A 72,089-nucleotide genomic window follows, 5' to 3' on the forward strand; every position below is an offset into this window, starting at 1 on the left:
TTCGGTGACGGCAAGCCCCGCCATGTATGGTGGGGTGTATGGAGAAGGGGGTGGTGACTTCGACGCCCCTATGGAACAACATCAACAACAACCACCTGCCCAGCGGCTACATCCAGATGCAGCACCCTTACCAGCTCCTCCAGGAACTACATTGGACAACACGACGGCTGTGATCAGCCACTCGTTAGCAGTTGTTCGGGGAGAATCTGGAATACAGCCGACAGAAGAGCATATGGATTTATCGGAACAGGATTCCTCCAGCTTCTCCGCTACGAGAAACAAGCGACAAAGTGAGGTCAGTCTGGATTTAAGAAATTCCAAAACCTTCATAGCAGACGCTAATCAACTCTTATCTGTAACTGACGTTTCAAATGTAGCTGACCCCCTGTAGCAACTGCTTCTGGGCTCACTCCTAACCAACATGCTGCAACTAACACCCCTCCTGTGGGACCTGCACCTACTCCGACGTCTCTCAACTTTTACAAACGTACAGATAGGGGACCATTCGTAGTTTACATGGAATGTTTGGACAAAAACTTAGGCCGCTTGCACCCTATGGCACTAGGGAAATTATTGCATATTTCCTTGCCAGAAGTGAAGGATTCTATACTTAACATCTCTTCAGCAGGAAAAACAAAAGTTAAGGTGGAACTGAAAACCCCAGACAAGGCTAATTTCCTAGTTACCAGTCAGGTATTAAAGTCAAAAAATATAGAAGCTTACATGCGTTCCTTTGTTGTCCATAAGCTGGGAGTAATCAGGAAAGTAGACACCAACCTTGAAGAAGCGGAGATTTTGGAAGTCGTACAATCTCCCTTCCCTGTTGTAGGCGTTCGGAGGTTTACGAAGAGATATGGTAAAGACCAAATCGTTAAATTGCAGATCTGTTTGTTAACCTTCGACTCTCAAACCTTACCGGAAGCCGTGTCTATTCACGGAACAAGATGTCCCGTAGACCTTTATGTACCAACTGTCAGGCAGTGCTTTAATTGTCTTCGTTACGGGCACATCAGCAAACAATGTCGATCTCAGATGAGATGCATTAAATGTAGTGGTCCACATAATGTTGAATCCTATGTCTCACCTATCACTATTTGCGCTCATTTCTGGGGACAACACGCATCCACGGACCGTTCCTGCCCGGAATATCATATACGGCGGCGAGCTCAAGAATTAGCTACGTTCAACAACATTGACTTCAGGGATGCGCTGTCTATTGCTCGTATGCCAACCTAAGCATCCGTCACCGGGGTTCAACAACATCACTTGCCGGCTCCGATCATTCCTGCTCCAACAAATTTGAGCTCTCCGGACTTTCAAAACCCACAACTCTTCCCGCCGCTGCCCGCCGCAAGCATGCAGAGTCAACAACGCTGAAGTGGGGACGCAACTCAGTGTGCAACTGTGCCCCAGCAGACACACGTCGCTTACCGGCCTCCCCGGCGGCAGGCGCAAGTAAACAACCAAAATAACGTTCTTGAGTGGTCTCAGTACCGCAGCCTGTTATATTCCAGGCAACATTCATTCACCCCTATCAGCCAAAATCCATACCAGCCTGCTGCTCACAGATTAGCAACCCCACAAGCGCCGAATCAACGACAGCCTCAAGGTCATGCTGAACTTATAGATAAGATAATAAATGTGATTGATACTGTCATGCAAAACATGAGACAAAATAGTGCTATGAACAATTCCGATATCCGGCACCTCGTTACTGGCATATTTCAATCTCTCTCTCCCTAAATTATGGCGGCTTTAAAAGTATTGCAGTGGAATGCGAGATCGGCTAATTCTAAAAGAGAAAGCTTGCAACGAGAACTTTTCGTAAGTCAGCCTGTGAAACTTGGCTCACATTCGAACGAACTGTTCGCTTTCAAAATCATTCTATAGTAAGGGAAGACCGTCTCGATGGGTGGGGCGGCCGGCCGGTGTGGCCGTGCGGTTAAAGGCGCTACAGTCTGGAACCGCGTGACCGCTACGGTCGCAGGTTCGAAACCTGCCTCGGGCATGGATGTGTGTGATGTCCTTAGGTTAGTTAGGTTTCATTAGTTCTAAGTTCTAGGCGACTGATGACCTCAGAAGTTAAGTCGCATAGTGCTCAGAGCCATTTGAACCATTTGGGTGGGACGGCGTAGCTATACTGGTAAAAACTTCGCTGCCGCATCGACTACACCCGTTACACGTACCTGTCACCAACCTCGATTAGTTGCTGTGGAGATACGAACTGCCCAACAAACCTTTACAGTTGTCTCGTTGTATAACGCTCCCCACCACAGTATCGTGGAAGATGACTGGAGACAATTAACAAGTCAGCTTCGTCCTCCCTTTATCGTAGCTGGAGACGTGAATGTCCACCATGTAGCGTGGGAGGAGACGTGAGAGACAGGAACGGCAGGACCTTGATAAGCGTTATTGAAGATAATAACCTAGTGATACTCAACGATGGCTCTCCTACTATGATAACTTCACATCTCCGTAGACCCTCCGCAGTTGATGTAACTCTTTGCACCCCCCGCTTTAATGAAATATCTGTATCTGATTGGTGCGTTAAAAGGATTCAATGGGATCCGATCATCTCCCAGTAGATACTACGCACATCTGTTATTCTAATAGTACGTGGAAAATCAAGGAAGCCAATTGGGCCTCTTATAAGGAAACGGTTCGGTGGGCACTCGCAAATACGAGACGTGACTTACGGGACGAAGATGCATACCCAGTTTTACTCAATGCTATGAACGTCGCAACTGGCATCAGCATCCCTAAGAAAAAAAAGTTTACAGTAATGAAGCACCGTTCTCCTCCTTGGTGGAATTCTGAATGCTCTAGGGAAGTTGCGAAGCGATGACTCACCTTGAAAACCTATTGTCAGAATCCTTCATTGGACAACTTCTTGGCTGTGCAATGGATGTGAGTGTGATCCTGAGTCGGAAGCTGATGTGAAGCACATCTTATTTATGTGCCCCATATCTGACCGTGAACTGTTGGTCTTTGTGAGGACATTGCTGAGTATGGGCTACCATCTTCCTCAATCAGCTTCTTCTCTTTTGTGTACTAAAGACGTTCGTCTTTATAAAGTGATCGTTAACTTCACCAAGAGTACTGGTTACAATCTATAGGTTTTAATGGTGTACGTAAATTATAAATATGTCTTGCTGATGAAGATATTTCAGAATTGGTGTGAATTGTAAGCCAAGACACTTTTAATTATTTTCCAATCCAATTCAGTTCAATTTTTAAAACATTATGTACAAAACTGTAATAGTTAAGCTTTTTATTCTTGTAAATATGCATTTCTGTATTTGTTTATTCAATTATGAGTACATTGTCACTCTTCAAACGCCAAATAAACGAAATAGAAAAAGATTCGTCATGAACATTTCAGGCGTTCTGAACCTGTGCAAGTCTACTGTTGGTGATATGATTATGAAGTGGAAATGCGCAGAAAAACCACAGATGAACGAAGACCAGGCAGATTTCTCAAGTACTGACGGAGAGGGACCATCGAGGATTGCAGAGGATAGTTGTAAGAAACCACGTGAAATAGACGGAAGGGATCACTCACGAGTTGCAAAGCGCTACCAGTAGTCCAGCTAGCACAATGACTGCGCATAGGGAGTTGAAAGGAAGTGGTTACAATAGCCGAGCAGCTCCTCATAAAGCCACACATTTCAGTAGTCAATGCTAACCGACGCTTTATGTGGCGTAAAGACCATCGCAACTGGACAGTGGGTGGAAACGATTGATTTGGAGTGAATCACGTTACACCTTGTGGCAATCCGATAGAAAGGTTTGGGTCTGGCGAATGTCTGGTGAATGTTATCTGTTATCGTGTCTAGTACCAACAGTGAAGTGTGATAGATGTGGTGTTTTTCGTGGTTCTAGTGTCGTCCCCCCGAAATTGTGTACTGTTTACAGTAGTGGAAAAGCTCAGCATGACAATACACCCTGTCATAAAGCAGAATTTGTGAGGCAATGATCTTTCGACAATAACGTTCCTGCAATATACTGCAGACCCACATCATGTGTGTACGAACATGTCTTTTTGAAAAATGGAGAAATTTTATCGTGATACCTTTCGCAACAGGTAACACATCTGGAAGCAGGATGTCCGTGGCTTACTACTCAGCTATCAGAGACACTACCACTGATGACCCAATGTCTCCATACACCATGGGACCACGTGTAACACCTCCATGGCTATCCAAAACATTGCAAAAATGAATCTTCTCCACCATATTTATCTACGATGGTCATCGATGGTAGTGGTGAACCAGTAGTCATCGCTGCACACAGCTTGACGCCACTGATCAGCAGCTCATGCCTCCTGCTCATGGCACCAGTCCAAATGCAACCATTTGTGTTGTGGTGTGTTAACGGTGGCCAACATAATTCTCTAACCCAGTTGCTGCTAATCTCCGACCTATGTCGTTGAGGCGCAACACAGCGATTCTCCCTTGTTGTGGCCAGATATAGTTGACTGGAACCTTGACAATGAGTATGCCTTGCATGACACTCCCCTGCAGTCTGACATTGGGCCACTTTCACAGCCAAATGCCCACAAATCTGAATATTTTCGCTATTCCACCAGCCAGTCAAATCGAGACCCACAGTCAGGCGCATTTCAAACTCCGTCAGGTGCTGAAAATGCTATCCCACACAAGTATCTGACATACCCTTTTCCTTCAAAGTGATCACTCAACATCTTACACTCTTCATGTTCTGCATATGTCCCACCAGACCTGACAACAATTCTAAACACGAATAATACTAATGCATTCTAGGCTTCCAGAGAATTGCTATTGTAACAATTTTTTTCAAGTCCTCAGTCTCTTGACTGGTTTGATATAGACGTCCACGAATTTCTATCCTGTGCCCCCTCTGAAACTCAAATTTTCAACATTCGTCTGTATCACCACATCTCAAATGCTTCGATTTTTTTCTGTTCTGGTTTCCCCACAGTCCATGTTCCACTACTGTACAATGCTGTGCTCCACACGTACTTTCTTAGAAATTTTTCCTACAAATTAAGACCTACATTTGATACTAATAAACTTCTCTTAGGAAGGTAAGCCCTTTTTGCCAGTGCTAGTCTGCTTTTTACGTCCTCCTTGTGCCGTCCGTCATTCTTTTTTTGCTGCCTAGGTAGCAGAATTCCTTAACTTCTTCTAACTCATTGTGGGGCGATGGGTGGAATAATTGTTATTAAATGTTCCTATTATTTTTTTAATGCTGTTGTTTGCCGTTCTCAACACTGGCTCTCTAACTACAATATTGGCAACCAGAAAGTGATTAGCAAAACGTGAAGCCTGTAATTAGAATTCCTAGTGCCCACTTCATCTGAGAAATACATTTATAGCTACAGCTTCTAGCTCTGAGGAATTAGGAGATTGCCTGGGATTCATAATCAAAAACGATTCTCTCTAAAATGTTCACTATATTCTGAAAGTCACAGACCAAAAAGAATCCACACAATCCAACTACCAGAGCAGTTCAGAGTCTAATGCTCTGATGCAACTATAACTGTTCAAATTAAATGTTTAAGTGAATGCTCGCCATAATTTTATGATAATGTTCATCAAACGCCACGCTAAATAATGGTAGAATGTCTGTCCTGTGGCGGCACATGAAAATACGACATACGCAAACTGAAGATAGATCATTAAAGTCATCCCGGAATTAACACTTCACTCGAAAACGATTTCATGGTTTCGCGTATTCCGAGTAACTTATTACGGCATCCGAGGCTGTTTATAGCAATGATACCGACGCGACGCGACTCCCGGCACAGGTGGTGCACTAATCAGCATCTGGAGAGAACTGGGGCCTTCTTTTCTCACGCAGCGTTCTTATATATAAAGCCACAGTGCGGACGGCTAAGGGAACGCCTGATCAAATCCGCTCTCCCTACTAGCCGCTGGGCTAGTAATGCACCACTTTAAGTTATCGAATAAATCATTGCTTCCTTTGCTGATGGCCGACGAAGCTCTCAATTTAAATGTGCAATCAGCACACAGGTAAGTAATCGTAATAAAAGCCTGACGTGGCTAAGTCAAATATTTTGGGCGAGAGAATTAATTTAATTACACTACACGCAGTAGACGAGCTCTGAACTTGCCCTTTGGAGATACGCTATCGCTATATTTTTATAGTTATTCAGTTGAAACTTCTCACATCTTTATGATTATAGCGAATCTCCCTTCTACTTAAATTTAAACATCCTAGCTTTATTTATTCGCCTACTTAATCTATCTTGCTTCCTTAATTTTTAATACAAAAACCAGAAAATCATGAATTTTAACTAAAATTTTAATTTTTGAGAGCCAGAATACTGTTTCTACTAAATTATATTGAAAAAGGAATCTAAATACAAATTTTTAAGTTTCTAGCTCTTTTCTGTTGCGCCAATGATTTTTACAGAAAAATGTCCAAATTTCGAAAATGGTCAAAGTTATTGAACTGATATTCAACACACATTGATTTAGTATTACTCCTGAGATGCTAGAAACGTTTCAGGTTATTTACTTGATTTTTAAAGTATTGCGCAACATTTATGACGTCAGAGCTAGTTACAGCGGACTGGCTGGCTCACAATGGAAAGACTGATGTGAATTTTATACGGCGCGAGTAGGCTGCTTCCATACATCGTGCCCATCAGTTCTGATGTTAAGTTTGTCGCTGTTCTCATTTCTGCTAGATCTCATTACTTTCGTCCTTCTACGATTTACTCTCAGTTCATATCCTGCACTCTTTAGATTGTTGATTCCATTCAGCACATCATATAATTCTTCTTCACTTTCACTTAGGATCGCAATGTCATCAGTCAATCATATCGTTGACATCCTTTCACCTTGAATTTTAATTCCACACCTGAACCTTTCTTTTATTTCCATCATTGCTTCTTCGATGTACAGATTGAACATTAGAGGTGAAAGACTACATCCGTGTCTTACACCCTATTTAATCCGAGAACTTCGTTCTCGGTCGTTCACTCTTACTATTCCCTCTTGGCTTTTGTACGTATTGTATATTACCTGTCTCTCCCTATAGCTTACCCCTGTTTTTCTCAGAATTTCGAACATCTTGCATCATTTTACATTATTGAATGCTTTTTCCAGGTCGACAAATCCCATGAACGTGTCTTGATTTTTCTTTAGTCTTGCTTCCATTATCAACCCCAACATCAGAATTGCCACTCTGTGGCTTTACCTGTCCTAAAGCCAAACTGATCCACATCGAACACATTCTCAATTTTCTTTTCTCTTCTTCTGTATATTATTCTTGTCAGAAACTTGGATGTATGAGCTGTTACGCTTATTGTGCGATAGTTCTCGCACAAGTCAGCTCTCGCAGTCTTCCGAATTGTGTGGATGATATTTTTCCAAATGTCAGATGGTATGTCACCAGACTCATAAATTCTACACATTAACGTGAATAATCGTTTCGTTGCCACTCCCTCCACCGATTTTAGAAACGCTGATGGATTGTTATCTATCCCTACTGCCTTATTTGATCTTTAGTCCTTCAAAGCTCTCTTAAATTCTTATTCTAACACTGGATCTCCTATCTCTTCTAAATCGACTCCTGTTTTTCCTTCATCAGACAAATCTTCTCCCTCATAGAGGCCTTCAATATATTTTTTCCTTTCCTCTGCATTTAACAGTGGAATTCCCATTGCACATTTAATGCTACCACTCTTGCTTTTATTTTCACCGAAGGTTGTTTTGACTTTTCTATATGCTGAGTCAGTCCTTCCGACAATAATTTCTTTTTCGATTTCTTCACACTTTTCATGCAGCCATTCCGTCTTAGCATCTCAGCACTTCCTGCTTTTCCATACCTCAGCGATTTGTATTTCTGTATTCCTGAATTTTCCTGCACTTTTTTGTATTTCCTTCTTTCATCGATCACATGAAGTATTTCTTCTGTTATCCATGGCTTCTTTTATTGTGATCTTAGTCTATACCTGTTCCTGGGCACGCCTTACAATCCAGTATCTGATTTGTTAATCTCTGTCTGCTCATGATGTAATCTAACTGAAATCTTCCCGTATCACCAGTCCTTTTCCAAGTATATCTCCACTTCCTGTGGTTCTTGAATAGAATATTCGCTATTAATAGTTGAAATTTATTACGGAACTCAGTTAGTCTTTCTCCTCTCTCATTCATTGACACAAGTCCATGTTCTCCTGTAACTTTTGCTTCTACTCCTTCCCCTATAACTGCATTCCAGTCCTCCATGCCTATTGGATTTTCATCTCGCTTTACGTACTGTACTGCCCTTTCAACGTCCTCATATTCTTTCTCTCTATCTTCTTCTTCAGCTTGTGACGTCGGCATGCATACCTGAACTATCGTTGTCGGTGTTGGTTTCTTGTCGATTCTGATAAGAACGATCACATCACTGAATTATTCAAAGTAACACACTGTCTGTCCTACGTTCCTATTCATAACGAATCCTACGCCCGTTAAACCATTTTCTGCTGCTGTTGATGTTATTCTATACTCATCTGACCAGAAATACTTTTCTTCTTTCCATTGCACTTCACTGACCCCCTACTGTATCTAGATTGAGCGTTTTCATTTCCCGTTTCAGATTTTCTAGCTTCCCTACCACGTTCAGGCTTCTGACATTCCACGTCCCGATTCGTAGAACGTTATCCCTTCGTTGGTTATTCAATCTTTTTCTTATGGTCACCTCCCCCTTGGCAGTCCCCTCCTGGAGATCCGAATGTGGGACTATTCCGGTATCAATGGAGAGATCATCATGACACTTTTTCAAGTACAGGCCATATGTCCTTTGAATACACGTTATGAGTCTGTAAAATCGGGTGACTGGAAACAATGGGATGAATATAAAACGAGACTTCCAAGTAAGTTCTATGCTATCATGTCGGAAGACAAAATGAAACAGTGTTCGAAGATTTGTTTATCTAGGTTGGTAGTGAACCGGTCTAATATTAAAATTATGAAGTTAAAAGTTGGTGACACCGTCAACTGATGATTTGTTATTTCTATGACACGCTTGGCCAAACAGCGCTCCGTACTCCTGCCTAAAGCTCAGAGCGCATCGGCTAATGGGGCTGAACGGTGAGGATGGAGAGGAAGAACACCGTTAGAATTAGGCAGTCGGCTTGTGACTCTTGAAGTAGTTCACTGGTAACACAAGCTGTGTTTAAATTGGATTCACGTTCTGTATCAGAAGCACTGTGTTGTCTACATAGTTGTAAAAAAAAAAAGTGAGGGAGCAACATTGGGGTATCTTTTTGTATTGTTTGAAGGCCATCCAAAGTGCTTATTACGGCAACGCCAAATTATAAACTGAAAAAAACACGCATTGGAACGCCATTACAAAGACGACATGATGCACTTACCCTCTGACGAACGAGAGAGAGAGGACGCTGAATGCAATGAAGGTGGGCATTTAAAAAAAAAAAAAAGAAAAAAAAAAAGATCAAGTACTCGTAGTTACACTTACTACTGTGTTCTACTGTGTACTGTGTTACATGTGATGATGTAGCATTGTAATTTGCATTCTGCCCACATGTATTTACGTGTTATAACGTGTGACCCCGTAAGTCTAAGATGACTATGATATTTACACAATGTAAAATGTGATGTACATAAGTTCACACATGCGTGTGCCTGATAATGTCAGAATGTTCAAATTAGCCAGTCGCACGAATTAAATAAAAACCTTTCATAACACCGTCCACAACTGACCATATGTTCATTTATCTTATAAAATAGCTATTATGAACATTTAAAGAAAGAAGTAGGGCACGGCTAGGGTATAAGAATAATTTCAACTTACGTAATTTTTTCTGGGAAATTATTAACTACATTTTCGTTTTAGATTATGGCTATGCCTATGCTACCAGTGAAAGGAGGTTTTACAATATTCCCAAAAATTTATGTCATAGTGTTATTGTATTTGCACGGCAAAAGAACCAGTTGAGTAGAGCTATTCGGATAGTGGTCGGGGCTGTTTGAATAAAGTTAATTATGGGCTCATATACAATTAAGATACGTAGATTTTTAGCTGAAAACAATCCTAATTTCTATTTAATACTGATTAGACCTAATGATACAATGATAATGTCACATTAAAATAAATTAACCCTTGTGAAATGTTCCTATTCTCGTATAAACCACCTGCAGTGTCCACAGTGAAATTGCTTGCGACCTCACGCACCGACACCAGGCGGTACACTTTTGCCATTGTATCCACATACCTTTATTTTCATGTGCAAGTGCAGCACTTGATCACTTTACCTGGCAGAATCAACATTTACATTCCATCGCCTCTTCTTCAAAGTTATTTAGGGGCGCAACGTCATCGAAACTGCAGCTGAATCGGTATCAAAAACTTTTCTTATAATTTTGGTAACCATCTTCTGTAATAGGCATACACCGGCTCTTTCTGCTACCATCACTCGTTTTTTGGCCTCATTATATTCAGAAGCCCTCTTTTTTGTTCTTTCCGCATCATTAACCCCTGCAGAATGAAATACACTAGTCTTTTCCAGCTGTGTCTTTCCTGGGATGTTTGATGTCGTTCTGGACAGCTGGTTTGAAAGCTGCAGTACACGCATCTTTCTGTGTGAGTGCAAATCCTCGTTTTGCCTAATACAGGGTGATTCAAAAATAATACCACAACTTTAGGATTTTAAAACTCTGCAACGACAAAAGGCAGAGCTAAGCACTATCTGTCGGCGAATAAGGGAGCTATAAAGTTTTATTTAGTTGTACATTTGTTCGCTTGAGGCGCTGAACGTCAACTACCCGAGGCGATGGATCGGCCGCCAGGCAGCCCGTGACAGAGCACCATCACTGGCCTCCAAGAAGCCCTGCTCTTACCCCCTGCGATTTTTTCTTATGGGGGTATGTTAAGGATATGGTGTTTCGGCCACCTCTCCCAGCCACCATTGATGATTTGAAACGAGAAATAACAGCAGCTATCCAAACTGTTACGCCTGATATGCTACAGAGAGTGTGGAACGAGTTGGAGTATCGGGTTGATATTGCTCGAGTGTCTGGAGGGGGCCATATTAAACATCTCTGAACTTGTTTTTGAGTGAAAAAACCTTTTTAAATACTCTTTGTAATGATGTATAACAGAAGGTTATATTATGTTTCTTTCATTAAATACACATTTTTAAAGTTGTGGTATTCTTTTTGAATCACCCTGTATATTATTCTATTGGCAAGGGAGGTTTCTAGATCTTTATAAAATATATTTTGATGTCCAGTAGAATTACCACATGCATATTTCTTTGGTAAAGAGTGCTAATTCCCTTAATTTTTGTATTTCCTTTTGATAACATCGTTAAAACTCGTAAACGGCTCTCCAAAAGTTTTACTGGCTTCTAATATTGATGCCCCTTTCACAGCGGGTTCAACTGCCTCCTCTTTCGACATCTTTTCCCATTCCATTCTGTCTCTTTTCCTTTTTTAGATCCTCACCGTCTGTCACCATCTGGAGCAGTGAAGTAATGATTCGAATGATATTACTAAATAGAAAATATTTTGTAAATGCATTTTATCTCATTTTCAATCAATTTTCCACTAGCTTATTGTTAAAGCCCCGCACTCAGTTATTCATACAACCCCAAAATACATTTAAACGGTATCTTGACGTTGTTCCGCAATACACTAACCGGTATGGGGTAGGAACGACTCAGTATCATGCCTCAACTTACAACATGTCTTTCATTTCTTACACATTGCAGGAATTTCCTAACGAATACCAACCCCAATTTTACGAACCGCATAATAAGCAGATCTGAATCACTTAACCTTCTACACTTTAAACCACTCTTGAATAAATTTCTGAAATCGCAAAACTAAACAGAATTGTTCATTGGAAAGAGAAGACTTCTGACAACCACGGTCACTCACGACGGAATGGCGTTTCATCGCTGCTCATGTCACGGGGTATGCATAAAGGCTTACATCTATTCATACAGCTCCTCTATTCAATTAGCCCCTCTCTACCCTACATAAGTACATAAATATGTAAATGCAGTAACAGAAGAATGCTACCAATTCACATGAAACATAATCACCGTTTTGTCTACATTTTGCAGTAACAAGCGACTCAAAATATACAATTGTTTTTTTCTTCAGGAGGGAAATTATATCGAGGAGCCACCGCTACAAGTCAGCTACAAAACAGCTTTCATAATCGCAAAGAGTGGAAGACTATTTTGTGATGGAGAGTACACAAAGGAATGTAGAGTAGAGGCAGCGGAGGTTGTGTGTGCAGCCGAAATATCGAAGTTCCAGCAAGTCGCACTTTCTCTCCACACAGTGGAACGCTGCATTGGTGATATGGTTGCCGACGTACAGCGTCAGTGGACTCACACGGCATCCAGGTTCATAGCAATTTCCATCGCACTTTACGATTCCACTGACGTGTCGGACACAGCCAAGCTGGCGACTTTCGTGCAGGGAGTAAACGCCGAGCTGGAAGTGGCGGAGGAGTTTCTCAGTTTAATTTCACATAAGGTCGCTTCTACTGGCGAGGACATTTTCTGATGCTGCGGATATGGCAACTGATTCCTTTGGAATGGAGTGGAAACGGCTGGTCAGCATCACAACAGAAGGTGCACCATCAGTGCGAGGAGAACGTCGTGTTCTTACTAACTCCGAAGGGAGAAATTGGAATCTGTCAGGGCCTCGTTGACAGCTGCTGTTCATTACCTGATATGAAGAGGCACTGCGTGCCAAGTCAGCTAAAGTAAATGATGTAATGGAGGTTGTGGTCCCTCACACTGAGACCTCTTACTTATAACGAAATCTTGGCTGATTTCGAAGCCGAATATGCCGATGTTCCCTATCACTCTGAAATTAGGTGCGTAAGACGTCGACAGTTCTGAAGAGATTCCTTAATTTTCGAGACGAGATCGTAGCATTCCTGGGCATAAGTAGATGGATTGGTGACCTCGCGTTTATGGAGAACAGCAACAATTACCTGAATGCATTAAGTGATTCAATCCAAAGACAGAAACATTTAGTAATACAGGGTGAGTCTCTAACTATCCGAAAGTATGATAGTAGCTGAAAAGTTTGTGGGACGTTGCATGGGACAACGGCGGCCATAATATGACGTTGGTTTCTTCTTGCTATGTGGGGTCGCGTCAGAAATACGAAGGCCAACCTTTTTTTTATGGGATGCTGTAGCTTGGTACTTATTTTCTGATAGCGGCTATCGAGACGAATCCAATGATGTGTAACAGTAAGGTCTTTGGAGGTCAACGAAGGTCACAAATGTGGCATGAACGTCCATTTACAGAAGGTGTTCGAAATGATGACCACTGGTATCAGTGCAATGGAACAATTTTCTGATCATGAATTGAGTGGTATTCCTTATCGCTTCGGCACTTATCGAAGCACATCCTCTGACAATTCTCTCTCGTAAATCGTGCAAACAGTAAATATTCGCGAAATACGGCGTATCCATCTAACGTGCCACTAACATGTAAACGCCATTGGACGGTTTCGCAATACAATACTAATAGGAACGGTAAGACTAGTATCGTCGAATCAAGCGAATGTCAACCATGTATTCGTTCGAAGAACAAGTCGATATGCTTCTCATTTTCGGAGAATGCCAACGATATTCAGTGAGATCTAGAGACTTATACGCTGAAAGATATCCTCAACGTACCCACCCACACGTCGTACATTTAAATATGTCTATGAGAAATTGAGAATAACTGGATCTTTAACGCATCGGAAACATATCCGGCAAAGGCATTCCTCCACCATTAGATGGCAGGTGCTATACAGCGCTTCACATTCTTCTGCAGGACACTAACGGCATCCCAAAAATATGGTCAGCTTTCGCCTGTGAGTTACTGGTAGTATAAGAGGAGTATGATAATTTCAGGAAGACGTAGAGGACGTCATGTCATTATTTACCCTCACAGACAGCTGGTAGATGCCACACTCTGACACTTGTCAGAGATGGTCGGCCCAAGATAGTTCCGCTGTCTTGGCCTGGCGGCTCAATATTCATCTGACATCTAACACGTTAACGCAGTGGATAACATTGCAGCTGACTATCTGTCTCGATTGCGGACAATTTCTTCCACGCTGGATTGCAAAAGATTAACAGATTAACAAGAGTGGTAACCGACAGTTCAAACTCTACTCATGGACATTCCTTCAAACCATAACATTGCATGTCAGTGAATCCCAGGGTCAGAGGTCAGTATCCTTCGAGATGTGTCTCAACACAAAATCCAACTGATCCAACCCACATCAATGTAGCAAACACTCTTTGATCACCGACACCATCTCATGCATCCCTATGTTCGACTGACAATCTGGCTTGTCACTGAGTGCTTTGTGCGGCCTAGAGTCAGATATATCAGAGTCATCTGCTGTGAGTGGACATGTGAGTGCCTCGATTTTCAGCACAGCAAGGTGGATCGATAGATGCGGATTCCCCTTGACATATTCGAAATACCACATGGGCGCTTCTATCATGTGCATTTAGACCTGATGGGACCTCCACCAGAATCAGAGGTGTACAAATGTCTTCTGTCAATGGTTGACGCTGTGCCTCTGACAGATATCATGGTAGAAGCAACTGCCAAGGTCTTCATAATGGATACCACGTTTTTATCGTCCAAATTTTATCACCAGGGATCAAGTATGCCAACTCGATTCGGCACTCTCCACCACCCTCTGCCATCACACAATAGCATACCATCCCCAGAGTAATGGCCTGGTGGAATGATGGCACTGCATGATGAAGACAGCACTCATGTCCCACAGGGCACATAGACTGAAGCTTTTCCATGGATGCTTCGCAACATTTGTGCATGCTCTTCAGGGATGACCTACACCTCGCTCACAGAGATCCTTTACTGTGAGGCTCTCACACTGCCAGTAAAACTTCGTGTTACTGAGTCCTGCACAACCTCTCAGATCTCCCCACAATGGAGCAACAGGTGGAAACCCACATTTACAATTCATTGGTGCCTCCTCCATCTGTGCACTTGCCCAAACACCATTCATACACAAATACTCATGGATTTCAAGTACATGATGCTGTATGGACAGCCTTATAGCCTCCTTAAAATGGATCATTCCAAGTGATAGGTTTTGACAGCCACAAATGCCATACTGATGTCAACAGCAACCTATGAGAGTTTCCATTAACAGACTAAATCTAGCCTAGATCCTCATCACTGAAGAAGATACAAACAACCTAATTGATGACAACAATCTGGATATCCCTCACAAGAATGGATCATGACCCACTGAACCTGGAACACACATAGTCTATGTATGTCGCTTTCAGTCAGATGAAGTCAAAGTCAAACTAATCGACAACGACCTCTCCGTGGAAACAATACATGCAGTCCCAGACATCAAGACAAAGATGATCGCCACTAGTCTCGTTAGGACCTTCTACCTACTGACAACAGTAGATTTCGAGGCAGTGTCTACGCAGCTCTTCCAGACAGGTGAACTATGGATCATTCTGCCAGTTATCGCTCTGAGCAGTTTTCTAGCCTCGGCTGCACATCCTAGTCACCCGCCAATCACAGATGATTCAACACTGTTGTCAGCAGTGGAAGAACCAACGTTGGCCCATCCACCTGCGCTACAGACGGCCACATCGCCTTTCGCATCGAATGTGCCATACCAAATGTACGCAATACGCGTGCAACAGCCAGTGACGTCGATTGACATGCCTTGCAGACTTCACATCATATTCAAACACTTTGAGGGGGAAGGCGGCGGAGGTGGGGGTGGGCACTCTGTGGGGACATCAAGGCAAAGAAGATCATTGACCAACTCGACCGAGCAAAGGTGTGGATCATCTGCGCTTTCGACAGGCAGTTCGTGATGAGCGATGAGACAGATAAGTGGCTTCCTATAATGTTTGAACCTATAACGCTTTTGTTTGCGTATTGTTGGTGTATTCCCTTGCAGTACTCGGAGGAAAAAAATCGTCCATATGCTCTAAGCACCATGGGATTTAACATCTGATGTCATCAGTCCCCTAGACTTAGAACTACGTAAACCTAACTAACTTAAGGACATCACACACATCCATGCCCGAGGCAGGATTCGAACCTACGACCGTAGTAGAAGAACGGTTGCGGACTGAAGCGCCTAGAACCGCTCGGTCACAGTGGCCGGCTCGGAGTAAAACATCTACTAAGATTAAGAAGTTGGTTTTCATCTTTGGGATAAGTTCTGTGCTATAAAAGTAGGTCGTACAATAACACCAATCTTTCTGAATGAACGCTAAAAACGTGTTTCGTTTACTTAATGTTGCTGTTTACCTCCACTTCTCTCTGATGGGTGAACAGAAACGCCAGATTTTTTTGTTTTTTATGTTGTGAACACATGAGCTGATTCCGAAATCTAACTCTAATTTTAAAGATAGGCACTAGACGCATAATCCTGTGTAATTTTTATTTTCATATTCCTTTTTAAAATTATAATTTTTTTCCTTTTAAAGTTGAAAAAGGTTTCTGTTCACTTCATTTTATGGTACCCGCCGCTGGTGTGTGCATGTACGCACAAAGTTGCATTGGCATCCAGACATGCCTTTTGGGTGCTTCAATTTTCCGCTTATTCTGATCGTAATAGGCTCTGGAAAGTAGTTGGAATATAATAACACGATCGAATTACTTTGTAACGACTCACTGAAGGCCATGGATAGCTCACGCAGAAGTAACACATGACACTGATGTAACTCGGAAAGCCTGTCAGTATTTTTAGCAACTCATCCGGTATAACAGTTGAACCTACATCAATTTTCACCTACAGCTAGATGAACAAAATCACTTGGAGTCAGTCAGACAGAGGAATGTACTTAGCAGCAACTAGCGATCGGCACACGAGCGTAAGGAGGAAACGGACACTCGATTTCTTCGTTGACGTTCTCGAAGAAGAATAGATGATCAAACCAACTGAAATTAAAAAAGAAAAAAAAACTGTATCCATCCTCATTTAGTGATCACTTCACACGGACAGCACTAAGAATTTACAGCCAGGCGACTTCTTTGGCGTAGTGGTGATAAATTATATACACAAACGTTCATAGTGAATCAGTTTGTTAGTGAAAACCGTATCAAAACTCCTACGGTAGTTCTTTCTATTAGGCCTCTCACACAGACAGAACAACATGGCTGTGGACTTCAATTTATGATTTGTATAGAAGAAGAAGACAGTATTAATCTTCAGAATCTGATAATAAAAATCTCGTATGGCTCAATGCCCTGCTGCAAATTTTTCAATTGGACGCCATTTTGGCAACTTGCGTGTCTCCAACACAGCCCAGTTATCCACCCAAGGGATCAATAGATTGACATGGAACCCGAACCACATGTCCTTTCTGAGGAATCTCCACATCACTGAGAGGTAAACACTAGATTAAAAAGCACACTGAGAAAGCCATGGTCGAATCGGAAATCGAACGGGCAAGCTTTCTTGCACCAAGAATGCGGTTTACAGTTAGACCGCCGGGACAGACACATACTGTCCTCGAGCTTCGCTACTCTCCGAAGTGTGGTGGCTGTTTACCATTTTTCCCGCCAGATACCACTTCTTATGTAGCTGACCAACTCGTATCTCCCACCACTGCTACGAGTTATCACTCCAAACGGCATTTAAATACGAAACAGGTAACGATAAGTAATTTAGACATTCATAATTACTTAACCGTGATAATACATATATACAGATCGTGCATGTCTGTTTATCTGTTAAGTATACCAAAATCCCTACAGTCGTTTCTGAGATGTGCCTGAAGACGCAGACAGGAACTGCGGCGCGGGACGTTAGTTTATAATAAGTACAGATTAAACGATTAGGAGGATTATACTACCGTTATGAAATGGATTTATTTAATTAAAAGCATATAAGCAGTTTGTACAGAGGTCATCCTGGGCAATGAGTGGCATTTTCTTTTAATGATTAGAGGCTGCATTTAGAGTCGTATTTGCGTTCCATACGCATTATACAAAAACAATGAAGACTATAAAACTTATATAAAGTGTATGTAATGGACGTACTTCTCGAAATTCAGCCTCTATCCCCTGAAAGACAATTTCACAGGCTGTCCAGAGAGGTGGTATGTAGACGTCGCCCATGTTGTTGTTATTGTTGTACAACAACAACAACAACATGGGCGACGTCTACATACCACATGATGTTAATTTCAATAACTCTAGATCATGATGGATACATCATCTTTTGAAACAGGGAATGTGGAGATCAGTAAACGTAATTTTTCACAGTCATTTGCATACTATTATTGATGTGCATAACTTTCAAGGTTGGGCATAACATAAAGTATTCACATTTAAAGTAAGGAAAAGATTAGTTACCAGATACAAGGAGAAATAGTTTTCGCTGTAGAAATAACGAGCGAAAACCTTTATAATAAAAAAATAGAATCTGTACGCAAAAGCAGAAATGGAAAGCAGTTGCGCTTAGAATATGCCTGAATTGTAAGTTTCTGTAATGGTATTTGACTGTTTGGGTGATCATGTATAAAGGTTACTATTTATGTGCGGATGTCAAAGTCAAGACAATCAAGTTGTACGAACCATGAGGACACAGTTAGTCGACACACCTACGCTGTAATTCTTTAAAACATATTCTGGTAACTAATATGTACAATATCTTCACAGTTTCGGTAGTAATTTGATACCAATACACATTATGACAGATGAAGTATAGTCCTCAACCTCTAGCACCTCCCTAAAAATAAATGTCGGGGTACAAAAACGAATTTTCATATATGCTTGACGTTTTCAAGCTAGAGAGCGATCTAGATTAATGAAGAGGTAGAAGTACAGCTTCTAACAGCTAAGATCGCTGTTGTACAGCCTTTATTGTGACGACCGGTTTCAGCAAACTACGTTGCCATCATCAAATATTTTTCACTACATTTCACTGAATCTTGACTATATAATTCTTATATCGTATCATATCATAGAACGATATTTGGCTCTGAGCACTATGGGACTTAACATCTATGGTCATCAGTCCACTAGAACTTAGAACTACTTAAACCTAACTAACCTAAGGACAGCACACAACACCCAGCCATCACGAGGCAGAGAAAATCCCTGACCCCGCCGGGAATCGAACCCGGGAAGCCGGGCGTGGGAAGCGAGAGAACGCACGACCACGAGATGCGGGCAGAACGATATTTCATGAAAAGTATATCAGCAAGTCAAGCATAAAATTACTGTACATAAAACAATGTACTGATTGTACAAGCTCATGTTAGTACATTCTGTTAATGTTTCTGAAACAAAGTTTCGTTCAAAGTGGAATGAACATGGCATTGGGACAATACTCAGCCAGCTCATGGAAAACTCTCACGTGGATGCGTGTCTCCGTAATCGCCAGAATCGTAATCTAAGGCGGTGCTAGTGCGGTGCCTACCGAGAGGAAGGTGGCCCTCTGTATGGGGTAGATGCCACCGGCGGTGAGCGTCAGCGGCTTCTGCGCCCTCGCCATGACCACCAGCAGCGCCCGCCGGAAGCCGGCGCTCGCGTCCTGCCAGCCACAGCTGTAGGCCCCCAGCGACACCGCCTCTCCCTGCGAATGCAGAAGCCCAGTTGCTGTCCTCATAGTTCACTTTGTACACTCTTCCTGTACGCGAGTGACTTAGGAAGGAATAACTAGCAAATGTGTAGCTGGCCTCAAACCGAATACGACTTTGGTATCAACGACCTTGACTCGTTGAATACAGCGGTTCTCGTCAGATCATCCAAGTTAAGCTATACCAGATCATCCAAGTTAAGCTATACAATATTGCAGAGACTGTTGTTCAGAAGTGTGATGTAAAGTTCCTTCAGATGTACCCGCATGTCCGAATGAACAAGCACTGTGGCGACTACAGCCGTTGTGAAATATATGAAATATATTCGCATTTGTGAATATGGACAACCTTCAGCTGTATTATGGAATGACGACAGTGAAAATTTGAGCCTGACCGGGACTCGAGCCCGGATTTTCCGCTTGCTGTGAGCGGTCGTCTTACCTTTCTTTCTTTTTTTTTTTGTTATTGTTCTCGTTATTTGGCCTGGGTGGACCTCACATGACACTCCTTCAAGCTCATTGTTGAAGACTTCACTCAGTTTTTTTTATTATACGCCGAGCTACCATGGTAGCTCACGGGCAAACCCAAGTTTCCAGATGGCGTCAACAATGTGTCTACAACCTGCACTCGTACATTCATTATGTATATTCCTGTATAGAGGAGATATTTTGTTGACTGAATGTCGCTTGCTCGGTGTCGACGGATAAATGCGGTAAGGCAGTGCCTGCTTTATTCAGAAGTATAAAGTATATTACCTTCAGACATGCTTGTACATTCATGGTTGACTACATATGGAAGTTTGGGCCTGGCCGTGAGTCATGCTCGGAGAGCGTTATGGACAGGTGACCGCTCGTGATAAGGGGGAAATCCGGATTGTAGTCCCAGTCAGGCACAAATTTTCATTGTCGTCATTCCATTGTATAGCTGATGGTCGTCCGTATTCGAAAATGCAAATACATTTAACGTAAGAGAAGTTTAGCAATGTCGAACGTGTCCTGTACTTGGATAGGTACACCACCTGGGTATGCACTGTACTGTTGGCTACGTTTTCGTCGCCTTTACAGTCGCCTTTACAGTCTTCGCTAAGACGCCTTGCATCAAATTCCAAACCTCTCTGCAGTGTCTGATGAAGTGAGGGCATGTAACGGTTTGTCGTGTTCTGTCCGTCGGGTAGAGAAGTTAAGCCTGGCAGCCCCCTTGGTGCTATTCGATAGGAGTAGGCTATATGCCGTCACCAGACTTCACCTTCCCCATTCTCTCACCACCATCAGACACGAACATACCACCACACCACACCAATAGATTGAAGTAACAAAAGTCATGTGATAGCGATATGCACATATACAGGTAGTGGTAGTAACGCGTCCACAGGATATGAAAGGGCATTGCCCTGTCGGAGATGTCACTTCCCAGTCACTTCCCATGTGATTATGGACAAATGTTCAAATGTGTGTGTAATCTTATGGGACTTTACTGCTAAGGTCATCAGTCCCTAAGCTTACACACTACTAAACCTAAATTATCCTAAGGACAAACACATACATCCATGCCCGAGGGAGGACTCGAACCTCCGCCGGGACCAGCCGCACAGTCCATGACTGCAGCGCCTAAGGCCGCTCGGCTAATCCCGCGCGGCTGATTATGGACGCACGAAGGAAATTAACAGACTTGAAACGCGAAAGGATAGTTGTTGCTACAGAAGAATGTTGAAAAGGAGGTTCTCCGCAGAATCGGCGAGCAAAGGAAAACTGACAAGAAGAAGGGACAGAGCGGTAGGGCATCAGTGAAGACATCAGGGAATAACTTCCATGGTACTAGAGGCAGCTGCAGAGGGTAAAAACTGTAGAGGAACAGAAAAACTGGAATACACCCAGCACATAATCGAAGACATAGGTTGCAGTTCTTACTCTGATATGAAAAGTTTGGCACAAGAGACGAATTCGTGGTGGGCTGATCAAACCAGTCAGAAGACTGAGTAATCAAAAAATAAATAAATAAATAAAAATAAAATAAAAATATTGTGGTTCGAACTAGACGCTTAGGGACATTCCATTTCGAATATCGTTAGGGAACTCAATATTTCGGGATCCACAGTGTCAAGACTGTGTCGAGAATACTTAATTTCAGGTATTACCTCCCACCGCGAACAGCGCAATGGTCGAAGGCCTTCTCTTAACGGCCGACAGTAGCGGCGTTTGCGTAGACTTTTCATTGCTAACAGACTAACGATACTGCGTGAAATAACCTCAGAAACCAAAATGGGACTTACGACGGACGTATCCGCTGAGATAGTGGGGCAAAATTTGTCGTTAATGGGTTATGGTAGCAGACGACAGGCGCAAGTGCCGTTGCTAGCATCACATCGCCTGCAGCGTCTCCCCTGGGCTCGTGACCAGCTAGGTTGTACCATAGACGACTGGAAAATCGTGGCCAGATCAAGTGACTCCTGATTACAGGTGGTAAGAGCTAATGGTAGTGTACGAGTGTGGTGCAGACCCCACGAAGCCATGGTCCTACTGAATTGATCACTAACAGGAAATACACTCCTGGAAATGGAAGAAAGAACACATTGACACCGGTGTGTCAGACTCACCATACTTGCTCTGGACACTGCGAGAGGGCTTTACAAGCAATGATCACACGCACGGCACAGCGGACACACCAGGAACCGCGGTGTTGGCCGTCGAATGGCGCTAGCTGCGCAGCATTTGTGCACCGCCGCCGTCAGTGTCAGCCAGTTTGCCGTGGCATACGGAGCTCCATCGCAGTCTTTAACACTGGTAGCATGCCGCGACAGCATGGACGTGAACCATATGTGCAGTTGACGGACTTTGAGCGAGGGCGTATAGTGGGCATGCGGGAGGAGGGTGGACGTACCGCCGAATTGCTCAACATGTGGGGCGTGAGGTCTCCACAGTACATCGATGTTGTCGCCAGTGGTCGGCGGAAGGTGCACGTGCCCGTCGACCAGGGACCGGACCGCAGCGACGCACGGATGCACGCCAAGACCGTAGGATCCTACGCAGTGCCGTAGGGGACCGCACCGCCACTTCCCAGCAAATTAGGGACACTGTTGCTCCTGGGGTATCGGCGAGGACCATTCGCAACCGTCTCCATGAAGCTGGGCTACGGTCCCGCACACCGTTAGGCCGTCTTCCGCTCACGCCCCAACATCGTGCAGCCCGCCTCCAGTGGTGTCGCGACAGGCGTGAATGGAGGGACGAATGGAGACGTGTCGTCTTCAGCGATGAGAGTCGCTTCTGCCTTGGTGCCAATGATGGTCGTATGCGTGTGTGGCGCCGTGCAGGTGAGCGCCACAATCAGGACTGCATACGACCGAGGCGCACAGGGCCAACACCCGGCATCATGGTGTGGGGAGCGATCTCCTACACTGGCCGTACACCACTGGTGATCGTCGAGGGGTCACTGAATAGTGCACGGTACATCCAAACCGTCATCGAACCCATCGTTCTACCATTCCTAGACCGGCAAGGGAACTTGCTGTTCCAACAGGACAATGCACGTCCGCATGTATCCCGTGCCACCCAACGTGCTCTAGAAGGTGTAAGTCAACTACCCTGGACAGCAAGATCTCCGGATCTGTCCCCCATTGAGCATGTTTGGGACTGGATGAAGCGTCGTCTCACGCGGTCTGCACGTCCAGCACGAACGCTGATCCAACTGAGGCGCCAGGTGGAAATGGCATGGCAAGTCGTTCCACAGGACTACATCCAGCATCTCTACGATCGTCTCCATGGGAGAATAGCACCCTGCATTGCTGCGAAAGGTGGAAATACACTGTACTAGTGCCGACATTGTGCATGCTCTGTTGCCTGTGTCTATGTGCCTGTGGTTCTGTCAGTGTGATCATGTGATGTATCTGACCCCAGGAATGTGTCAATAAAGTTTCCCCTTCCTGGGACAATGAATTCACGGTGTTCTTATTTCAATTTCCAGGAGTGTAGTTACGTTCGGCTACTTGTAGATGATTTGCTGCCGTTCATGGCCTTAATGTTCCAAAATAGCAATGGAACTTTTGTGGATGACAATGCACTATATCGGCGGGCCACAACTGTTCGCGACTGGTTTGAAGTACATTCTGGACAATTCGAGTGAATAATTTGGCCACCCAGATCTGCTACGAGGGCTATCCACAAAGTACATTACGTTTTGGAATTAAAAATAAACAAAGTGTTGGAAATTTTTTTTATTATATACAGATGAAAGCCGCACTTAAATACTAATTTTCTACATAGTTGCCATTTAAATTAAGGAACTTATCGTAGCGATGGACGAGCTTGGAAATTCCTTCGTCGTAAAATTCGGCCGCCTGCGCCTTCAACCACGTGGTTAATCAGTAACCCGGTAGAAATACGATTTTTGTGGATTTCCTGGAAAGACGAACTACAATAAACTCTCAAAGGTATTGCCAAACTCTGCACAACTTCAGAAGAGCAATACAAAACAAGCGCAGAGGAAAGTTGGGCTCTAAGATCTTGCTGACTCACGACAATGCCCGGGCCCACACGGCAAATGCCACTCGTGAAGTTCTCGAATCTTTTAAGTGGGAGTTGTTTCCTCATCCGCCGTACAGTCCCGACCTGGCACCGAGCGACTTCCACTTATTCCCAGCAATGAAGAGGTGGTTGGCTATGCAGCGTTTTGATGACGACGCACAGCTTCAAAAAGAGGTAATCACGCGGTTGAAGGCGCGGGCGGCTGAATTTTACGACGAAGGAATTTCCAAGCTCGTCCATCGCTACGATAAGTGCCTTAATTTAAATGGCAACTATGTAGAAAAGTAGTATTTAAGTGTGGCTTTCATCTGTATATAATTTTAAAAAATTCTAATACTTTATTTATTTTTAATTCCAAAACGTAATGTACTTTGTGGATAGCCCTCGTACATGAACCTCTCGAACATTTATGGAACATAATTGAGAGGCCAGTTAGTGCACAAGATCTTGAACCGGCAATACTTCCTCAATAATGGACGGCTGTAGAGGCAGCACCGCACAGTACTTCTGTAGGAGACTTTCAGTTACTTGAGGAGTCCATGCCACATCGCGCTGGTGCATTACGCTGGGCTAAAGAAGGTCTGACATGATATTGGAAGGTGTCCCATGACCGTAACCTGGAACAGTCACCTGTTCTTATCAGATACAATTAAGCACACAACTCTCGCACTTGGGGAATAAAGGTATTTTTGTGCGCGATGGACAGAAAAACCTTTCCATTTAGGAGGCTGAATCTACCTTTTGTGGTCTCCCACCGAACAATACCATATGGCGTAACGTTTTACTAACCTTGGCGTATTGAAAGTGGTACTCCAATATTTTCACCTTGGGGTGTAACCCAGAAAAAATGATCAAAGGTTTCCGTCCTCCAGACAAACTGCACGACCACAACTATATAGTTTGCACACTTAGAACATTAACACTCTGTCTAAAGCTTCGGACATATCCGAAATAGCAGACACCATATCCATATAAGTATATAGTTCTGCCAATACTGGCCATGACCTTCTTCTGTGCGGATGCACACATATTACCCGAACTCTTACGCGACTTGGTAAGAATGTCTTCCACGAGTAATGAGTGTGTTGGCTAGGTACACTACGAATGCAGTGTGTGGACATATAAGGTGAGAATGTGTGTCTCGCGGGAAGCGTGTGCGAGATAGTCCCTGCAGTCGTACTATACTCTGTGCCCTCGGTGGCTCAGATGGGTAGAGCATCTGCTATGTAAGCAGGAGATCCTGGGCTCGAGTCCTGGTCGGGGCACACATTTTCACCTGTCCCCGTTGATATATATCAACGCCCGTCAGCAGCTGAAGATATTAATATATAATTATAATTTCGTTCTAGATGGCTGCAGGTCATCAATGGTGTCTGTTCTTTCGCACATGTACGAAAGAACAGACACTATATCCATATAAGTATACGAACACCTATATCTTTCCATGCGAGCTCTGATTTCCTTTATTTTATTATGATGATCGTTTCTCCCTATGTAGGTCGGCGCCAAAAAAATATTTTCACATTCGGAGGAGAAAGTTGGTGATTGAAATTTCGTCAGTATATTCTGCCGCATCGAGAAACGACTTTGTTTTAATGATGCCTACTCGAAATCCTGTATCTTGTCCGTCATAGTCCCTCCCCTATTTCTCGATAATACAGAACATGCTGCTCTTCTTTGAACTTTCTGGATGTAATCCGTTAATCCTATCTGTTAAGGATTCCAGACCGCACGGCAGTACTGCAAAAGAAGACGGACAAGCGTAGTATAGGCGGTCTCTTTAGTAGATCTGTTACATATTTTTCGTGTTCTGCCAATAAAACGCCGTCTTTTGTTTGCTTTCCCCACAACATTTTCTATGTGTTTTATCCAATTTAAGGTGTTCGTAATTGTAATTCCTAGGTATTTAGTTGAATTTACGGCGTTTATATTTTACTGATTTATCGTGTAAGCGAAGTTTAACGGATTTCTTTTAGCAATCACATGGTTGACCCCACCCTTTTCATTCATTATTTACGATCAGTTGCTAATTTCCGCATCATACAGATATCTTTTCTAAATAGTTTTGTAATGATCTTCTGGTTACTTTACTAGACGATAAATCACAGCATCATCTGCAAGCAACCTAAGACAGCTGCTCAGATTGTCTCCTAAATTATTTATACAGATGAGGAACAGCAGAGGGCCTATAACAGTACCTTGGGGAACGCCAGAAATCACTTTTGTTTTACTCGATGACTTTGCGTTAGTTACTACGAAATCACGAATCCAGTCGCATAAGTGGGACGATATTCCCTAAGCATACAATTTCACTACAAGCCGCTTGTGTGGTACAGTGTCAAAAGCCTTCTGGAAATGTAGAAAAACGGAATCAATTCAAAGTCATTCGTCAATAGTACTCAACACTTTGTGTGTGTAAAGAGCTAGTTGTGTTTAACGAAAAAAATGTTTCTGTGTATCAATAGACCGTCTTCGACGTAATTCATGATGTTCGAACACAATATATGCTCCAAGATCGTGCTGCATATCAACGTTAATGGTATGGGCCTGTAATTTAGTGGATTACTTTTACTACCTTTTTTGAATATTGGTGTGACTTGTGCAACTTTCCAGTCTGTGAGTACGGGTCTTTCATCGAGCGGGCGTTTGTATATGACTGCTAAGTATGGACCTATTGCATCAGCATACTCCGAAAGGAACCTAACTGGAATACAGTCTAATTGGTATTTCCGAAATTTCATTATGCTACAGTAATTATTTTTTTGTGTTTCGATTTTTTTCTGTTAGTGTATCTTAGAGTCTTTCCTTTTAGGTGTACACAAACGACTTGCCATATATGAGCCGAGTAGGATGGCCGCGTCAGAGGCCTCCCCCATGTCAGCTCGCAGCCGCTCGCCACACTGTTCCAAGAAGGACATGTGAGCAGATAACTAGCGGTATTTCAGCGTACTCGAACCCATTTGTAGGCAAGATTCAGATTTCGAGATCTTTTGGGTGTCAGCTCCGATACTAAAGGATAGCTATTATTTCCAACGACAATACTAAAATGAAAGGGAACAGCAAAACGGCAAACACAGCTGCTGCTAACCTGCTCTCGCACGCTGTGCGCCCCCAGACAGTAGAGCAGCAGCTGTGCGCTGATGGTGGGAGCGGCGATCACGCACTTCAGCAGGGCGTCGTTCTCTGAGCTCTGTGGACACAAGCACACAAGTGCCGTACTTCAGTCTGTGAAGTTGCAAAGGCAGGTAACAAAATGCAGTTCATATTATTAGGAGTTAGTCCGCAGCTCGTGGTCGTGCGGCAGCGTTCTCGCTTCCCGCGCCCGGGTTCGATTCCCGGCGGGGTCAGGCATTTTCTCTGCCTCGTGATGACTGGGTGTTGTGTGATGTCCTTAGGTTAGTTAGGCTTAAGTAGTTCTAAGTTCTAGGGGAATGATGACCATAGATGTTAAGTCCCATAGTGCTCAGGGCCATTTGAACCATTAGGAGTTCCTCATCAGTTTGGGAGATAGGTCTTCAATGGAGTGTGGTTTCGATGGTTACAAGAAGATGGCCTCGGTTGAGCCAATGGAAACAGCGGTTAACTAGAAATACTTACTTAAATACTTAAGTACTAAACCGAACATTTTGGTGCCAACTGGTAATATATACACATCCTCGCTTCCCCTCTCCAAACACATACATACCCACGTTCGTTAAAGTAATAAAGTAACTTTTAGTATGTGCCGCTCGTGCACCTCTAGTAAGTATTCCTGGGCCAAGTAACCGTGTTGCACGCAGAACATTCAATATGGTTCTGGCGTCCGCTAATAATTTCCTGTACAGTGAGTTTGTGTAAACTCCCTTGGGTAGTAAGTGTGTATTTTGCTGTGTTTCTCATCGGATCCTCTGACCAAATGTAGCTCCGTCTACCTCTTCGGCAAGAAACTCTGTTAACCTTAAGACGTCTCGTTCAGGGAAATTGTGTCTTTTTGCGCAACAGACACACGCACATACAGGGTGTTACAAAAAGGTACGGCCAGTCTTTCAGGAAACATTCCTCACACACAAAGAAAGAAAATATGTTATGTGGACATGTGTCCGGAAACGCTTACTTTCCATGTTAGATCTCATTTTATTACTTCTTTTCAAATCACATTAATCATGGAATGGAAACACACAGCAACAGAACGTACCAGCGTGACTTGAAACACTTTAATACAGGAAATTTTCAAAATGTCCTCCGTTAGCGAGTATACATGCATCCACATGGTCCGCCTCTACCAATCCATCGGTCACCGAATCTGTTGTTGAGAAGCGTACGAACACTTCCACTGAAATGTGCAGGAGCTCCATCGTGCATGAACCACATGTTGTGTCGTACTTGTAAAGGCACATGTTCTAGCAGCACAGGTAGAGTATCCCGTATGAAATCATGATAACGTGCTCCATTGAGCAGTACATACTGATGAAATTAAAATGAGCTCTAACATGGAAATTAAGCGTTTCCGGACACATGTCCACATAACATATTTTCTTTATTTGTGTGTGAGGAATGTTTCCTGAAAGTTTGGCCGTACCTTTTTATAACATCCTATATATACACACACACACACAAACACACACACACACACACACACAAATCAGATCTGCATGCCATGTGCTTCGATGTCTAAAACTCGTGCATGCACCATGTTGTTTACATTTTCAAGGCTTTCACTTATCTGCTATCTTCATTAGCACACTGGTTGTACTCTACATTCCATTTACGACCGTCTTCTAATGTGACTGTTAAAATAATGTTCTTATGATTCAGGTGATAGTCACAATACTCGTTTAGGTTCAGGGGACACTGAAATCCATAGACGTGACAACATCTTTGACAGAAGCGAGAAAAAATTCAAAAATTTAACTACATGAGCACCATTTTTGAGGCATACCTTTCACGTACCACATAAACCAAGAGCAAATAAACCATGGCTAAAGCACAATTAAAACCTCTATTTGCACCGAAATTGAACTTCAGGCTACTAACGGCAGCGGTACTTCATTGGCATCTGATAATGTTGCATATTGACGTTAGCGCATCAAAAGAATCTTTATGAAAAAACTACGCCACAGCTGTATCTTGCGAATGTCTTTATTGTCTCACACGTCTAGTTTCGGCGGCACTTTACCGCCATCCTCAGGTCCCACTACCAACAGAGTGTTAGATTTCCTTGGCGCATTTATTTTGGAGTCCTTGTTACCAGTACTCGTAGGCTATCTTTCCTCAGGAGTCGCTACTCAACGCCGTATTGTGTCCACCTTATGGCATTGGGACCTGAGGATGGCGGTAATGTGCCGCCGAAACTAGTCGTGTGAGACAATAAAGACGTTCACAAGATACAGCTGTGGTGGTAATTTTTTTCTTATATCATCAGCTGAAGTCCCACGTCCATGCAATAGGATGGAAATCCATTAAAAATCTTTATTTAAAACAGTATTGAAAGCAGATATATGGTAATGGTGATCAACTGAAATAACTTTTCCTCAGTCTTAAACTTTTTCATTGATCGCTTAAATAATTTATCACTACATGTCTGAAATATATAGAATCATTGTCAAGTGCCTTGTGCAGCAAAATGTTATTTGTTTATCACAGAAAGTGTAATTTCCAGCTGGCCGGTGTGGCCGAGCGGTTCTAGGCGCTTCAGTCTGGAACCGCGTGACCGCTACGGTCGCAGGTTCGAATCCTGCCTCGGGAATGGATGTGTGTGATGTCCTTAGGTTAGTTAGGTTTAAGTAGTTCTAAGTTCTAGGGGACTGATGACCACAGATGTTAAGTCCCATAGTGCTCAGAGCCATTTGAACCATTTTTTTGTAATTTCTAAGAAAAATATATAGACACCTTTGGGGTACACTGAAGTGACAACAGTCATAAGATACCTCCTAATATCGCTTCTGACCTCCTTTTGCTCGGTTTAGTGCAGCAGTTCGACGTGGAATATACTGAACAAGTCGTTGGAAGTCCCCTACCGAAATACTGAACCATGTTGCCTCTACATCCGTCTATAATTGCGAAAGTGTAGCCGGTGCTGGATTTTGTGCACGAAACAACTTGTCAATTATGTCCCATAAATGTTCGATGCGATTCACGTCGGGCGATCTGAGTGACCAATCATTCGCCCGAATTGTCAAGAATGTTCTTCAGATCAATTGAAAACAACTGTTGCCCGACGACAAGGCGCATTGTTATCTGGTATATGAAGTCCATGAATTGCTGCAAATGGTCTCCAAGTAGCAGAACGTAACCACTTCCTGTCAATGATCGGTTCAGCTGGACCAGGACCCCAGTCCATTCCATGTAAACACAACCGACATCATTACAGAGTCACCACCAGCTTGCACAGCGCCTTGTTGACAACATGGGTTCATGGCTTCATGGGGTCTGCGCCGACCTCGAACCCTACCATCAGCTCTTACCAACTGACCAAACAGCGGTTTTCCCGTCGTCTAGGATCTAACTGATACGGTCACAAGCCCAGGAGAGGTGCTGCAGGTGATGTCATGCTGTTAACAAAGGCACACGCATTGGTCGTTTCCTCTTAAGCCCATTAAGGGGAATTTGTACGTGAAATTCGTTGAAATTTGACATTTTCTGTTCTCTACTCCATAATGTACTTGAATTTTTCTGAACGTTTTGGTATATAATACATTAAAATCAGACAATTGTGAGACCATCAAATAATATTTGTCAAATTTCGAGGCTACACATATACTGCCACAATTGCGCAGTCATTATCTTGGGAACTACACAGTCTAGAAAGCTGTGAATTGCGCCTACTGCTACGTCTCAGAAGTTGGCATTACGAATAAACAGATCGGTCCTTTGTTCCTGATACTGTCTCATGGCAAGACAATAAAATGTTCTGGAAGACTAACAGACAAAGTAATTGATAAATTACAGGAATGGGGAAATCCATTAGAGATAACCGTGACAATTTAGAGAAGATGAAAAGAGCTGTGTGGAGCACTTTCTTTCATCGAATATCAACCTATGAAAAGCCATGTCATGCTTTGGGTCCACCTCCACCAAACCCTTGGTGTAAATATAGGCAAGCTGAATTTTCCGGATTCCTACATGAATTTACACATAAACATTCTCTTCCTTTGGCAATAATGGAGACAATCAAACCTATTTACAGAGATTTGGCAAATCCTGAGCTAGTAATGAGGTGTTTACATGGGAAGACGCAGAATGTGAAAGAGTCCTTCAATAGTGTCGTGTGGTGCCGTGGCCTAAAACGTGTTTGTTCGCCTTATGGCTCTAAAATTGGCGGTGTCTGATTCTGTAATAACTTTTAATGGTGGGAACTACGAAAGAATTAAGGTTCTGGAAAAGTTAAGGGTAAGATTTGGACAGAACACAGCTAAAGGACTGTGGGAATTGGATGAGCTTCGCGTACGTGAAAGAGAGTTAGCTGCTCAGCAAATGACAAAAGGAGCAAGAAAGAAAAGGAGGAGGCAAGCACTGGGCTGTTGTGACACTGAAAAAGACACAGATTATGGGCCAGGGCATTTCTAGTGCATAAAAGATGCAGAAATGTTAGTGCATAAAAGATGCAGAAATGTAAGTCTGTATAAGAATTTGTAATAGAAAAAGTTTTAAACCACAATATCTCTCATCTACGTTTTTTGCAATAAATGACACGTTTTCTAAAAAAGTACTGATGGTAGAGACATGAAATTTTCACAGCATGCCAAGTGTGAGATTCAACACACATGAAACTAGAATAATTAAAATATCCCGAGCTGTTTTGTTTTTATGTTCATTTATTAACAAAATTCTGTCAAAAAATCAAGTGTTTGAAAGAAAAAAGATTTCGTAATAATTCTAGTTCAGTGTATCTATAAAGGTACATTCAATAATTAAGGAAAACTGTAAGTTGGTGTCTTAAAAAGTTTCCAAGATAATGGGTCACAAAATTTGATAATTTAACATTGGCGGCATAGGACATACAATGTCCCCTTAACGCCACAGTTCGTCTCATCGTCCTAACAGATACGTTCGTCATAAGTCCCACATTGACTTATATGGTTATTTCATGCAGTGTTGCTTGTCTGTTAGCACCGGAAAATCTACGAAAAAGTCACTGCTGTGGTCGTTAAGTGAAGGCCGTCAGTCGCAGCGTTGTCTGTGATGAAAGGTATTGCCTGAAATTTGATATTCTTAGCACACTCTTGACACTGTGGATGGCGAAATATTGAATTCCCTAACGATATTCGATATGGAATATCCCACTTATCTGGCTCCGACTACCATCCCACATTCAAAGACTGTTAGTTCAAAAATGGCTCTGAGCACTATGGGACTCAACTGCTGAGGTCATTAGTCCCCTAGAACTTAGAACTAGTTAAACCTAACTAACCTAAGGACATCACAAACATCCATGCCCGATGCAGGTTTCGAACCTGCGACCGTAGCGGTCTTGCGGTTCCAGACTGCAGCGCCTTTAACCGCACGGCCACTTCGGCCGGCGCCTGTTAGTTCCCAACGAGTAGCCATAATCATGTCGGAAACGTTTTCACATTCCGAGTACAAATAACAGATCCGGTAATACACTGCCCTTTTATATCTCGTGTACTTGGTACTACCGCCACCTGTATATTCGAATATCGCTATCAGATTACTTTTGTCGCTCAGTGTGTTGTTTCATTTATTACATGTTTAAGTTTCTTCTATATTTTGCAGGCGATTAATGAACAGATTAGTTTGCTATTAATTATTTGTAGCTATGTGTAACAGCAGAGATGTATTGGAACCCGCAACTTGATTGTTTTCCCATTCATTTTGCCTTGGAAATATGAATATGGGGACGGACGTTTTTGACGGTTCAGGCAAACACTGATTTACAGAGAGATGGAGTACATTATTTAATAATTAACTTTCTTTACTACCTCTAAGGAATTTCATATTGATTTGTCGTTAGACTTTTGTTTCAGAAAAAATATACTACACAACCCCGATAGAAGATAAACTTCGCGATGCTCTTACGTTTGTCTTGCTTATCTTTGGCTCTTGATTGTTGTTTTTCTTGTAATGTTTTCTAAAGTTTCAGTTCTGCTATTTTGTCATTATGTCACATTAATGTGGGGCAGTTAGCAGATGTGAAGTTCTAGAGATGCTTGTCATATACTCTGGTTTTAATATGAGACAGGCACTTTTAGCCATTGATTCCAAGAGATTGACCGAAGCGGAAGAATAGGTCCCTGAATAGACTTAAGACTCCATATTAACAAGGAGAAACAATAAAAGAAATACAGAGGATCAAGAACATGTAAACCAAAAAGATTACGCAACTGGGGTGTATTAGGAACAACAGAGATGAGTCACAAATCAAATACAACTTTGAGCTGAATTTCCTGAGAATTAGATTTTCCGACATATTTATTTTATGCACAAAAAACTTATTTGAGCTAGAGACCTTCATTGTTTGGGATGTTTCAGGTTACTATTTAGAGGAAATCAGACTACATACACTAGTGTAATATCAACAGGAAGGAAAATACGTACTGATTAATTATGAAAGAGAATAAAAACTTGTGGCTGAAATGACATGATTGTAGTCTACTTCTTAGATAGATGTGTTTTTAATGTGTACTTAATGTTTCAGACATCTAAGTGAGATAGTTAGTCAGTGTATAGACCAACACATAAAAAAGTAATTTACTGATCTTCACAAAAAATTGTAATAAACATAACGTGAGAACTAATAAGGTTAATTGTATATCAAAATGTTCAGCAAGAAAGGCTCCTATTCTCCTACAGGTTTCATCTAACTAAGAGTCCACGTTTTTTCATTAGAGACGCGTAACCTTTTATTTTCCCAGGCGTTCACAGGCAAGTCATCTTCAGCGTTTTGCCATCGCGTCACAGGGGGTAGAACAAAATATTTTTAAAAACATGGAAAACGTTAATTATTATAGCAACTCAAACAGCTCTAGAATGACTACTGTATGTAAAAGACACTCTTCACTTTTTTTCCCCAAACATTCGAAGAGAAGTAATGTGCAATTGTTCGTCACCAACTCGCTCATACAAACAGTGTCACACACATGGATACAGACGAAAATTATTAAAACAATGATTCTAAAACGTTAGTTGTAGACTAGAGGGGAAAGTACATCGGTGTTGACCATCAGTAGACAGGACAGTTTGTTTTCGATAAATGAATTCCTATGCAGTCGCTCGAGAGCTGCAAGCTTAGCATAATTCTCAGCGCGGTTTCTTCTGAGGAACGGTCAGTGTAACTCGTGATATGGTGAAAGGAAGCCACAGCATTAAGACCGAGAGCTGCGAGTTTAGTATTGTTCTGATTGTGATTTCTTCTGAAGAAATTCTTAGTGAAACTCATGATATAGTGATAGAAAGCCATCACATTCAGACTCGTGAAACTTTTGTGGGGATTCGTACACTACGCAAACCAGTTAACGGATAACTTTTTCGAGACGTCTCCCATTGCTGCGCAGAAGTCTGAAATTTGGTCCAAAGGTGCCTAAAACCTTTCTCTGCAATGACGCAAAAGCATGGCCCCCTGCGACGCCACGTCGGGGCTCGGATGCGAAAAACAAGTTCATGGGTTATTGATGTCGCATTGGCACCAAATTACACTCTAAATTCTGCCCAACGCTACCGTGGACGTGTCATACGATGGGAAGAACGTCACATCCCTGTCACACGTATTTCTCGCCATCTTTATATACGTCTGCGATAGAGGTCAGAATTGCGACGGACAGCGTCGAATTCAAGCTGATGTCTGATGGGTGGCCGAGGAAAACCTTTCACACACCGCTGCTCATAACTGACACGAGATGTTCTTTTTGGGTGACATAAGGGACGTCAATGAAACCACTCATTTCTTTGCGGGGATTGGATCTCAAACGTTTCGCCGTCGGTAACGACAGTTCGCTGTTTGATGAACACCAGGACGACGTTCTTGACAACTTTCGACGCTCTTGACGCCCGCCGGACAGTTCAGCCCTCCTCTAAGGGCGTCGTGGACCAGCAACCTCGCTGAACGTGACCGCACTCCTTCGGATTGCAATGCGACAGCAGTTTTTGCTGTGGTGTACGCGGCAGAACCACCACAGACCGTTCAAAACCTTTCGACGAAATTTTAACGAAATCCAAAGCAGCAATGGGTACCTATTCTTTTTTAGCCGTCCTTTTTCGCGCTAAACACCAAATTACTCGTACAGCCACCAAACGAAAATGAACTGAAAAAAGTGAATTCCGTTTTGTGAGCAAGAGTAATGATGCGTTTTGTCCTTTATAGATTCATAGTGCATGATTGTTTCGAAAAGCGTGAAGTAGTGACGAGCTCTTTAATTACACCACGTTACTGGCAGTTTATATAACAAGTTGATGGAGAAGCTACTCTGATTCTCTATGCTGGTGAACATCTCACAGTCTGGGAATTAAGTAAAGTAGAAACAGCCACGCATAGTGTACTGGTTGTAGTCATGGTTTCTGGTTTGTGTATCTTTTGAGTGATATCGAGAACTCGGATTACTATGCAAAAACAGTTGAGTTTTTGAATAATATAAATGTATGCATTAACAGTATTGTCTACCGTTCTCACCTTCGTGGTGTCACTGTTGCAGCTCTTGTGGAAAATTTATTTTGCTTGCATATTTGTTAAGATTTGCTAGCCATGCCTTTTTCCGCTCAAAATAAAAATTTTCATTCATCGTTAAATATTTTATTGCGAAATTATAAAGTACGGTATTTAAAGTTCTAGTTGGGTGGCACATGCAACAATTTTCTTTAATTTCTTGAAAAGACGACTGTGCAATTTCATCGTGTAAGCTAATTATTTAGCCGCGTTGCAACAGAAGCTGGTGTTCCCCTTCCTCATTGTGTGATGCTGAATCATCTGAGGTACGACGCAGGATCGCATCTGGCGGATGTGTTACGTGCATTTAGTTGCAGTTACAGTCACTTTCAGAAACAGAAATACGAAGGAAATAAGATAGTGTAAGATATGTGCAGAACATTCTGCGACCGTTTTTCAATTAACTGAGTGAAGGAGGACGAAGCTTCGCTTTTTTTCAACACGATTCGGCAGGGGCTCATACGGTCAACGTTACTTTGCACGCAATTCACGCTAGAAGTCCTGATTTAACCACGTGCGATCGTTATTTGTGGGGGGGGGGGGGGGGGGCGGCACTGAAAGACAAAGTCTACACAACCAAACCTCACACCATAGAGGAACTGGAACTGAGCGATAAATCCGTGAATCAATTAATTCAATATCTCAGAGAGAATTACATCCTGTGTTTCTTGAGCAGATGTCAGAAATGCTTGGAAAATAATGGCAGGCAGTTCCAGCATCTCCTTGCGTGATATGAGTGAGCACAAAATTTATTAACTTGTATTGTAAATGTAGTCATGCCTTACCGCAGCAGTGGACGGGTGACACGGCATCTTATAGGTGGGCAACGGAGTGCTCGCTGCCTGGCATCTACTGCGCTGCACAGGAGGTCATCAGGTAAATGGAACACCCAGTATATGGATATTAAGCGGGTAAACCACTCTACAAGCGCAATTTTTAACCGTTCTCTAGTTTTTGTGGCCTGATGGTATAAAATACTACAGTGTGCTGTTATTTCTTACAGATGCTGTTCCACACTTTGTAAAAGCAGCAACTGCATTAAAAACTCTTCACCCCAAAGTTATACATTTGACGTGTTTACCCCATGGGCTACACCGCGTAGCAGAAACGCTGAGATCACAATATCCGAAAGATGAGCATCTTGTTCTCAAGAGCAAGAAAACTTTCATTAAATAACCTACTAGAGATTCAGTTTTCAGATTAGCTTTATCTCCTCAGTCTATTTTAACATGGTGGGTTTCGCAGTTGGAGGGCGCATGTTGCTATGCTTAACATTTCAGTGATGTGAAAAAATAGTACACAGTTAAGATCCAGAAGACGATTTTATAAGGATAGTTCAAAAGTGTTTGAACTCAAGTGATATAGAAAATAAATAGCAATACATAGGTAGTTGCTTCCCAGTGCTACCAGATGTCAAAAAAGGAATTGCAAGCAAAGAATAATTCATTGCAACTATCATTGTCCCTAGTGTGTCAGGTATTGCCAACACTGCCATCCTAAACACATGGAGTCGCAAACATTGATTTGGATAAGATGGATGGACTTGCTGGTAAAAACTAATCTATAAAACAATTAGTGAAATTGAAAAACTCCTGACTGGGGAAACGAGTGAAGTGCAAGAAGAACTCACTAAAAAAGATATGTGGAGTTTCATATACCGGTGACCTCTTGTGACGCAGACAGGCCACTTTCACTTTACAATCCTTTTCCAGTGACAAACGCAGAAGCTCCGCTGCATAAAACCTCAGCATGGCGTTTCTCGTCTGTTGCAGCAGTATTGAACAAGAAGTTGAGTTTCTAATATAAAAAATTCTTTATTTTGTTTCACATTAAGATTTAGAGTAAAGCAATGCGATAATTTTCAACAGTAATTAAGTACAAATACTTTTTTCAGGATAAAATTCAGGCATCAGTTGTAAATTAATTTGTCGCCTTCAGAACCCTACAAAATTAGGGATGTTATAAATCCTTAGACCTTGGCATTACATATACAAAGGAAAATTGGCCCATCTCCTTCATATATTAGAACAACGTGCCATATTTTTTTCAAATATATTATTTTAAACTTCTTTATATGCTTTGGTTATATTATTATGTATGATTTTATAAATGCTTCTTGCTGCTAGCACAACAGATACATAGATAGATTCAGTTACTGTAAACTGTCAATCATTGTTTAAAAATCACATACAATATCAACATTTTTGGACATACCATGCCATTATGCTTCTATGGAGCAATGGAGAAAATATTGACATATGTTAAACCAAAACTAAGTAAGTCTCTGTAATATACTTTTTATACTTCACATAAAAATTTTGCTGAAGTCTAAAGATTTATAATATCTCTAATTTTGTAAGCTTCTGAAGATAACAAATTAGTCTGTCGAAACCGGTGGAGCAAAATAAAATTTCCAGAATGATATTTTCACTCAGCAGCGGAGTGTGTGCTGATACGAAACTTCATGGCAGATTAAAACTGTGTGGCGGACCGAGACGAGGTACTGGTAGAAGTAAAGCTGTGTGGACGGGGCGTGAGTCGTGCTTGGGTAGCTCAGTTGGTAGAGCACTTGCCCACGAAAGGCAAAGGTCCCAAGTTCGAGTCTCGGCACACAGTTTTACTCTTCAATTTATGTATAATCTGTAGCACATGTAAAATATTTTTTTTTCTTCCACTTCTGCTCCAACTATCATGCTGATGTTTTCCCTCATACTGTCCCACCTAACACTTCAAACTAGAGGAAGAGGTCAAACCAGAATACACAATGTGAATGTGGCATCACAAGTGTATGACATACAGAAATTTGAACTCAAAATCAGTGTGTCGTTGCAACGTATAAATTATTATGCCTGTCTTGCAATGCTTTACCCAAACAAAAAAGACGACAAATGGCCATCTAAAAAGGTTCAAGGAACAACAATAAGAGAAAAACGAAAAACGAAAAGGATATAAAACGAAAACCTATAAAATGACAGCAATGTTAACCAACTCTAGAAATAATTTAATAGAATGAAATTTTCTTAAATGTATCGTTGTTAATATATTTAATTAAATATACAAGGTTACAAAAAAATCTGCCAGGAATTTACATAATGAAATTTATTTGCAACTGATGACTGAATTTTACCTTTAAAAAATAATACTACAGATTCTGAAAATTACAGCCATGAATAAAATAACAAATAATATAACTGACCCCCCCCCCCCCCCCCCCCATGAACCATAGACCTTGCCGTTGGTGGGGAGGCTTGCGTGCCTCAGCGATACAGATAGCCGTACCGTAGGTGCAACCACAACTGAGGGGTATCTGTTGAGAGGCCAGACAAACGTGTGGTTCCTGAAGAGGGGCAGCAGCCTTTTCAGTAGTTGCAAGGGCAACAGTCTGGATGATTGACTGATCTGGTCTTGTAACAATAACCAAAACGGCCTTGCTGTGCTGGTACTGCGAACGGCTGAAAGCAAGGGGAAACTACAGCCGTAATTTTTCCCGAGGGCATGCAGCTTTACTGTATGATTACATGATGATGGCGTCCTCTTGGGTAAAATATTCCGGAGGTAAAATAGTCCCCCATTCGGATCTCCGGGCGGGGACTACTCAAGAGGATGTCGTTATCAGGAGAGAGAAAACTGGCGTTCTACGGATCGGAGCGTGGAATGTCAGATCCCTTAATCGGGCAGGTAGGTTAGAAAATTTAAAAAGGGAAATGGATAGGTTGAAGTTAGATATAGTGGGAATTAGTGAAGTTCGGTGGCAGGAGGAACAAGACTTCTGGTCAGGTGACTACAGGGTTATAAACACAAAATCAAATAGGGGTAATGCAGGAGTAGGTTTAATAATGAATAGGAAAATAGGAATGCGGGTAAGCTACTACAAACAGCATAGTGAACGCATTATTGTGGCCAAGATAGATACGAAGCCCACGCCTACTACAGTAGTACAAGTTTATATGCCAACTAGCTCTGCAGATGACGAAGAAATTGAAGAAATGTATGATGAAATAAAAGAAATTATTCAGATTGTGAAGGGAGACGAAAATTTAATAGTCATGGGTGACTGGAATTCGAGTGTAGGAAAAGGGAGAGAAGGAAACATAGTAGGTGAATATGGATTGGGGGACAGAAATGAAAGAGGAAGCCGCCTGGTCGAATTTTGCACAGAGCACAACATAATCATAACTAACACTTGGTTTAAGAATCATGAAAGAAGGTTGTATACATGGAAGAACCCTGGAGATACTAAAAGGTATCAGATAGATTATATAATGGTAAGACAGAGATTTAGGAACCAGGTTTTAAATTGTAAGACATTTCCAGGGGCAGATGTGGACTCTGACCACAATCTATTGGTTATGACCTGTAGATTAAAACTGAAGAAACTGCAAAAAGGTGGGAATTTAAGGAGATGGGACCTGGATAAACTAAAAGAACCAGAGGTTGCACAGAGTTTCAGGGAGAGCATAAGGGAGCAATTGACAGGAATGGGGGAAATAAATACAGTAGAAGAAGAATGGGTAGCTTTGAGGGATGAAGTAGTGAAGGCAGCAGAGGATCAAGTAGGTAAAAAGACGAGGGCTAGTAGAAATCCTTGGGTAACAGAAGAAATATTGAATTTAATTGATGAAAGGAGAAAATATAAAAATGCAGTAAGTGAAACAGGCAAAAAGGAATACAAACGTCTCAGAAATGAGATCGACAGGAAGTGCAAAATGGCTAAGCAGGGATGGCTAGAGGACAAATGTAAGGATGTAGAGGCTTGTCTCACTAGGGGTAAGATAGACACTGTCTACAGGAAAATTAAAGAGACCTTTGGAGAGAAGAGAACGACTTGTATGAATATCAAGAGCTCAGATGGAAACCCAGTTCTAAGCAAAGAAGGGAAGGCAGAAAGGTGGAAGGAGTATATAGAGGGTCTATACAAGGGCGATGTACTTGAGGACAATATTATGGAAATGGAAGAGGATTTAGATGAAGATGAAATGGGAGATATGATACTGCGTGAAGAGTTTGACAGAGCACTGAAAGACCTGAGTCGAAACAAGGCCCCCGGAGTAGACAATATTCCATTGGAACTACTGACGGCCGTGGGAGAGCCAGTCCTGACAAAACTCTACCATCTGGTGAGCAAGATGTATGAAACAGGCGAAATACCCTCAGACTTCAAGAAGAATATAATAATTCCAATCCCAAAGAAAGCAGGTGTTGACAGATGTGAAAATTATCGAACTATCAGCTTAATAAGTCACAGCTGCAAAATACTAACACGAATTCTTTACAGACGAATGGAAAAACTAGTAGAAGCCAACCTCGGGGAAGATCAGTTTGGATTCCGTAGAAACATTGGAACACGTGAGGCAATACTGACCTTACGACTTATCTTAGAAGAAAGATTAAGGAAAGGCAAACCTACGTTTCTAGCATTTGTAGACTTAGAGAAAGCTTTTGACAATGTTGACTGGAATACTCTCTTTCAAATTCTAAAGGTGGCAGGGGTAAAATACAGGGAGCGAAAGGCTATTTACAATTTGTACAGAAACCAGATGGCAGTTATAAGAGTCGAGGGACATGAAAGGGAAGCAGTGGTTGGGAAGGGAGTAAGACAGGGTTGTAGCCTCTCCCCGATGTTGTTCAATCTGTATATTGAGCAAGCAGTAAAGGAAACAAAAGAAAAATTCGGAGTAGGTATTAAAATTCATGGAGAAGAAATAAAAACTTTGAGGTTCGCCGATGACATTGTAATTCTGTCAGAGACAGCAAAGGACTTGGAAGAGCAGTTGAATGGAATGGACAGTGTCTTGAAAGGAGGATATAAGATGAACATCAACAAAAGCAAAACAAGGATAATGGAATGTAGTCTAATTAAGTCGGGTGATGCTGAGGGAATTAGATTAGGAAATGAGGCACTTAAAGTAGTAAAGGAGTTTTGCTATTTGGGGAGCAAAATAACTGATGATGGTCGAAGTAGAGAGGATATAAAATGTAGGCTGGCAATGGCAAGGAAAGCGTTTCTGAAGAAGAGAAATTTGTTAACATCCAGTATAGATTTAAATGTCAGGAAGTCATTTCTGAAAGTATTCGTATGGAGTGTAGCCATGTATGGAAGTGAAATATGGACGATAAATAGTTTGGACAAGAAGAGAATAGAAGCTTTCGAAATGTGGTGCTACAGAAGAATGCTGAAGATTAGATGGGTAGATCACATAACTAATGAGGAAGTATTGAATAGGATTGGGGAGAAGAGAAGTTTGTGGCACAACTTGACCAGAAGAAGGGATCGGTTGGTAGGACATGTTCTGAGGCATCAAGGGATCACCAATTTAGTATTGGAGGGCAGCGTTGAGGGTAAAAATCGTAGAGGGAGGCCAAGAGATGAATACACTAAGCAGATTCTGAAGGATGTAGGTTGCAGTAGGTACTGGGAGATGAAAAAGCTTGCACAGGATAGAGTAGCATGGAGAGCTGCATCAAACCAGTCTCAGGACTGAAGACCACAACAACAACAACAATATAACTGCGGTGGACTGATAACAATGTTTGTTAATAGTAATATTTTTATGCATATTTTACGAATTTTTATTGCATATTTGCTTGCAATTTGTTTTTGGTCCTGTTCCTGCACACAAATTCGGGCTCTGGTGATATATAAAGAGAGATAATATAACTAAAGATGTTATACCATTTTCCTCTATTGTTTGTTAGAGACTTATAATTCTTTGCTAAGCATAAATTTACTTGATTCTACTTCTATTATACATTTCGCCTAAACGCTCGTAAATATAGATTGTGACTCACAAACAAAGGGGAAAAAGAAAACATAATTTACATTGTTACTGTTTTACTTATTTTCTACGTTCTATAGCCATACTCAAGCGTATGAGGACACACACTCACACGGAATTCAGACTGAAACAATTGAAAATAGTTGATTATGTAATTAAAATGATGCCTGAAACCCTGCACAAAGGCACATAAGCAAATTTAAAATTATGGCGTCTCAAACTGTTATATTTGCTGGTTGACTTTTCTGTCTTTTTTAAGAGAAGACAGCTAACTTTTACTACCATTACACATCACTGGGACATTCGTAATGAGTCTGCGGCGTTCCGGTTGTACTATATCCCATATCGGCAATGCATAAAAAGAAATCGTTGGCACTTGTTTGTTGACCCAGTAGAAATGAAACTTTTTGCGTGAAGTTGCCTAGAAGATGAATAAGCACTTTGGTATGTATCGCCCACTGCAAACAATGCAATCCGAAAAGCTGATCTAACAGGTATGGGGAGGGGGGGGGGGGGGCGGCAGAGAAAAATATTCTAAATGTTGGTCTACATGACGAACGGTTTAGTACCCATATATCAATAAAACTGCAAAGATTCATCAGGATAACGTGTTTCGAAGCTACAAGTGATTATTGCCAATTAAGAAATATCTGCATATATTAAAAGGCACGGCCATATAGCGGTCTGAAATGTTGCATTAAGGCAAATGATATATATCCTACGAACTTCATAAAGATTCTGTAAGAACAATACTGTCACCTAGATCTCATCTACTCTGGTGTGCGCCCTTTCTTTTTTTTTCCACTACTTCAGCAACTTCTGTCGAGCCTTTATTTCCTCTCCAGCGGCAATAACATGAGAACTCTTCCAGGCGAACGAATCTCTAGAACAAATTTCACTCATGGTGCTAATGTACATGCCGGATTTGACATTACTACATTCTGTTGTTGAGAGATGGGCTATCCTTTTCTTCCTTGTCACTTTATCGAACGATATTAACTGAATTAAATCCAAGGGAACGAAAACGAAGGGACACAACAGAACTTCCTTACAGCATTGGGGTTTAGGAATAGCAGCAATTCTAACCAAAAAGAATATAAGCTTTCGGAGAAGACTAACCTGTTGGGCAACAGCAAGAGACATTCACTCTCCCGTGCAATCTATAAGCCACTGGGACTGTTTTTCACTCGCGAGATTTTAAATTTTCGATATTACAAAGACAATACTGAGTTTATACATGCGACAGCTCTTTCATAGATACCTGGAGTACACTCCATGGGTACTTACATACGTCGCCGGAAATATCAGCATGCAACCGTTGAATACTCCAACAGCGAGCTGCATCATTGCTATAGGGTTCATGACGCTCTCGAGGTGATCGACAAATCTGCAAAGACGAAATACATCGTGTTTACAATGGTAGACGAGTGGCTTACGCATTTCAACAACCTCTACTGGGTATTGAAAGTGAAAACAAATTATATACATCATTAAGGGCCCATGAGTGTAAAGTTGCTTAGTTCTTGTTTGAGCAGTTTCACTACCGTTTCAGTCATTCTGCAGGGAATAAATCTCGCTTCGGAGAAGGACTATTATTGCTTCATTTGTTTATTGTCTCTACTAGTACTAGAATACTGAAGCAGTTTGCCAAGTATGGGATAGTATTGTACCTAGAGGATACTGTACCTACGAACACGTGTGTTTCCTGGTTGGTACATTTGTCTAGTGACTGATTTTCGAATAACAAGAGGGAATGCGCACTTGAGACCGCCATATGCAATTTCCGTAATTTTCTTCAGTTTTGTTGTGTTGTGTGCACCATTTGCAAATGCTTCGCGTTCGCGAAATTTAAATGCTGTATTATTTTTTGAGCTATTAGGAATATATTGTGAATTCTATAGTGAATGTTATGGACAGTTAAACCGTACTTTATCGGTCGTACACCATCTTGTACCTTGAAATATGAGAAAAAGGTATTTTACTGCGGAACATGTGATACTTGAAAATGAACCGAATTTCTTTAATGAAATAACAGTTTTTCTTGTGGTGGAAATGGAAATTTGTGTTGGTTTCCAGCACCTTCTGTTTCAAAAGGTATATGTTTTTTGACAATAGTTCTGCTTAAATTCATTTCACTTACTGATTACTTTTGTGTGGTAGAGTACTAACGAAACAGTTAGGCGATGAAGTACAGTATTAACAAGATTTTCACGATTGCAACGCTTTTAAATTCCAATAGAACGTTTGTTTATAGCTACATAGCCATGTTGTACCTTGGAAGACATTTTCACATTTGGAAAACCCTTAATTTTCGGGAGAAATTTTTCTGCTTTCTAAACAAGACTGTAGCTGTAAAAACTGAATGCTACCATATAATAATGTAATAAGTAAATAGGCCGACGGAAAAATATCGCGGCATCAAAAAATAAATAATGTAGAGTAACGAAATTTTGGAAATACATTTGTCTAGATAACGTATTTAAGCGATTTTCACTGAGAGATAACAGGTTAATGTAACTCGAGATAAACCACTGCAAATGTGAAATACCGGTACATTAATAACCGACGTAACCGCCAGAACTCTGATTGCAACTATGCAAACGGGTATGCACTTCGTTGTACAGTGGCCGGATGTCAGTTTCTTGGATGGCGTTCCATGCCTGTTGCACTTGGTCTGTCAATACAGTGACGGTTAATGCTGTCTGTGGATTGCGTTTAAGTTGTCGTGCAATGATGTCCCAAATGTGCTCGATTAGAGACATATCTGATGCTAGAGCAGGCCTACGCAACAATTCGACACTCTGTAGAACATGTTAGGTTACAACAGTGATCGGTGTGCGAGCGATATCCTGTTCGAAAACAGTCACCAGATTGACGAACAAATTTGCCGTCAGTGTGTGTGGGATTAACACGAGAGTGCTCCTGCTGTCATACGAAACTGCACCCCAGACCGTAACTCCGAGTGTAGGTCGACTGTGTCTAGCACACAGACAAGTTGGTCGCAGGCCCTCAACTGTCCTTGTTCTAACAAGCACGCGTTCATCAATGACACCGAGGCAGAACCAGATTTCGTCAGAAAACACAATAGAGCTCCGCCCTGACCTCCGATAGCTCTCACTTGACTCCAGTGAGGTTGCAAATGGTGGTGGTTTGGGGACTGTAGATTGCACGCTACTGGGCGTCTGGCTCAGAGCTCTCCGTGAAGGTACCGATTTGTAACAATGACTGCGCTGACATCTGCTGCTCAGATTGCTGCTGCAGATGCAGTACGAAGCGCCAGGGCCACCCATACAACACGATTGTCTTCCCTCTCAACAGTGCCACGTGGCCGTCCGAAGCTCGGTCTTCTTACTACTCTGTACATTCTCATGACCATCGCTGCCAGCAGTCACGTACAGTGGCTACATTCCTGCCTACAGACCTGCCAAGTCTTTCTGCAATATCGCAGATAGTACATCCAGCTTCTCGTAACCCTATTACACGACTTCGTCCAAACTCAGTGATGTGCTGACAATGCCGTCTTTGTCGCCTTAAAGGAATTCTTGACCAAAAACAGCTGACCACTTCCAGCCTCAGAGGTGACTAACGCTCACGACCGTCATTGCTTTTGTTTAATGTTATGATTTGCATCCTCATAGTGGGGTTACTAGCGTCACTCTTACGCGACTGGCGCGAAATTTGAAAGGAAATCATATTTTGGATGAAGAAACACGCCTACCAACTTTCGTTTATGTCACACAATTCCTCCTTGGAGCTGCGAGTTTTTTTCCGCCAGTGTATATTAAAATTTCGTTATTGGGCTGTCTACAAACAAAGATTTGAAAAGTCTACTCAAGTGTAACGCTCTACCTTTCCGCCTTCTCCTTGTCATCTTAAAAATCTATTCGCTATATCGATGTAAGACATCATTTGCGATTGGTGCCCTCAAGAGAAGCCCATGTCTCGACGAGTGACGAAAATCTGCTCTTCGTTTTGTATTCCACTTAACAATCTTCTAGCTAATAAACCGAAACGGATATTTGCTTTAATTCTCCTCTAGGACTAATCTGATGTCTCCTTAGTTTCTTCAAAGCCAATTTTTTCCATACGTTGCAGCATACAAGAAATGAGACCCATATTATTAAGTTCGTTAACAATGAGATATACACTGCGTTTCCACTAGAAAATAAGATGAAACTATTGCTTAAATTTGCCTGCTCTGCTCACTTCGAAGTGAGCAGTTTACGGACTGATGATAAACATAACAGAGTATCAAGAAAGTATATTCATGTCATTAATTACGCTTTTTATCTCATATTTACAGTAAAAGCCCTTCTACTCAGTGACATGTGTCCAGTTTCCGATCCAGCCCTTTGATTAACATTTTAATGAATTTCTTGACGTTCCTAGACGAACATTCCTTCAGCAAGATAATGGTCATTTCTTCCATCTACTTAAGTCCATGGAAATGAAGATTAACTGACACCGAAGAAGAAAGCAAGGCTAGAGTACAAAACCTCTTCGAGGTCAGGTACGTTAGTGACAGCGATCTTGTTCAGTTGAACCTTAGTTTGAGAACAAATCGATTGGCATGAAGTGCTTTAAGGAGCTCGCGGGAAAATTCAATCAGGTTTTCTGGACAGCGATTTGTAATCTGAAACTCCTGAATATGTATTCATTGTCTTGTCCAGAACGATCCTTCTTGCTGCCGGCCCCGTAGTTGTTAGAGAACCATTGTGTAACGATTTCGCTGACAGCAAAGTATGAACCAAAAAATAAGCCAATGGCCGTTTCACTTGATAATCGACACCACAGTCCCACATCTGAAATAACTCTTAACTCGCCAAAGCTACGTCTGTTCGTCTTTCGCATTTACCATCTTCTTTGGGTGACGCATAATCTCTTCTTAGTGCCTAATTATACCGACAAGATTTGACAGCGGACGTACATATTTTGTTTAGAGAAAGACTGAAGGAGACCTAAAAACCATGCCGAAACTGCTCTCTAGTGACGGAGGAGAACAAGGGAAGCTTTCCCATGATCCGACTATCCAACAACCTAAAGCAGCCGTCGAAACATTGTGCTGGTAAAATGAAGCACTTTGTGTACTTCAGAAGGCCAAGAATGGCAGTATCAGATCTCTCCGCTGTGTGGTCGTTGCTAGGTGGCTAGCATATTTTAAGTTGAAGTATTATACGAAGATTAGACTTTTAAGAAAACTCCCGGTAACTTAACAGCTACCACAGCAGGCTATCGGAATCACTATTAGACTACAGCTAGTTCTGTTGACGGCACCGTCCCACAGAGCAAAAATTCCTGACTGTGAAATACAGCGACGAAAACGGAAAATGATCAGCGTGAAGCACCAATCCCATATTTGTGAAACTTTAAGAACATAAAGGGATTAAATGATTAAACTTTCATTCCTTTCGGAACTGATAGCAATCGAGCACATTAGTATGAGGTGTGGCCACCAAGGACACGAATGCACAATTATATTCCCTGTGGGACGGAAGTAAGCAGACTCCGAATATCTTCTTGAGGAATTTCTAGCGATACCTGAAAAACATACTGGGTCTCTTCACGAATAATGCTGGTGGAGGATAGTATGAAAGAATGCGTCTTGCCATCACTTCCCAGACATGTTCTGTGAGTGAGGCCTGGGCACGCCGGCCAAGGATCCGTAGACTTCTCAGTGATTCGGGGTGCAAATTGCAGAGTGTGGCCTTGCATTATCTCGCTCGAATGTGCCAGTTGTTACCCTAAACCGGATATAAGCTCAGCCGAAATTTTGCGAAGAACCTAACGGTATTCCGAAAGGATAGGCTAACACGGTTGGCGGTGGCGTGTTTGTTGCTGTGGGAAGCAGTTTATCTTGTCGCGAAATTGAAGTAGATACTTCCTGTGAGTTAATATAGACAGAGGTCATTGTTGGCAACAGGAATAAAATAATAATTGGATCCTTTTTACCGGCCTCCCAATTCAGATGATATAGTTGCTGAAAGGTTCGAAGAAAACTTGAGTTTGATTTCAAACACATACCCGACTCATACGATAATAGTTGGTGGTGGCTTTAATTTACTCTCGATATGTTGGTGAAAATACATGTTTAATTCCGGAGGTACACATAAAATATCATTGGAAATTGTGCTAAATGCATTCTCTGAAAATTATTTCGAGAAGTTAGTTCATGAGCCCAAGCGAATAGTAAACGGTTGTGAAAACACAAGTGACCTCTTAACAACAAATAATCCTGAGTTAATAACGAGCATAAAAACCGATTCAGGGATTAGTGAACACAGAGTTGTTGTAGCGAGATTGAATATTGTAATCCCCAAAACCTCGAAAAATAAGCGAAAATATACCTATTCAAAAAAGCAGATGAAACTTTACTTGACGCCTTCCTAAGAGACAATCTTCACTCATTCCAAATTAACAATGTAAGTGTAGACCATATGTGGCTTAAATTCAAAGAAATAGTATCGGCAGCAATTGAGAGATTTATAGCAAATAAATTAACAAACGACGGAGCTGATCCTCTGGGTACATAAAACGGGTTAGAACACTGCTGCGGAAACAACGAAACAAACATACCAAATTCAAACAGACGCAAAATCCCCGAGACTGCCTATCTTTCACAGAAGCTCGAAATTTAGCGCGGACTTCAAAGCGAGACGCCATAAGAGTTTCCACAACGAAACTTTGTCTCGAAATCTGGCAGAAAATCCAAAGAGATTCTGGTCGTATGTGAAGTGTGTAAGCGGCAAGAAACAATCAATGCCTCCTCTGGGCCATAGCAATGGAGATACTATCGAAGACAGTGCTCCCAAAGCAGAGTTACTAAACACAGCCTTCCGAAATGCCTTCCCAAAAGAAGACGAAGTAAATATTCCGGAATTCGAATCGAGAACAGCTGCCAACATGAGTAACGTAGAAATAAATATCCTCGAAGTAGTGAAGCAACTTAAATCACTTAATAAAAGCAAGTCATCTGGTCCAGACTGTATACCAATTAGGTTCCTTTCGGAGTATGCTGATGCATTAGCTCCATACTTAACAATCATATACAATCGTTCGCTCGATGAAAGATCCGTTCCCAAAGACTGGAAAGTTGCAGATATCACACCAATATTCAAGATAGGTAGTATGAGTAATCCACTAAATTACAGGCCCATATCGTTAACGTCGATATGCAGCAGGATTTTAGAATATATATTGTGTTGGAACATTATGAATTATCTCGACGAAAACGGTCTATTGACACACAGTCAACATGGGTTTAGAAAACATCGTTCCTGTGAAACACAACTAGCTCTTTATTCACATGAAGTGTTGAGTGCTATTGAAAAGGGATTTCCGATCGATTCCGTATTTCTGGATTACCGGAAGGCTTTTGACACTGTACCACACAACCGGATCGTAGTGAAATTGTGTGCTTATGGAATATCGTCTCAGTCATGTGACTGGATCTGTCATTTCCTGTCAGAGAGGTCACAGTTCGTAGTAACTGACGGAAAGTCATCGAGTAAAACAGAAGTGATTTCTGGCGTTCCCCAAGGTAGTGTTATAAGCCCTTAGCTGTTCCTTATCTATATAAACGATTTTGGAGACAATCTGAGCAGCCGTCTTCGGTTGTTTGCAGATGACGCTGTCTTTTATCGACTAATAAAGTCATCAGAAGGTTAAAAGAAAACTGCAAAACGATTTAGAAAAGTTATCTGAATGGTGCGAAAAGTGGCAGTTGACCCTAAATAACGGAAAGTGTGAGGTCATCTACATGAGTGCTAAAAGGAACTCGTTAAACTTCGGTTACACGAGAAATCAGTCTAATCTAAAAGCCGTAAATTCAACTAAATACTTAGGTATTACAATTACGAACAACTTAAATTGGTAGGAACACATAAAAAATGTTGTGAGGAAGCCTAACCAAAGACTGCCTTTTATTGGCAGGACACTTAGAAAATGTAACAGACCTAGTCATGAAGCGTATGAAAACGCGGTTTACGTTCTAGTTACATAGTGGTGAGCATTCAGCTCTCCTTTACTAATTGCGAAGTCAATGCTGTTGTCATATCCAGTATCTCCCCCACCGCTTCCTCCACCATGATTCTAGGAGTTGCTGAGGTCTGCTTCTACCTAACAGCAGCTTCCTATGATCTTCCAACATGTCGTCTACAGAAACGTTGATGTCGATCCGACCACACACACAGAAGTGAGACTCGTCACTAAACATCACAGAACGCCACTCAATGCCCGAATTGACTCTGGCTTATCACCGTTCAAGTCCCTGTTGTCTTTGGTGTGGTATTAGCTGTTAATGACAAACAACAACTCGAGATCTCAACATAGCTTCCAGTAACCCGTTCCCGACTGTTAGTGTTGACACTCTGGCGCTAACCGCAACTGGCTTATCACCGTAGTCATCCACGTATTCGTCAGATACATTCGAAAAATATTGCTATCTCCTTGTGGTGTAGTTCTTCTGCAGCATCCATGCTCAGTCTTCTTGTGAAATTGTGGTCCTGGGTCCATCACATCACCAGTCTCAGTCACTGCTATCCAGACAACTGTGTGTGTGATCGATGCCCTGATGGCCCTCACGGCATTGAGTCGACCATTCTCAGAGTCTGAAAGATGGCGTTTAGCTGCATGTTCACATCTACTGAGCATGCATGTTGCAATATCTACCTGAAAAGTTTCAGTAACGTCAGATATACCCAATATCCAGCATGGACTCAGACCATTTTCAACCGCAGGAATGGTGTCTTCCTGTACTGAAAATAGTGAATAACGAACGTAATTAAACATTCCTTGGTGAAGGCTTGTAGCAAAGCTGGAATCCTGTTAATTCCTTTTACATCATAAATCGGTTATACATTCAGAACAATTTTGCCGACAAGGAGAGGTCCTCTGTAATGGAATCGACGTTTTGAAACAACCTGTACCGTGATGTAGGTTTAGGTCCCAGGTATCACACCCTGCAGCCATTCACCCTTATGGGTCCTCATTTATGAGGTAATCGCTGAAAGAAAATGTCTTAAATCTGCGTGATCGTTGACAGCATTAAACAAGTAGTGTATTCCAGACAGTTTCTGTAATGTAATGGTAAATGTCCAGTCCTTACATGTAAAAGACTGGGGGTTCGAATCTCATCAATTACATTGAATTTTTTTTTATTTTTGAATATTTATTAAAAAAGGGCTTTCATCATTATTTTCTTTCAGTTAATCGCTTTGAATGTAACGTTTTATTTCTATTCCTTTGTCACTTCATTTCAATCATCGTATTACGTTTTTCAATTACAGTCATTTTTCTTCCCGTCATTCCTTTTCCAGTTGGAATCTAAGTACGAGTGAATTTAATTACTTTTATTTCTCTATCACGATATTTAAACGTTTGAAAATTTTGATCTATCGGTTAAAAAACAGATGACGCAATACTCTGCTTATACTGACTCTGCAGTAGTGTCAAAAAAGTGCAGTTTTTTGGATGGTAATCATCATTCAGACATTCAGACATAAAGTCTTATTGCACTATGGATAAAATAAAGAAGATGAATATTGAAACGAAGGAGGGGTTTTAAGTAAAACGAAAGCCACACGAATGGGGAAAATAAGTAATGACTGTAATAACATGGACGGGAATACGAGGGCTATCCACAAAGTACACTACGTTTTGGAATTAAAAATAAATAAAGTATTGGAAATTTTTTTTATTATATACAGATGAAAGCCACACTTAAATACTACTTTTCTACATAGTTGCCATTTAAATTAAGACACTTATCGTTGCGATGGACGAGCTTGGAAATTCCTTCGTCGTAAAATTCGGCCGCCTGCGCTTTCAACCACGTGGTTACCTCTTTTGGGACAGAAAAGGTGTGATTTTTGTGGGTTTCCTGGAAAGAGGCACTACAATAAACTCTCAAAGGTATTGCCAAACTCTGCACAACCCCAGAAGAGCAATACAAAACAAGCGCAGGGGAAAGTTGGGCTCTAAGATCTTGCTGATTCACGACAACGCCCGGGCCCACACGGCAAATGCCACTCGTGAAGTTCTCGAATCTTTTAAGTGGGAGTTGTTTCCTCATCCGCCGTACAGTCCCGACATGGCACCGAGCGACTTCCACTTATTCCCTGCAATGAAGAAGTGGTTGGCTATGCAGCGTTTTGATGACGACGCACAGCTTCAATAAGAGGTAACCACGTGGTTGAAGGCGCAGGCGGCCGAATTTTACGACGAAGGAATTTCCAAGCTCGTCCATCGCTATGATAAGTGCCTTAATTTAAATGGCAACTATATAGAAAAGTAGTATTTAAGTGTGGCTTTCATCTGTATATAATAAAAAAAATTTCCAATACTTTATTTATTTTTAATTCCAAAACGTAATGTACTTTGTGGATAGCCCTCGTATAAGATGTTAAAATCACATGAAAGAAGGAAGGAAGGAAGTTTGTATTTAACGTCCAGTCGACATAGAGGTCATCGGAGACGGAGCACAAGCTCGGACTGTGTCAAGAATAGGGAAGGAATCGGCTGTACCATTTCAGAGGAACCATCCCGGGATAAAATCGCATGAATTAAGATTCCAAGTAGCAAAAGAAAGATAGGAGAAAAAGTGAGAGCAATTGACAAAGTTAATACAATGATTAAAACGATGTGATACAGGACAAAAGCTAAATAAATTACATTTCATCCCATTATTTGAATAAAAAGGGTGACCAAAGGCTTATAAATAAAAAATTAAAATTTCAAGGCACCAGAAGAGATTCGAACCCACAACCTCTTGCTTGTGAGGAGTGGACAGTAACCAACCAACAATGCAACTTATCTGTGAAGAAGTTACTTGCTTATAGCTGTAGCGCATCATGTGAAAATGTGAAATTCTTTTTTGTCGATTACTCGCAAACAAGGGTCCACCACGGTGAATGAATTTAGGCTGTGGTACCTGGGACCTTAACCTACAACACCGTCTAAATGATTTCTAAAAGTCGATCCCATCACTGCGGACCTCTCATTGTAAGTCGAATACTCAATGGTATTCGTTAGATTTGTCAACGTTAAAGAAGACCCACGAAATGATAAACTCACTGGGGAATAGTGAGCAGCCAACCTAAACATGAAATTTGTTGTAGTTACTCCTATGAAGCGTGTATAATACTAGTGAATTATTGCGTAGAATGTACTGCCAGTATATACCTTGTGATTTCTTGGTGCGCCTGTATGCATAGACGCAACTCTTTGTACATGCTATCTAGTGAGACTTTCTCCTGAAGTTTCTGGTCGCCGTTTCCCAGCTGTAGGTCAGCGATGATCGAAGACAATATCCTGAGCTGAGATGTGGCGTGGATCATGGCAGCGGTAAAGAAGCAGTCCATCTGCACACTGATTAGAGCTATCCAGAGCATGGAGACCCCTTGCAGAACATAAGACAGTGCGTAAACGGAGAATGGGCTGTCCTCCGTTAAGGGGAGTTGCTGGAAAGGCAGCCTTTTGGCTTCTGGTGGCGCGGTCAGTGGCACCAGCACCCAAGTGAGGACTATCGACGCGTTATACATGAAGAAACCTCTCGTAAGGCGCATAGCGAGACTCTGGGCTCCAGTGAAGATATCCTCCAACTGTAGACGTCCTCTAATATGCTCCCTCTGGCTAGCTACAAGGGCGTCCAGCCATCGCACCAGGCGGCAATAGCCGCTCTCGTTCCGCAAGAAGAAGGTCACTTTGAGGGCGCCAACGATAACGAACGACGCGTTCGACAAAGCCAGCGTGAAGTCTTCCAGATATCCGTGTAGCGTACATAAGTTGATCACGGCCTCGGTAAAGTTTCCCAAAGAGAGAGAGAAGAAGACAGCTACGAGACACCGATAGAGCCGCGAACCTGCCAGCGGCCACAAGCCAATAATGTGCAGAATGCGCACGTCGTACTTGAGTACGGAATTCCGCGTGTACTGCCACGTCAGTGGCCGTCCTTCTTGCGAATCCCAGCCCATGGTCGGGCAACAGATGACACCAGACTGTCCAAGCGGAAGACCTTGCTTTAGGATTTAAGCTCTATCCCCCTGGTAGCACCACAGCCGAGACAAAGGAGAAGAGGATCCTACCGAGTCGATGTGTCCTCCTCCGCACCATCACTTTTCTTATAACGAAAAGCCATCGATCAATTCTAATACAAATATTTTTCCTGTAGCGCTTACTAGCCGTTTTGCTGACGCTGGCACATCATAAACAGAATTCCTAAACAGCTCAGAAGAATCTTGTTAATTAAAGCGACTGCAGACACGAAAGTGGTGTTACATCACTCGTACATACACATCTTATAACGTCTGCTGTACGTATAACTACTATGCAACAGTGAAATTTCACAACGCGATTTAAATGCATCAATACATAAGACATACATCCTGACGGCGAGTACTGCTTCGCGAGGTTTCGTTATAAGATCAGACACAAAGGGAATATTCCTCTCAGTACAGAACGTAATTCCCACGCACCACCAAACATAAGATTCACGAGTGAATAGTTAACAAGATGCGCTTAACTTTACCTGTAATTACAAGTCATTTGTAAACACAACCTAACTCTGCACAGCTACATCAATCTTTTAAGCTGATTAATGAAACATTTTGAAATTCTACTGTCTAATTTATGACCAAGAAGCGTTGTTTCTAGGAGCTCGTGAGTAAACGATCGATATTACAGCTGAATTTCCACTGGTGTCCAGTAAGCGACCCCGATACGCAAAATCAAATATATCTGACGAATCCAACGTAAAGGAGCTCAGAATTGGTGCCGTTTCTTCACTATAAAGTTAGAGTGAAGTTTGCGTTCATTTCGCCTGTAAATCAGGTTTTCGTGTTGCACTAGGAACTCCATGGAAGTAATACGCGTCAGAGGCGTCGTCAGCCAACACCACTACGGCTGCGCCGACAACGCCCTCATTCGATTTGGAGAAAATATGCATCCGCCTTCTTCGGTATTAAGTAAGTTGTCGTTGCTGTGATCTTCAGTCCAAAGTTCTGCACGCTAGTATACACTTTAGTAACAATAATAAATGGAAGATTTGAACCGAATCCTTTTGTTAGATTATCCGTGAAACTTTTGAGTTTTACGGTAGTTATAATAACATGCACCTATTTTTTGATATGATCAAATTTCACTCTCTAAAAATTAAAAAAAAGAGGTTCAAATGGCTGTGAGCACTATGGGACTTAACATCTGAGGTCATCAGTCCCCTAGAACTCAGAACCACTTAAACCTAACTAACCTAAGGACATCACACACATCCATGCCCGAGGCAGGATTCGAACCTGCAACCGTAGCGGTCGCGCGGCTCTGGACTGAAGCGCCTACACCCGCTCGGCCACATCGGCCGGCTCTAAAAATTCCATAAAATTTCACCTGTATAAGTTTCCTATCGTACAGGCTCCGTTGATCTCTTCCAGTATGGGGTAAGCAGCGAGGAAGTCGGGAAAAATGTGGAAGAGGATTTCCATTTTAAGCGCTTACATTATTGAGCAGCTTAACATTACGACAGTGTTATTGATAGTAAAGGAAACAGCTGTAGGACCCAACTTCATTCAGTTATTCAGACAGAACAGCACAAAATAAACACGTGTATAGCGTACTCGTAACATGACTAGTTGCATATGCGTGTACAGCATTGTGAAAGAAATGTACCAAAAATACAACGTTCTTACGTTCATAACACGATAATGTGAAAGAAGTTGAAGACTTGCTGAAATGTACCAAAAATACAACGTTCGTACGTTCACAACATGAGGCAGTACATAATGACCATGCAGCTCTCTTAGAATGAAATGATAACTAAATCAAGACGTTAACCTGTCGACAGGCGTTGATATACATCAACGGGGACGGTTGAAAATATGGGCGCCGACCAGGACTCGAACCCGGGACCTCCTGCTTACATGGCAGACGCTCTATCCATCTGTGCCACCGAGGGCACAGAGGGTAGTGCGACTGCAGGGATTTATCACTTGCACGCTCCCCGTAAGACCCACATTCCCAACTTAATATCCACACACTACATTCGTAGTGCCCCTGCCAACTACACTAATTACTTGCGGTGGACAATCTTACCAAGTCCGAAAGAACAGATAACAAATAGTTAAGGCTAACGGGCCACTGACCTTCTTCTGTGCTGGGTGCACACGCATTGCCCGAACCCTTACGGGACTCGGTACGATTGTCCGCTGCAAGTAACGAGTGTAGCGGCGGATAACGAAACCTGACTGATTTGACAATTTTTGGATGGCGTGTTTCAGTTGTTACTGTAATGTGGTATGGAAATGTGGACGGGTGGTCTAACGCGGTGTGATGCAAGTAAAATTCTGTAGATTTTCACTCACTTGTGAAAAAGCGTCTGTTATGGTTCGTGGTTCCAGTCTCACTGATTGTAATGTTTTCGGTCACAGGGGGCGTGTTCTCTCTGTAATAAAAAAACTGAGTCAAGGAATCAACGATCATCTTAAACGGATATCTTGTGACGCCCGCAAAGACCAAACGCAACGAACTATATAGAACAAAATGAAAAAGAAAGAAAAAAAAGGTGGATAGAGCGTCTGCCATGCAAGCAGGAGATCCCGGGTTCGAGTCCTGGTCGGGGCACACATTTTCAACTGTCACCGTTGATGTATATCAACGCCTGTCGACAGCTTAGGGTCTTGATTCAATTATCATTATACATGACGCAGTGCCTTATTACAATTTTAATTTTCTATACTTCATGAGTTTTTAAATTCATAACGTTGTACAACAAACGTACCAAAAATTCGGTTGGTCGGATTTCAGTCCAAAATTTCGTGTCAGTATTAGCTCGGACAGATGTTCTGTGAAATTGTCACAGTAAGAATGAAAAATTTTAAAATTATGCTAAAACACTCTCTCCTGTCCTCGCCGTAGCTTCGAACACACCTGTTTTATAATGTCTGGATCGAGATAAAAATTTAAATACTTGCTGAAAACTGAAAGCGAGTAAGCCGGTTAGGCTGAAATAATTGGCTATTTTTATACATACAATTAACTTACGTAGTCAGATCATAAGTGACAACTTAGAACTCTGAGCTGAACTTAAATTTGCCACAGGCCGACCGAGAATTACACCATCATAACGGGAATCAGAAGATACACAGTGTGTATCGAACCTTAGCGATAAAAATAACGCATGTGGTTGCAATGGCTCTGAGCACTATGGGACTTAACAGCTATGGTCATCAGTCCCTAGAACTTAGAACTACTTAAACCTAACTAACCTAAGGACAGCACACAACACCCAGTCATCACGAGGCAGAGAAAATCCCTGACCCCGCCGGGAATCGAACCCGGGAACCCGGGCGTGGGAAGCGAGAACGCTACCGCGCGACCACGAGCTGCGGACGCATGTGGTTGAGTTTCCTAAACAGAATGCTTCGAGATACGGACCTATACTCAAAAATCAGCAAACTGCTTATACTTCACAGCAACAAAGTAGTGTCACAGCATTGTTCAAACTGACAATCACCGGTCTCAGTGCATACATTACGACGGCGCATAATGTTTTGCCACATCCTGTCAAACGTAATTGTGCTAGAGGGAAATACACTCATGTCCAGAAAAAAACAGAACACCCTTGAACGACTAGAGACGGACGTTCATATCCACTAGAGACGTACATTAGTATGTTCTGCAGAAACGATTAGCATTTGAACCATGTCGGCCCTCGGGTTCAGGGTCAAAAACGATATCGCAGCGCAACACCACCTACCGGTAAAATGTGCCTGCGACTCTCGTTGTCGCTTTAAACCGAAAGTAATGAATCAGTGAGACCTGAGCAGACGTGCAGGGTGCCTCGCAGACGTATGCGAGAACCGTACCGTCAAATCAGTGAGATTGAGATTGAAAGTGGGAGCATTATTGGAGTGAGATCATGTGATGCATCCATCCTGGACATTGCTGCTCTTGTCGGACGAAGTGTTTCGGCAGTTAAACGGGTGTGAGCAGAATGGTTCACGGAAGGCCGTAGAACACGACGAGATGGGTCAGGTCTGACAACCCAGACCACCCCTCTTGAAGATTGACACTTCACCCGAATGGCATTGCAGGACAGATCTCCGTCCTCGTCGGCTCTGGCGCAACAGTAGAACAGTGTAACACATCGTACACTATCAGGGGTGACAGTACGTCGTCTACCTTGGCGAAAGTGCAGAAACATGCTAGAAGGTAATGATGTTGGGATCGATGTCACTGGGGACAGAATGGCATCAGATTGTGTTTTTGGACGAATCAGAGTTCTGTTTGTTTGAAAATGATGTCTGCATTTTGGTTCGTCGCAGACAGGGGCAGCGCCATCACAGTGATTGCATTCGCACAAAACATACAACGCCAACCTAAGACATTATGGTGTTGGGTGCTGTTGGGTACAACCACAAATTACAGTTGGTGCGTCTCCAGGGCACTGTGTCCAGTGTGACCTACGTGGATGACATCCCGCGTTCCGTAGCCGTACGCTTTTTGCATAACACCCCAGACGCCATTTTCAGCAAAACAATACACGACCACATGTTGCTGCACGAACATATGTCTTATTGATGTCACAGGATGTCAGCCTGGCCCGTCAGACCACCAGACTTTTCGCCAATCGAAAATGTGTGGGGCATGGTGAAACGACAGGTGGAGCGAAGTGACCCAATGTCAACCACCACAGATGAACATTGGAATCAGTTGAATTAGCATGGGTGGCTATATCACAGAACGCCATTCACACCTTCTACGCGTCGATGTCCTCACGCATGGAACAAGTTGTCAGGGCCCATAGCGGACACTATGCTTACTAGGCAACAGGGCACATGCTGAACAGAGGTGACTGAAATTCTAATCATTTCCGCAGAACACATTAATGTACATGTCTTGTGAAAACGAACGACCTATCTCTAGTCGTTCAAGGCGTTCTGTTTTTTCTAAACATGAGTGCGTTTACGATGGAGGTCTGGTGGCTGCACCTATGGAGAATGCTGGAAACGGACACATGACAGAGATGGCTGTGCTCGAACGAGACTTCGAAACTTCGTCTCCACTGCTTTCGATAAAAGGAAAGAAGTTCGAAATCAACATCGCATCGAATTCGATGCGACCTAGCCCTGAAGGAAATGGATTGGGAAAGTAAGTACCCACGAAATGGTTAGTAACCATCCCTGTGTTCTCCTGAAGTGGTTCAGGGACACAAACTAAAACACAGATAATAATGGCGGAGCTGGAATTTAACTACCAATCGTCCAGAACGGATGATTACTGGATTTTATCAGCGAATAGACATTGTGCTTGTTGCTGAAGGAGCTCTTGGTTGGAGCAAGACAGTGAAACCCTTCGACCGCGCTTTTCTCAGGGAAAAGTCCTTACTTTCGCCTTCGATGGTTCATGAAAACTATGGAAAACATAACCCAGCGTAGTCGAAAGAGGTCTGAACCCAAATTCGGGTCTAGTGCCGTAACTCCATTCTGTAATACTTCGGTAAGTTAACCCTCGCGTGGGGCGATAGCTTAGCGACCTGTACAATCAGTTCTTGCTGAAGGGAGACATCATATCATTTCTCGCGTCAGGAATAATGCTCGTGAAAATACTATGAGGATTTACAAAAATTATATCATTAATCGCACAAGTTAACAGAACTCCCTCGCAGAGTGAAGCTCTCGCCAGATACAAAAGTTAATAAATCAGTTAAGAAGGTCAGGAGAGTGTTTCTGCTAGAAAGAGAAGATAAGCAGGTGTTAGCAGCTCAATTAGTGAAATAATATCACTTATTTCCTGTAAGATGGACGTAGAGGAATTATGGGCAAAGTTTGATTGTAAATAGTGATCTGAGAATTATGCACCTAGTGAGTGGATTAAGCGCGGAAAAGACCCACCATGGTTTAATAAAGAGTTTCAGACAAAGCTGAGGAAGCAGCTGCTGTGGCACTCTTGGTTCAAAAGAGAAGGCGCAAATGACGACAGGCAAAGGTTAGTAGAGATACGTGCGTCTGTGAAAAGATCTATTCGCGAAGCATTCAACTACTACCACCGTCATACCTTAGTAAAAGATCTGACAGCGAGCCCGGGAAAATTCAGGTCCTATGTAAAATCGTTAAGTGGATCTAAGGCTTCCATCCGGTCACTTGTTGGCCAATCTGGCGTGGCAGTCGAAGATAATGAAACGAAGGCCGAAGTTATAAATTTCACGTTCAAGAAATCGTTCACGCAGGACATTCGTACAAACATACCGTCGGTTGACCATCGAACAGACTCCCGCATGGACGACGTAGTGATAAGCATCCCTGGCGTAGAGAAACAACTGAAGGAGTTGAAAACAAATTGAAACGTCCCATTGGAAAAATTATGAATGACTGTGCTGGTAAACCTCTTACGTTATCTTATTTTCAAGCAGCTGAGCAAAACTGAACCTACTCAGGCATTTCTCTCTTTCCAGAATGAGATTTTCACTCTGCAGTGGAGTGAGCGCTGATATGAAACTTCCTGGCAGATCAAAACTGTGTGCCGGACCGAGATTCGAACTCGGGACCTTTGCCTTTCGCGGGCAAGTGCTCTACCAACTGAGCTATCCAAGAACGAATCACGCCCCGTCCTCACAGCTTTACTTCCGTCTCCTATCTTCCAAACTTAGAGCACTTGCCGGCGAAAGGCAAAGGTCCCGAGTTCGAGTCTCGGTCCGGCACACAGTTTTAAGCTGCCAGTAAGTTTCATTTCTCTCCTTACTTATTATGATCATCAGTAAACTGACATACAATATTTTTAGCGCAACGCAACCTGACTTTCAAAAATCTCTACAAAAGAATGGCCCTGACTAACAATAACATATACCTTTCGTGAAACACTTACCTCACAAAAATCTTCGTTACTCGAACTACTGCAATACATCGAGCACCAACACTGCCAGCTAAATAAAAGATTCTAACTACTGAAGGCACTAACCATTGATAGGCATAGTTAGCAAATGAAAGATTTTGATAGAGAACAAATAGTGTATTTACCTTAATAATCTTCGAAAGTCATCATATATATAAAACTATCAATTCATGACATCCATCATTACAAATTTCCTTTTTCTGGAGGACACACGTCCAGGTCGTCCGCTTCTAGCAACCTCTCAAAACTCCGCCATCTCTCTCTCCACATCCACCACTGCTGGCAGCTCACCTCCAACTGCCCAACGCTATGCGCTGTTCACATCCAACTTCCCAACACTACAATAGCGAATATTCCAACAATGAGTCCAATCACCTACAGACTGCGCACAGCACATACAGAGCGCGAAATGGCGTTACCAACATAAAAACCTAAACAGCCTACCTACAAAATATGTCACCAGGTCCGAATGGAATCCCAATACGATTTTTCAAAGAGAGTTCTACGTTTTGGCCCCTTACTTAATTTGGATTTATCACGAATCTCTCGCCCAGCACAAACTCCAAAGCGACTGGAAAGAAGCGTAGGTGATTCCTGTACATAAGAAGGGCAAAAGAACGAACCCGCAAAATTACAGACCAATATCCCTAACATCGGTTTGCTGCAGAATGCTTAAATATATTCTCAATTCGAAAATAATTAATTTTCTTGAGACTAGGAACATTATGACTACGAATGAGCATGGTTTCAGAAGGCATCGCTCTAGCGAAACTCAGCTTGCCCTTTTCTCACGTGGTATACTGCGAACTATGGATGAAGAGCAACAGGCAGGTTGCATAGCCCTAGTTTTCCGGTAAGCATTTGACACGGTGTCCCATTGCAGGCTGTTAAAGAAGGTACGTGCATATGGAACAAGTTCACGGATATGCGAGTGGCTCGAAGACTTCAGTATGCTGTACTCGGCGGCGAGTGTTCATCGGAGACACCGGTATCGTCAGGAGTGCCCCAGTAAGTGTGACAGAGCTGCTGTTGTTTTCTATATACATAATTGAGTTGGCGGACAGAGTGGGCAGAAGTCTACGGTTGTTTGTGGATGATGCTGTGGTGCACGGCAAGCTGTCGAAATTGAGTTCCTGTAAGAGGTTACAAGATGACTTAGACAAAATTTTTATTTGATGTGATGAACGGCAACTAACTCTAAGCGTAGAAAAATGTGAGAAGTGCGCAGGAGTCGGAAAAACAAGCCTGTAGTGTTCGGATACACCCTCAGTAGTTTCCTGCTTGATGCAGTCACGTCGTTTAAATAACGTTGTAGAGTGATATGAAATGGTAAGAGCATAAGACGATTGTGGTACGAAAGGCGAATGGTCAATTTCGGTTTATTGGGGGAATTCCAGGAAAGTGTGGTTCATCTCTAAAGGTGACCGCATATAGGACGCTAATGCGACCTATTCTTGAGTACTGCTCAAGTGTCTGGGATCCGTACCAGGTCGGATTAAAGGAAAACCTCGAAGCTATTCAGAGGCTGGCTGCTAGATTTGTTACCGGTAGGTCCGAACAACATGCAAGTTTATGGAGATGCTTCGCGAACTCAAATGGGAACCCCTTTTCGCAGCCTGCTATTGAGAAAATTTAGGGAAGGGGCATTTGAAGCTGACATCAGGACGATTCTGTTGTCTCCAACATAATTTACGAGAAAGAACCACTGAGGCAAATGACGAGAAATTGGGGCCCATACGGAGGCATAAAGACGGTTGTTTTTGCCTCGTTTTGTTTGCTAGTGGAACAGGAAAGGCAATGACTACTAGTGGTACAGGGTACCCTCCGTCACGCACCGTTAAGTGGATTGCAGAGTATCGATGTACATGTAGATGTATATATCTCCTAAACATCCATCGTCTTGCGCAGTTCAGATCCACAGCGAACTCATAGTTTTCTTGGCAATGTCTAACCGTATAGTTCAAACATTCGTTCGCCTTAGTGCGTGGTCTACTTAGATGCTATCCTAACTTATTAGCTGTGCTCCAGTCTGCTTACCTATACAATTCACTTCGTATTATCTGAACAGGGTTTCGTCTCTCCGCCCTGTTACATTGCTTTATTTCTTTTTTTTTCTTTTTGAAAAGAAAGGTATGTACGTACTACGAGGGTGGTCAAAAAAATCATTGACAGCCTCCGTTACAACCTTCTCTGGTATATTTTCAACGTTTTGGTCTGTGTTTTTGCTAGTTCTCATGCCTCGATCTTGTAAGTGAAATGTAAAAAATGCCTAGTGTCCGATAATTCTCGCATGATATTAAGAATACGATTGTTTTTAAGACTGAAACTAACTCGACATGTTTTAAGATTGAAACTAACTCAACAGTATTACTTCTTTCCATTCGCTGTCGTTTCACTGGTGTCCTCGTTTTGACTAGTTTAAAAAGAAATCGTCCGACTTAAATAACGGTACTCACGGACGGGTCGTGAAGATTTTCTATAAAAATTTATGTCTCCTAAAATTACTTCTGCGTCTAACGTATTTACAACAAAAAAGTGGCATACAGCTAACGTCAAATTGGCGTTAAGTGTTCTACGTGGTTGGATATGCAAATCATACACCTTTCAGAGCATCCACAACAAGCAAGTGGGAGTAACGCTGTGTACATTCGCTGTATAAGGAAAGATCATGTAGCAGCTTTCTCTTTCAGGAATCGCTTTCTGTGTGGCTCGCTTATGAGAAGGTCGCGTTATGCTTCGCGCGAGGAGGTGAAGCGACTACGAGCAACTTTCAGAATTAGATAGTGACGGAAATGTGGCCTATCGAGACTGCAGTTCACCGTACCACAATATAGCTGCAGGCGATGACTGGAATCCTACGACTGTCATGTGAATATGGAATTTATAGATTCAGGAGAGTAAAACAAAATTCGATGCACGAACTCAACGGCCCCACTCGGCTAGTGCGTGTTCACTTAAAGGTACAGGACCATGCATCCACATCACATACCTTGTGTCAGGAAAGGGTTTTGTTTACAGCAAGACAACAGCACACATGGACCGCGGGACGTCGTCTGTAGCACCACAAACCGTGAACAGGGAGATCGTTGTTGCGACTTCCCTTAACGCAGCAGCGGTGAGGCTCAGCTAGTGGCAAAATTGGGTCAGGGGTGGCACCACGCCATCTCTTCATAAGAGCACCCCCTCTGGGTACTGTGTCACGATGGACGCATTCGACCGTGAATGAACGTTGCACGATACTACAGCTGTGGCCAGCAAGTTCTCTAGCCAATTAAAACATCTGATCACATGTTGCCTAGACACTTTGACTAATGGACTAAAGGCATAGAGACTCGGTGGGTAACCGGGTTAGAAGTACTGTTGCTGCTAGAGGTGGCAGTTCGATGTGCTAAATTAGCACCCAAAATAGATTAATATTCAAGGGCTCCTGATCCGTCTCAGCTAGAAATTAATTGAGGAGTATAATCAGGGTAAGTACATCTAGTGGGTACCAGGTCGACCTTTTCTTCCAACAGTGAATCAGATTCTTCCCGTTCTGCCTGTTTCTGCATCTAAATTTACGCGGGTACTCTGCAAATCACAGTTAAGTGCCTGGCACAAGGTTCATCGAACCACCTCCACAACAATTTTCTATTATTCCAATCATGAAAATAAACGGACAGCAACATCTTCCCGTGCAACCCTTGATTTCTCTTATTTTATTTATGATGATCGTTTCGGCATTCGCAGAAGAAAGTTGGTGATTGCGATTTCGTGAGTAGATTCCGCTGAAAATTGCCTTTCTTATAATGATGTCCACTCCACATTCTGTTTCATGACCGTGACATCTCTCGCCTGTTTCTCGGTAATACAAAATGTGCCGCTCTTCTTTGAAATCTCTCGATATATTCCGTTAATCCTATCTGGAAAGGATCTCACAACGCGCAGCTGTACTCCAAAAGAGGACGGACAAGCGTAGTGTAGGCAGTCTCTTTCGTGGACCTGTTACATTTCCTAATTGTTCTGAAATTAAAACGCAGCCTTTGGTGGTTTATGAATTACCTCGAAGAAAACGGTGTGTTGACATAGAGTCAACATGGGTTTAGAAAACATTGTTCCTGTGAAACATAACTAGCTCTTTATTCACACGAAGTGTTGAGTGCTATTGACAAGGGATTTCAGATCGATTCCGTATTTCTGGATTTCCGGAAGGCTTTTGACACTCTACCACACAAGCGGCTCGTAGTGAAATTGCGTGCTTGTGGAATATCGTCTCAGGTATATGACTGTATTTGTGATTTCCTGTCAGAGAGGTCACAGTTCGTAGTAATTGACGGAAAGTCATCGAGTAAAACAGTAGTGATTTCTGGCGTTCCCCAAGGTAGTGCTATAGGCCCTTTGCTGTTCCTTATCTATATAAACGATTTGGGAGACAATCTGAGCAGTCGTCTTCGGTTGTTTGCAGATGACGCTATCGTTTATCCACTAATAAATCCATCAGAAGATCAAAACAAACTGAAAAACGATATAGAAAAAAATATCTGAATGGTGCGAAAAGTGGCAGTTGACCCTAAATAACAAAAAGTGTAAGGTCATCTACATGAGTGCTAAAAGGAACTCGTTAAACTTCGGTTACACGATAAATCAGTCTAATCTAGAAGCTGTAAATTCAGCTAAATACCTAGGTGTTACAATTACGAACAACTTACATTGGAAGGAACACATAGAAAATGTTGTGGGGAAGGCTAACCAAAGACACTTAGAAAATGTCAGGACACTTAGAAAATGTAACAGATCTACTAAGGAGACTACCTACACTACGCTTGTCCGTCCTCTTTTAGAATACAGCTGCACAGTGTGGGATCCTTACCAGATAGGACTGACGGAGTAGATCGAAAAAGTTCAAAGAAAGGCAGCACGTTTTGTATTATCGCGAAATTTGTGAGAGAGTGTCACACAAATGATACAGGATTTGGGCTGGATATCATTCAAGGAAAGGCGTTTTTCGTTGCGGCGGAATCTTCTCACGAAATTCCAATCACCAACTTTCTCCTCCGAATGGACAATATTTTGTTGACGCCGATCTACATAGGAAGAAACGATCACCACGATAACATAAGGGAAATCAGAGCTCGTACGCAAAGATATAGGTGTTCGTTCTTTCCGCGCGCTATACGAGAATGGAATAATAGAGAATTGTGAAGGTGGTTCAATGAACCCTCTGCCAGGCATTTAAATGTGATTTGTAGAGTATCCATGTAGATGTAGAAAGAAACTGTTTAATTAGCTGAAGAAGATTGATGACATTAATGTCCCTGAGACTTAAACAGCACAAAAACAGGTCATTAACTTCACACTACCAGAGGTTTTTTGATGGATTATGTAATGGTAAGACAAAGATTTCGAAACCATATTTTAAACTAACCTGATTTAAATAGTAATTTGGCTACTCAGCTAATAAAATATAGATATAGAAGTAAATATACACAAGCCTGTAATTGTATTTCCTAAGTTTTTTGTTTCAATTTGTAATATGTGGGCTGCATATTTTCAGACATTAGATTAAATTCACTTCTTCTGTATTACATTGTGCAGGTAATGTTGTGATATGTGACAGGATAAAGATTCATTAATCACAAATATGATTCATAGAATATTCGAATAACATATTAACTAATTATCTTTGCAGTTCTGGGCCAAAAATTTCAACTGACAAGTTTTGTTTCTTTGTTGGAAAATAATGGTAAAATTATGTTTATTGAATTCTTAGAGAGTTTGTGTCTATACCTATTTTGGTTCACTGTTAGCAAAACTAACAACATTGTGGTAATACATAACAATCAATGGTATCTGGTACAGATCCCAGACTGATAAGTAATATTCAAGTCTTGACTGAAGAAGTGTTTTGTAAGCTACCTTCTTTGTTGACCGACTACATTTTCTGAAGATTCTTCCAATACACCTCACACGGGCTTTTTCCTTATTCACATTAATTTTATGTTGTCGTTCCACTTCAAATCGCTGTGTGTGTGTATTGTGTGTTAAGGGTTCCAGGAATTTGGGATTACATAGCAGGAGAATTTTGCGGATGGAGAGAAGGTACTGCAAGGAGGATTGGGCTTGGTTGATATGGTTTTGCAGGACTATGCTGGTGAGGGCTAAGGATTGGCGGAATCGGAACAGGTGAAGGTCATTGTGGAAGGAGTGGTGGCAACCAGAGATAGGTAATTTGATGGTAAGGCCATTAGGGGGAATTTCGTGAGCCAAGCAACAACGCAGGAACAGTATGTGGGACTGAGATCTGGCTAGGGATAAGGAAACTTTTTTGTATAGGTGCAGCTGGAAGGAGCAAGGATCCATGGTGGTGCAAAAAATGCGAAAAATTACGTAAGAAAGTAAAATTACGTCCGAAAAATTACGCATAAATACACCCAAATACGTGTGAAAAATTCGAAAAGGACGAAATGGATGCACAAGGGGAAAAACCGAGTTGAAATCTGAGGAAGACGACGACAGTTGAACACGAAAACTCACTGAAGTTGTTTGACTGTGTGTGTATACTCGTTGGTATTTTATGGAAGTAGCTACTTCCAGTGATTGTTCCGCAATCGTGTAGTCCTACACTATGGGTCTTTCGGTCTGTGTGTATGCAATATGTTACATTTATTGATATTGAGGCTCAACTGCCACTCCCTGTTCCAAGCATACGTTTCACTACAATCCTCCAGCATTGAGACTTCCATGTATACAACAGCATCACCAAAAACAAGCATCATGGAACTTTCGATGTCATTCACTAGGTCATTTACATATAACGTGAAAAGTAGTTGTCCTATAACACTCCTTTGGATTACACCTTAGCTGCTTTTACATCTGAAGTCTTCTCTCCACTGAGTAATACATGCTGCAATCTGTTTGCTTGAAACTCTTCAATCCAATCCCACATTGGCCTGATATTCCGTAAGCGCGAAGTTTGTTCAATAGGCGGTAGTGCAGAACTATACTGAACGGCTTCTGGAAATCAAGGAACGCAACATCCACGATGTGCCCCTGTCTATACTATTTTCTGGATCAGGAACCGTTGTTCTTAGAACCCTTGTTGATTCGTCCAGAGGAGATTTTCGGTCTCCACAAAGTTTGCAGTAAACTAGAATAAAACGCATTCCAAAATTCTACAATAGCCTGACTTGAAAGCTATAGGTCTATGGTTTTGTGCGCCTGTTCGACGGCCCTTCCTGAAAAAGGGAATGACCTGTGTTTTTTTTTTCCATCTGCTAGAAACGCGTTGTTCTTCCAGAGACATATGGTACATTGTTGCTAGGAGACGGGCAAGTTCTTTCTCATACTCTACGTAGAATCGTATCAGTATCTCATCAAGTCCAGCGACCGTTCCTCTGTTGAGCGATTTCAGTTGCTTTTCTATCTCATTATCACTCATTGCTTTATGTGTTATTTTTTCGTTCGTGCGATGATGTAAAAGAGGCTCCAAAGTGTCACCATCTTCGGCCAAACAGTTTTGGAAAGGGGCATTTAATATTTCGACCTTTTCTGTGTTCTTTAACATAACACTAGAGCTTCCTAGGATTTTCTGTTAAGTCGGTAAATAGAATTTTTCTTTCGAATTCATTGAACGAATTCCGCATGGCCCTCCTAACGCTAACTTTTGCGTCGCTTAATTTTTGTTTGTCTGTGAGGCTTTAGCTACCATTACATTTGCAGTAAAACTCTTGTTGGTTTTGTAGCAGCAGTCTAACATGGTTGTCGAACCATGGCAGGTCTTTTCCATCCCTTACAACTTTGCCCTGCACATATCTGTCTAAAGCATATTGTACAGTGTTCTTGAACTTTGTCCATTCGTGGTCAACGTTGTCAGTGCTGGAGATGAAGTTTTTTTTGTTGACCAATCAGGTAATTCGAAGTCTGTTTCTTGTGGTTCTTGCTACACATGAGAATCTTCCTATTTTTCTTAGTTTTCCTAGTTGCAGCCATTTTCGGTGGTGCTGTAACGGCCTTACACTGACTGAGTCCCGGTTCTACACTGAGTCGAAAAGTTCGTGTTTATCACCAGCAGGTCAGTGATGATGGCTTCAAATATTGATTAACTACTCAAGGTAACTTTCTAATAAGGCATTTAGAACATGTGCTTTCAGTTAGCTTTCTGTGCCTAGTAATATGTTGGCTATGTTACCGTTCATAAGTTGTACTAGTACTGGGTCTTTTCCATAGATGCTTTTGCAGTTAACGAAAACTGCATTAACGTTGTGTTTCACTAGTCTGCCATGACGAATGCTACCCTGTTTGGCATTGGAAGACATCTTATTATGCCTGTGGACAGATTTCACTATGCTGTAAAATCTTTGTGTGTACACCACACGTATTCCACTGCCCCAGCAGCAGCTTCGTGCTTTTAGTGCACGTTTGACCTATTAAAGGGGAAGTCTCTATGTACAGTAAAGTCCTTCTTCCATGATTGGCTGAAAGTTATGACGTCATAATTGGCTAAACAATCCCCCACGACGTCATCATTTGGTTCAAATTGTCGTGTCGCATCTTTCCTCCATTGATTCACTCAATAGTGGTGCTTATCTCTACAGGAGAATTTATAGTATTATGTTATATGCAATCGAATGAGAGGAGACACGTTAAATGAAAAGGGTGATACAAGGAAGTGTGAAATCATTTTAAGATTTTCTCAGTTGCACCCACAGTTTCTGAAGAAGTCACCGGTGCTGACAAGGGAAACCCCCCAACGCACCCCCTTCAGCTTTAATGGCCCAAAGCCCGTTAAAAGCGGAAATCAGATCAAGCATGAAAGCAGGAAGAAAGTGTACTGAACTATGAAAAAAAAGCAAAATAGTGAATGGTTCAGATTAAATGGGTGCTGTATTGAGGAATGTTAATAACCATTGTGTTGTGGTTGTTTGGTCATGGTGCTATACTGCGAAGGGGAAGATCTGAGTTCAAATCTCTTTCAGTCCAATCTTTTTTTACAAAATTAAGAACTTTATGTCTGGTCATTGACGTGTCTGTTCGCTGCATTCAGATTTGTGTATGTGTCATGGTGTAATGTCAGTTTGCAACAGCAACTTGTAATGAAGGGACCTCCAGACATACGTACCTCCTATTTGTTCTACACAGGTACTACTTGTTATGACTCTTGTGCTCTGTTTTGGAAATTTTGACCCTTGAATTCCTTCATTGTAATATTGTATTGTATTGTAAATTAACCGGGGGTCTAGAAACGATGGAGAGGCTCCAGCTCCGCCGCAGCCGCAGTGGTCCACAACCCCACGACGACTACCGCAGTCCACTTCACCCCTCCGCCTCCCCACTCCGAAATACTCTTTCAGAGTTATTGTACGATTCAGCCCCCGGTAGACCCCCCCCTCCCCCCCTCCCAGGGAACGTCTCACACCGGATGAGTGTAACCCTGATGTTTGCGTGGTAGAGTAATGGTGGTGTATGTGTGTGTGGAGAACTTGTTTGCGAAGCTATCGCCGACATAGTGTAGCTGAGGTGGAATAAGGGGAACCAGCGGGCATTTGCCGAGTCAGATGGAAAATCGCCTAAAAACCATCAACAGACTGGCCAGCTCACGAGACCTCCACACAAGTCCACCGGACAGATTCGTGCCGGGGACCAGGCGCTCCTTCCCAATCTGGAAAGCTGTGCATTAGACCACATGGCTAACCAGGTGGGCTTTGTTGTTACATAGTTCACACCAATTAATTTGTAGTTTTCTTTTCTGTGAGAGGTCTATGCGGCATTTCGCCTGCTCTCACTATTCATCACCGTTTACTTGCGATGGTAATATATTCTTACCACATGACTCATATTCTGTGATGAATAGTGTGAGCAGGCGAGATGCTCCATAGACCTCTCACAGAGAAGAAAAGAACAAATAAACGGCAAACTATGTTACAACAAAGGAATTCAAGAGTCAAAACTTCCAAAACGAACACAAGAGTCATAACAAGTGTTACCTGTGTAGAAGAAATAGAAGGTACGTACATCTGGAGGTCCCTTCGGTACACGTCGTTGTTGCAAATGGACGTTACACCATGACACATGCAGAAATTTGAATACAATGAGCAGACATGTCAATGACCAGGCGGAAAGTTCACAATCTTGTGAAAAAAAAGACTATGTGAAATTTGAATCCACAGCTCCTCTTTTGTAGTCTAACTCCATGACTACACAACCACAACAAAACAGTCGTTAATGTTGCTCGATGTTTCACACATTAATTTTGGACTGTTCACTGTTTCCATTTTCCTTCTTTTTTCCACAGTCCAGTACACCTTCTTCCTGTTTTCGTCTTTGATCTGTGTTGAGTTTTTGACAGGCTATCCAATGGGCCGAATTATCACAAAATCTGATGGGGATGCGATGGGGAGTTTTCCCTGTAACAAGTCAATGAAGCTTTATTTATCAAAAATTAACGAAAACTATTTACGACGGTATTTACAGCTAATGGCAACCAATGCTGTTCAGAGCGTATATATTTGCAACAGAAACCATGCAAAAACCTAGTCCAATAAGAAATATCTCTCGGGAAACGCCAACACTACGAGGTTAAATGAACTAACTAGCAACATATATTCATAATGAAATGTTGCATGGGAGTGAAATCTTCAGGGTGAAAATAAAAAGAACAGTGAATCTTAAGCAAAGTATTTGAAAAGTGGCAACAACACAACTATTTGGAATGTTGAAAAA

At 42.1% G+C, this 72,089-nt stretch overlaps 1 protein-coding gene across 1 annotated transcript; it reads right to left on the reverse strand.

Moving 5' to 3' along the window:
* Window positions 1–10,511: 10,511 nt before the first annotated feature.
* LOC124613468 (odorant receptor Or2-like) lies at window positions 10,512–54,484 on the reverse strand. The gene is made up of 5 exons (XM_047142175.1): window positions 53,694–54,484; window positions 43,803–43,902; window positions 27,193–27,294; window positions 19,428–19,583; window positions 10,512–10,622 (listed from the first exon to the last, which is right to left on the reverse strand). The coding sequence occupies exons 1-5, from the start codon at window positions 54,482–54,484 to the stop codon at window positions 10,512–10,514; spliced, it is 1,260 nt and encodes a 419-aa protein (XP_046998131.1).
* Window positions 54,485–72,089: the final 17,605 nt, after the last annotated feature.

Source organism: Schistocerca americana, chromosome 4 (assembly GCF_021461395.2).
Source record: "Schistocerca americana isolate TAMUIC-IGC-003095 chromosome 4, iqSchAmer2.1, whole genome shotgun sequence".
Lineage (NCBI taxonomy): Eukaryota > Metazoa > Arthropoda > Insecta > Orthoptera > Acrididae > Schistocerca > Schistocerca americana.

What these genes read in the sequence shown, in the direction of transcription:
- LOC124613468 (XM_047142175.1), bottom strand. Translation starts at nt 54,484, where the DNA reads ATGGGCTGGGATTCGCAAGAAGGACGGCCACTGACGTGGCAGTACACG. An exon ending in GCGCACCAAGAAATCACAAG is followed by an intron (nt 43,903 to 53,693) that starts GTATATACTGGC and finishes TCGTCTTTGCAG; the next exon opens with ATTTGTCGATCACCTCGAGA. An exon ending in CGCACAGCGTGCGAGAGCAG is followed by an intron (nt 19,584 to 27,192) that starts GTTAGCAGCAGC and finishes CTGCATTCGCAG; the next exon opens with GGAGAGGCGGTGTCGCTGGG.